The 72,089-nt window shown below is 36.6% G+C and overlaps 1 protein-coding gene across 2 annotated transcripts; it reads left to right on the plus strand.

The window, feature by feature from the left end:
• The first annotated feature begins 19,941 nt into the window (after positions 1-19,941).
• VSTM2A (V-set and transmembrane domain containing 2A) lies at positions 19,942-43,097 on the plus strand. Of its 2 annotated transcripts, none has more exons than XM_069005911.1 (5): positions 19,942-20,020; positions 22,296-22,462; positions 23,391-23,441; positions 26,792-27,128; positions 42,647-43,097. In XM_069005911.1, exons 1-5 carry the CDS (start codon positions 19,942-19,944, stop codon positions 42,733-42,735), a joined length of 723 nt encoding a protein of 240 aa, XP_068862012.1. In that variant the 3' UTR covers positions 42,736-43,097. The 2 variants fall into 2 exon arrangements, with proteins under 2 accessions (XP_068862012.1, XP_068862014.1); XM_069005913.1 differs by lacking the exon at positions 42,647-43,097 and adding an exon at positions 42,525-42,601.
• The last annotated feature ends 28,992 nt before the right edge of the window (positions 43,098-72,089 follow it).

A 72,089-nucleotide genomic window follows, 5' to 3' on the forward strand; every position in this document is an offset into this window, starting at 1 on the left:
ATGCACAGTTACAGCTTGAGAAATGGTTATAAAACCCCCATATTCCTACCCAGTAGATCTATTCCCCATATGCATATGATGTATATCTGCTTATTTTACTGAATGAAATGAAGGTTTTGTTATGTTTGCACTGCAAAACCAAGACAGCTCTGAAAGATTGCACAGGATTTCACTCTGGCTCATATATCACCATCAAATTTGACAGATGAATTCCAGCTGCAGAATATTTATTACTGATGATGATGTAGAAGAGAGGAAGAACAGATTCCCAGTTTAATTTGCCCAGTAGGCAGTTATTAAAATTAATCTTTTGACTCTCTCTCTCACACACACAACCCCAAAACAAATAAAAATAAGTAAAACCCCAAAAAACCAAAAAAGCAATCAGGCAATCATTACAAGACAGTGGAGAATATTTTCTAATATAGAAAATATAGAATAGACCCACTAATTTTGGTCTTGAATGTCATATTTATACAGAAGAACAAAATTGGGGAGCTCAAGTCCTCTGACAGTCAGTGACAAAAGGTAGTTGTCTGTCTCAGAGAAATAGGGAATGTGTGCATTTTGTAAATGTGAGATTTCGAGTTAGATATTTATAACAACCTAAAATGTAGGATGTGAATTTATACCAATGTTACTCTCCATCACTTTAACAGTCTTTTTCTGAAGTAACAACACTCTTATGAATGTATACGGGGGAAATTTCTTAAGCATAACCTTCTTTACCAAGAGGACTGACACTTTTTCTCTATACTCCATGGCATCAGTTTCTGAAGCTTTTATTTTAGGCAGTAGCACATATTATTTCAATAACTATCTACTTACCCACCTACCCATAATTTTCAATTCCTTCCTAGAACCTGTAGCAGGAAAAATCACTCTGCCAAAATAATTTTATTGGAGTTAAGATTGTTTACTGCTGTTGCCTGTTTATTCCTGCATGGTTAACACCATGAACAGCTAAAGGGAGATAAAGGATATGGATGCTGTGTATGTCACCTGCAGCTATTTCTGAAACTCTGGGCAATGCTGTGCAATGCAAGTCTCAATACATGTTTGTGTAGGCCCCTCAAATCTGGGACTTTGATGTACCACTGGCTTTTGTTCATTTTGAAGTAAAACCCCGAATTTTATACCTCTGTGCCTTAAAAGAATGGTGATGTATTTCATTATCAGGAACCATGGCAAATCAGTAGCTCACTGTAGAAAAAAACCCTTAAGTTATATGTATATAGTCTGCTTTTCAACTCTCCTTAATGTGACAAAGTGCAGCAAGTTTTTCTTGGACTGATGCAATTCACAGCTGAGACCCAAGGACTTTGTTCTTCCAGCTACTTCATTTCTAACCAGTACCACTAAATGTGATATGAAATGAGATTAGATAAGAAAGCTACATAAGGCAATGACTCTTCTCTTAATAGTCAGAAAAGAGAGACAGTTGCTCAGTATAAGCTTCTCTCTTAAGAAATCAAATTTCAAGCTCAAAAGAGATAAAGTATATGAAAAAAGACTGTAGACAAACCTTAGGAAGAAACCAATGTGTATACTTAAGCAGCATCAGTTGCTTTATCTTATGCTGCTTCTGTGAAGATGTAATTACAGCATCTGGAATTCAGGCTGTTTTTAGTTTAAGGCCAATCTGCTGGTCTTTGGAGGGTTTTGTGAGATCAGATCTAGCTCCCAGACATCAGTTCTCACAGTGACCACAAGATCCCGGCAACAATGTTTTCTCACTAGAACCAATAAATCTGCAGGAGGAGGTTTGTGAATATGGATCACAGAATTTTCACAGGTGCTTTGCTGAGAAATGACCTTTTATTGCTTTCAGCACTAAATACAAAATTAATTTCTTTCAGCTGACACTAAATACAAAATTCATTTCTTTCAGCTGAGTTTTCTTCCATCAATTCTTCACACATGTAAATCCAATAACCCCTACCCCTTACCTCCAAAAAGAATCAATCTGTTTCTCCCAAAGGATATAAATAAAAAGAACTGTTAATTTCTGTTTTAAAATATTAGGAAGGTTTTACAGGGATCAGGACTTAAAAAGCATGAAGATTAAAAAAAAAGGACACTGAAGCAAAGGCTAGAATCATTCAAAAAATTTATATGGAACTATATGTTTTCATAATGAATACCAGAAAAAAATATGTGTCTGATGACTATTCAATGATCTTTATTTCTTCCTTTTCTTTTCATTTTTTCAGTTGGCATCTGACTTTTCTACTCGCATTTTATAGATAAGCAATACACAGTGTGATACACGAGGGAAATTCAGTGGTTTATCTGTGGAAACCTGTTAGCTCATACTTGACGAAAAGTCCAGTGAAATTTTAAAAACCAAATTCCAAAATGTAGAGGCTATTTCTTACTCTCCTTATTGGCTATTTCAGGGCAATACAGAATCTTGTGTGTCAAAATATGTGCTAGAGACTTGAAAAAAACAGGAAATAATGTTCACACACTTCAATATGGAAAAGAAGATTAAAAATGTTTCCAGCAAGCTGATATGCCTGAGAAATTTATCCTAAATCCCGCATGCAAGTTACATCACACCTTTCTTTCGGAGGTCTCTTCCCCTGTTTCTGATTCTTGCCCAAAGCATCCCTTTTTGTGTGGCACCATCCTTTGGATGAAAAGGCATGCTTGTTTTCTATGGTGTCCTAATTTCTCTTTTGAAGTGCATTCTGAGGCTACAGAAGGACTTATCTAGAAAACATCAGGCAATCTATAGAAAATATCAGGAGAATGTTCTCCTGACTTTGTTAGTAGCTCTGAAACTAGTGGAGTGCACCCGTCAAAATTTTTTGACAGATGGCTGGTGACATCAAGTTACTCTGGGACTCTACCAACTCTGGCAGCCACCATGTACTTTTTCATTGCTAAAATCAGCTGTTAGGAGCTTGGCCCTCTGTTTAAAAAATTATCCTGTCTTTGGATAGAATCATCAAGAAAAAAAAGTAAGGTCACAATTTTTCTTAAGTTATTGAGGATAATATTAATTGTGAGCACAGTTAACTTCATTTTCATATTTGCTTGTATGCATATTCCACACATATGCCATCTTAAAAAACACCCCCAGTGTCAGAAAATAAAAGCAGATGACAGGCATGCAGAAAAAGTAAATTCTTCTGTGTAAATTCAGTGTTGTGCTTTAATTACTTGGTCAATACTTACACATGATCCCAGTCTTCCTCTCTACAAAGATGGATCACATTCAGGAAAGTAATGAGGTGTTCCAATATTTTTTATCTTCTTTTTCTGTAAAGTATAGCCTTAGGTCTTGTTTGCACTTCATTATTCAAAATGGCTTTGAAGCCATTTGTTTAGACTTCTCTGTGGTGCCCATGACTATGCTTTATGAACTGCAATGCGTTTAGTTTTACAACTGCCTATAAAGTATGACTGCAATATTATTCTCATTTTACACTGGTTAGCTAAAGCACCAAGATTAAGAACCACTGATTTGGGGAACTTGCTGTCTGGGATGACTCAGACTTCAGTGCTTTGCCTGCTCACCTTGCTTGAATCTCACCTCCCAAAGACTGCAGCCTCCACATCAGTCCATCAGCACCAGCTGCTTTGCCATTTGGGGAACTCCTACCGCCAAGTTCCAAAAACAGGTCTTAGAGAAATGGGAAAGGTCATTAGTCAGCACTCCAAAACTGTATTTTAAGCAGCTTGCCTGCAAAAATTCTGCAGCAGTATCAGGGACAGAAATAGAAATCGGCTTTTCAATGACCTCATCAGGAGGTAACCTTTGTAGCTTTGCCTCATGCATGGTACGAGTTCCAGCTTCTGTAAGAGAGACACAGGGGGTCCTGAGGAAGCAGCCTCCCTCATGCTCCAAGGCACTTCATTCCCAAAGCCCAGTCTGTCCTCTCTGAGATTGAAGTTGGGTCCTGTGCTATCAAAGAGCACAGAGACGTGTCATTAAGTACATAATGGCATCTGTGCTGGAACAGACCAAAGGTCACTCAGTGTCATGTCTAACAATGGTTAATAGAGGTTGCTTAAAGGAAGACTGCAAGAAACAGTTGAAACATGGACTGACGTAAGTTTCTACCTTGCGAAAACAAGAAGCTTAAGGTTTCTGTACCTTCTTCTCTTTCTTTTTTTCTTTTTTAAGACAGAAGTTGCATCCAGGCTAGTGCATTTAATGGCCACAAATGGGCATTCATGAAATAAAGCTGCCTAACTAATGTCTAAATATTTTTGTTTCCTGCACAAGATCTTAGAGCAAGAACCTTGATAATTGAGAACTGTAACAAATATATTTATCCAAAGAGCCTACAGACCTGTTTAGCACACTGTCTTTGTGGGCTAGAACAGAACATTTGAAACCCTTGGGTTCAGAAGAGAAATTATCCAGAACCCTACACATTAAAGGATGAGTGCTTTAACCCAAATGTACAAATCAAGCCATGTGTAACCTAAGGCATTGAATGTGTCAGGCAGGCTGTTCGAGTGTACAGACTGTTCTGGCACCCCAACTCCCGTTCCAGGGAGGAGTTTCTCTGATACACACTGCCTACAGGAATAACTCTTGAATAATATCTTTTACAGTTCCCAGCTAATACAATCACAAGGTGTTCACAAATATTCAAGGGGCATTACAGACTTAGAAGCAGATGGTACCAAGAAAGCTTTGCTAATATTGCTTGATACATCTGAATGCCCAGTATGAATCGTCCAGCCTACTTTCTCCCTTTGTATAAATACACACATTTACAATTATGTGGGTATTTTTAAAGAAAGAGTGAATTTTTGTCTGAAAGAAAAGCAGAAGATGTTAAAAATTCTTTAAAAATAATATATATATATTAATTCTCCTCTGCAGATACACTAGCTACCTTTTCACAATGTGATGAAATGTCGAGGGCTTCACCTTAAATTTCTTTCATGGAGTCCACGGAGGTTGCTAAAACACCTAAGTCCAAACATCTTAAGAATATTAAACTCATGATTAGAAAAGTTCTGCTATGTAACCTTGAAGCAATTATATCTTGCTGGTAGATTGGAGTAGTAGCCATGCACCAAAATCATAGAGGTATCAGTTAAATGAACCACAATTCAAGGAAATTATAAATGACTGACCTTTGTCAGGTAGTCATAAAAAGGAAGAGCAATTATACATCACCCCCAAAAGCTTTGTTTTAAAATCTCAGAAGCTGTTCAGTCCACTATAATTATCCTAACTTATAAGCAGTAAAATGTTTAGTGGGACAACTCAGGGAAGCAGAATCTATGAGAGAAATTATGCAGTTAATGGGGAATTGCTCAAGTTGTAATTTACTAAATATTGTTGCAGATTCCTTGTGTCAGGTTGCAATAAAAGGAAGATGTTACTAAATTAATTTATACTGGTTAATTAACTCCTAGATAATAACTAACTATACTTTTATGCAATGCAAATCCAATATTTTAAGCTAGACACCTGAGGTTAGACATCCAAAATCTCATAATACCAGCTGCTGTACAGATCTTTAGCTTATGCATGGACTTAAATGGCTGAAAGCAGGCAGCCACATTTGAATATTGCTATGTCACAACTTCTGTACTGATTCAACAATTAATACAATCTGTTACTTCATTTTGATCAGCCCCTGTATATCTGAGATATTTGATGAAAAATTTATTCCCTGAAAACTGAAAGTAAGGATGAAAAATGAAAACTGGGCTGTATGTGGGTCACTATAAACACTGCCAAAGAGTACAGAACAGCATAGTGCATTATTTGAGCGGCAGATATTTACTTGAGAGTGCTGGACATTCTTCAATAATGCATATCACCTCAAGCTAGGAAAATGTGACTAGCTAAAGGCTGGGATGCAAATGTTGCTGTGTAAGCCTTTTCTTCCTTTCTTCAGTCCTTTATTTACAGTGGGGAGTGGGGCAGAGGGAGATGGGGGAAAGAATTTATAAGAAAAAGCTTGATGTGCTACATTTGCTGTCTGGACTTGCTCCAGCTGTTCACCTTTAAAGTGGTCTTATATGGCTGTTTCTCTAAGAATATATAAATAAAAATAAGTAAAAAACACCACATTTTCAAATAATTTTTTTTTTAAAGTCTTGACAGATTTTTATAACCAGCTATGGAAAAGCAGCAGGAACAAAAGTCATACCTGCACCCTAGATTCAAAGAGAATCCAAACCAAGTTATAGCTAATATCTGAATAGGTCAGTTTTGCTTTTTTTGGCAATCTGTTTTCCTGTACATTATCCTTCCAAAGTCTGGAAAAAAAAAAGCCCTGATAAAAATAGTTTTTTAAATCCTTCAGGTAATTGGTTGTAACCATGGATTTTTAATAGTAAGACTATACAAGAGACAAACTGAAGCCACTCAGTGAAACTGATAGTACTGAGGATTTCACTTAAGGTTTTTCATGTTGTTCCTCTGACATATGGCATTCCTAGGAAGGGCAGTGCCATGCCAGAAAACCTCAGTTAGGCCCTGACAATACCCTCGTAGGAACTGGGCACAAAAAGTAACAGTACTGTGCTACAGCAAGAGGGCCATTTTAGTGAGTGACCACTGATGAGTTAGACTGAGAACCAATGCATTAGCTTTCATCTGTGAATTCCAGAGTTCTTTGGGCAGAGTTATCATCCTTAACTCAAATCTGGAAAAAGGACTTCTAATTCTATGCAGCATTCCCAGTGAAGCAGGGAAAGTCAATGCCAGAACAAGGACCGGAGCTGAGCTCCTCTGACTTTATGACTGATAGGATTTAACCAGCTGGCTGGACCGTGGGGTTTTGCCAAAACATAAAACTGCATTTTCACATGAGAGAGTTCACTGAGGGGAAGAAATTCACACTGTTGCTTGGTGTTTCCTGATACTTCCTGGGCATTTCAGATAAGTTTAGGAAAGTATAATGCTGGGGGGGAGGCTGGCCCTTTATTTCATTTGTTGGTCAGTGACAGAAAAATCTGTATGATTTCAAAAAAGCCCTCAGTAGTCACAGTGCTAAAGTCACCCTGCTCTCTGCCCTGCATCTTTCCTGTGAGCTGCTGGTGGAAGGCATTTCTCTGCAAGCATCACTTTGTGGTTTTCCAGGACAGGGTTGGAGCCATCTTTTTTCGTGATGTGGAAGGGTAGTTGCAGCTGCATGGCAACTTTTAACTTCCTTATAGCTCTTCGCAGTACCTGCAGAAATGAGACCAGTGTATTCAGAAGAAAAGTCCATCTTTCTTTATTTTGTGCTCTCACAGTCCTTTACAATTTACTAAATGCTCCCCAGGGGTCAACTTGTGTAGCAGTGCTGTGCATTATGTGGTAACTATCATCGCAGTACTTACACCAGCACTGGAGAGAATTACACCTGAAACGCTCCCTTTGGTTTTATAGTACAGAGCAGTGCCCTCTGCAATGCCTCCAACTTTACAGTACAAAGAACTAGAATGACTCACTGTCCTACTTCAGATTCAAGAGAAAGCAGACTTTTGCCTTGCTATTAAGGAAAGAAAAAAAAAAAGAGAAAAAAAGCTTTCAGGCATCTCCTGTTCCAGCTGTAAAGATGTGGCAGGCAATGTAAATTGAGCATTCTTGGCAGGTAGCTTCTTCCTAATGTTTATGGGTCAGGTTGTCAGATGTGAACAGCAGGGTCAGCCAACTTCTTTCCCACAGTAAGTGACATACATTTTTACTTGTAGAAATATAAGTGGTTTTGTGCTCTGGTCACCTTATCCCTGTTTTTGTCAACCAAACAAAATTTTAAATGAACTTTTAAATATTCTAAATTATCTTCTATCAGATGGATGACTAGATGCAAAAGACTTTTTTTTTTTCTGCTTCAGGTACTGTGCCAATAATTCAGATTTTCTTAGCATTACCTTGCAATAATACAAACCGGGCACCACTGAATATATTTATTGCTTCTGTATATAATTGAAAACAATTAAAACAATTAAAAGCATCCAGTAGATGGGAGTTTCTGAAGGAGTCTGTATGGAGGTGTGAAATCAAAGTTCATTTTTTTCTCCAACTTGAAATTGTTTCTTCAGTTTCTTCTGAAACAATATAATTTCAGACTATTAGGAGTGCAAGACACCACTTGAATTCATGGTGAAACACCGATGATATGACATCTCTCCTGGCACCAAGAGGAAAAGCTTTCTAAAGAGATAACTTTTTCTTCCAAAACCCTAGCAAAATCTTCCTGAGACAAATAAGTATATATTTTTTAATCTAAGAGAGACAGCAGGGAGAACCACTTGATTTCAGTAACAGAAGAATCATTTTCCAAAATATTTCCTCTGTTACCAATTCTTAATATCATGCATTTGCGGAGAAAATTCACACAGAAATTACAAGAGTTCTCCCTTCAGTGGCTGGTATCTCAGTCCAAATTAGCCCATATTCTGTCACTCAGCAATAAAAAAATTCACAGAGAATCACCAGGTTGGAAAAGACCTCCTAGATCACCGAGTCCAACCCATGCCCTAACACCACCTCAGCTAAACCATGGCACCGAGTGCCACATCCAATCTTTTTTTAAACGCATCCAGGGATGGTGACTCCACCACCTCCCTGGACAGATGATTCCAGTACTTTATCACTCTTTCAGTAAAAAACTTTTTCCTAACATCCAACCTAAATTTCCCTTGGTGCAGATGAATGTGAATGTCTTGGACATTTATTTTATGGAAGAATGGACAGAACCATGGAAATCTAGTGAGTGCATTGGTGCCTAAGCATATGGACCTTGTGCCTAAATGGCACCTTAGGATATCCTGACTCATGTCTAGCTGCACTCTCAAACAGATTTAAGATCACCCTCAGCTCTGTTGTGAATCTGCCAACCCCATGCCAACACCGGGATATTCTAGGAAACCTAATAATACCAGTAGATACCTTTAGGATATGGAGCTGGGTTGCTCTCCTATTCCAGAGAAGTGTTAAAGACCCAGGTGTTGCCAGTAAAACATGGCTTAAGAGCTGTTACTTTCATAACCCATGTACCTAGAGTGCAATGGAAGCAACAAGAATGAAGTTCAAAATACCTTCTGGTTCTCCTTTAAAAATACATCTCACGTAGTCAGAGGAAAGCCCACTGTGACACAAGCTGGGTCCCAGAATTAGAGAATTATCTTGGACAGACATCTTTTCACTCTTCCAAATGCTGTATTAATTAAATTCTCTTGTAATCTTCTGGAGTGGCAGCAAAAAGCTGCTGTTGTGGCAACCATAGAGCTGTCCCTCATGAACAGGCTTATGCTGAAAAATTCAGTTTACAATAGCTTCTTCTAAATAGCTCAGATACCTGGCTTTAACTGGTATTACAATTTTCAGAGTAATTGTGACATTTTATTTGTATGACTACAGAGAAAAATATAAATATTTCAACAGAGGGACGAAGCCAGTTTCCATTTAGATCACTGAACATTCTCAGGTCTCTCTTCTGAAATTATATCAAGCCTTTGACCAAAAAAAAAAAAAATTATTTTACTTAAATTGAATATGGAATGGTACTATTCTACAGAAGGTAAAAGTGACCTTTTTTTGTAAAAATGCCTATATCTGCAGGTTTCTTCCATTTTCCACAGATGCATTAGCATCAGATTTCTATTTTGTACTTAATGTCATAATATGATATTAAACCCCCCAACCCTGGTTCCCCATTATGCTGAGCTGTACTTGCATAATTATTCTTCAGGCTTCACTTAATTATATGCCCCACCATGTGTTACTTTTCAACATCCTAAGTGGTACCACCTTACTGCTAAGAATATTAAACAATGAAAGGCAACATTCTTTTGTTTGGTTACCCAGCATGCTGTTTCTGAATTTGGTCTCCTCTCATAGATCCCCCCTCCCATGTTCTGAATTATATCCTTTACAAGGGTTTCAAAGAAGGGCACTTACAGTCATACTTGCTCTAAAATGTTAGGGTTTGTATGCGGTTTTTTGTATTTTCTGTATCCCAGATATTCCCTCGTTATTCAGAAAGAAATTTAGAAATAAAAAAAATTAGAAAGAGAAGAATGAAAAAAAGAGAAAATTTGAAAGAAACTACAGAGATTCGGAAGTTTTATTTTGGGTCATATTTTTCTTAACCCTGTCAAAATGACAAGCTAGTAATCAAGGTGAAAAATGAAGCATTGGAAAAACTACTTATCTGCAAATGGTATTTCTTAGATAATTAACATTGTGTTTACCGAAAAGAATGAAAATACTTAAGAATAAATGAAGAAAAACAGACAGTGATTAAAAAGATACCAAAGTTCTTGATCCAGTTAAACTGAATCACAGAGTCAATTAGGTTGGAAAAAGCCTCTGAGATCATTGAGTCCAATCTATGACGTAACACCTTCAAGTCAACTAAACCATGATTATAAGTGACATGTCCAGTCTTTCCTTAAACATGTCCGGGGATGGTGGCTCCACCACCTCCCTGGGCAGTCCATTCCAGTCCACCCAATGGTGGATGTGAGTTCTAATCAAGCCTTTTACATCCCAAAAGTTTTTTATTATAATCCAAAACCACTGAACCTTCTGAACACACAAGTGTTAAACATTGACAGTTTGACTAACCAACCCAGAAATGCTATTTTTAAATAAGTGTGGTTTTTTCTGGGAATAATTTTAAAGAATTTGATTTTAAGTAACACATTGGCAATGTCCAAGTAAGTGAAACAGATGGGATTTTTATATAGTCAACAATCTTCTATATCATCCAGAGAAACTGTGAACCCTAGGCCACTGAAGTAAAAAAAATGTCTCCCATTAGTTAAATCAGCTTTTGTGTCAAACTGAAAATGAGGAGATACTAGGAATGTCACAAAGACAGGAAGCTATTTTAATAGATTAGCCCAAATAAAGTTCATTTTGCTTTAATTTATGACTTATTTTGTTTCACAATATTCCAAATAATAATCTTAAAACATAACCTCTCAAAAAACAAACAAACTAAACCAAACCAACCAACCAAAAATAAAAAAGCCCAAATTAAATCTTACTGATAAATCATCCTGAAAAACAAAGTAACCTATCAATCATTTCCAATCAACAAATCCTAACATTTAATCACAAGCATATTCACACTTCAACATGGATCCACTTCTGTCTTTAAGCTTCTAATTAATAATTGTGTTGTCAAAATGCAGAATCATGAATAGTCCTTAAGGCTTTTCCTGTATAGAAGATGATGAATACTCATACTTAGCCAATCAAAAGTTCATTTAGTGGTTAAAGAATATTTGTCCTTAAAGTAGAATCATTGAATTATAAAATTATTATGGTTGGAAAAAGCCTTTAAGATCATTGAGTCCAACCATTAACCCAGCCCTGCCAAGTCTACTAAACCATGTCCCCAGGTAGGTTTAAACATTCAAAATTACAGGCTTTTTGTCATTTTAAATATCATTTTGAATGTTAAAGAAAGTGAATATCTAATTAATGATTATTGAAAAAGACACTTCTCTCGAGGCTGAGGACTTCTGTTCCATGGATCTTAGTACAATGGATTTATTGTACCAGGGTGGACATTATGGGGCAAATTATGTCACCCATACTCATACTTCATACCAAGGATGTAACCTGCTTTACGGAGTGTGGATGCATGAAAAAACAGTGGAACACATTCTTACTGATTCACTGGATAACGAAGACTTAAAATATATATATAAAATGAGATAAAAATCAGATTTTTTCTAAGGTGAGTATGTCAAATACAGGACAGTTTCTTTCTGCCAAAGCTCAGATGAAAATTAATCTTCAATGGGTTTCTGCTTATCAGCTACCTTGGAATGAACTTTCTCATTTTGCAATGAGCTTCATTCCCTCTTGGCTTCTTGGTCCTGCATCGTGAAGGACCTCCCAGTTATCAAATTTACTTGAAAACTATTGTCTCATAGGCAGGCAAATGCAGTAAAATAATACCAAAGGCAAATGCTGACAGACTTCCTTTTTGCCTCTCAAGAAAATTCCTTTCACAGGCTGAAACTGCTATGGTAGCTGTTTCACTGAACCATATAAAAATTAAAACAAAATAAATCTTTGTAGTTGAAATGATGAAAGTGAACTATTTACTGAGAAAAAAATGAGTAATTTTGTATACAAATAGCTGAAGCTTTGGCAGTGTTTTTCACTGTCTTCTCTCTGAAGTTTTTCAACGTGTTGACAAGGCATTATAGTGGGCATTTAGCATAGTCGTTGGCTCACCTCAAAGGGATATGCAATATCCATTGTTGACACAAACAGCCTGTTTTATTTTGAAATTTTGATATTTGCTCTCATCAGCAGCATAATGAAAGATTACAGTTTTATTAAATCAGAGCTCTCTCCCTTTTCAAGCTAAATGTACTTCACTGCGTTGGTTTATGAAGTATGCTTTTGTTTCTTTGTTGTTTTAAAATTTTTTTTAAAAATGCTTAAAGGTATTTGGGGAATAGCTAAAAGGGATTGAATTCTTTAGCTGAAAAGTTTTGTACTTGCCTCATGTTTCCTGGATAAATAATCACAAATAGTTATCTTGTCCGAGCTGATAACAGGCAGATAATGATCAAATGGTACTTTCCACAGACTCTTGTTTAGGAGTTGCACCGACTCTCTCAGTTTCCAGTGCCCCAGCTTGCTAGGAAAAGTTGCAGTCATCTGTTCCTATCCTCAGCGATCTCCTTCCTTAAAGAACTGTCCACAAGAGGGCTAGGCATAGCATAGATTAAAAACACAGAACAAAATTCCTTAAAAATGTAATGAAGACAGCAGCGTCATAATTTAATTTTGATATGGACTGGGATTTTTCTGAATGCAACAGTTATAGTAGGCAGAAATTCATAAGACTGTAATATGGCTAAATTTGTACTTGTGGATGTTCATAAAGCTTAACTGACAATTGAAAATTACGACATTGCAAAGATGACCACAGAGCAGCATTTTTCATAAAGACTTCTTTGAATAAGATTTTGCTTCAAAACCAAACAATCAGATAACAGATACTATGAAACAACAGAAGAAGTATTTTCAAGTGCTAAATAAGGAACTTGTCTTGCAAGAAAACAGTTTTTCCCCAAGGCTACTCTCTACCTTCATGATTCATTGTAAACCTTCAAAATTGGAAGAAAAAACCCACCAAAAAAAATAACACACTAAAAAACCACCAGTGTAACACCTATTCTGCTTTCTTTGCTGCTATTTCAGTGTGCAGTTACAGCCAACATGCCTATGCCAGTGAAGAAAGGGGAAAAAATAGAAATTAACAAAGTGAAAAATATAAATTCACCAGGAAGTATCCCTTTGTTACACCTTTAAGAAAATTAAATATTCTGTTTGAGCCCTATGAGAACACTTTTTCTTTTATCAAACTGACAGGTCTTTAGGAATCAAGCAAATTTTGGAGCCAACTCTATACACAAAAGAAAATATAATTCTTTAGTGGACAGAGTGTTGTTTGCTTTAGCACTGTTCAAAGAAGGGAATGAAGTTTTCTATCAGACGAGGCTGATAGTTGTCTCCAGCCCTCCCCATATTTTCGAACATAGTGAGCACACCCCTCACCAACAGCACTCTAAACATGGACAAAACAGCCCAGTTACTGTCCTGCTCTCCAGTGTGCCTTTCTTCCAAGAAATGCACCTAACTTCTAATTTGTTTGGGACCAACACCATCAGGGATACCAAGAGATAAAAAAAGGAGAAATCAAACTGAAATTTCAGTGAAGGTTGAATTCAGAGAAATTGCAGTCGATATACATAATTCAGACAGTATAAAATCCTACCATAGCATTTCTGCATCTAATTTTTTTGTTTGATTTTCTAAAAAGCTCTGATCATATGATTCTAAGCAACTTAGGAACTCCAGGTTTTAAAAACTTAAGTCAGAATGAATGTATCATATGGCAAAGATACTTCTACATTATTCTGGGTATGAACCAACTGGGTTAAAAAAAAAAAAGAATTGAAAAAACCAAGGAGGGCCATAAGAAGAGTAATAGAGCATCAAGGTTTTCTGCATAGAAAGCTTAGTTTCACATGTTTTCCAAAAACTCAGGGTACAGATTGTGCTTAAAACAGCCTTCTTTTTTTTTTTTTTTTTTTTTTTTTTTCTCTAATAAAAGCCAAAAAAAACCCAGGAAAAAAACATTTGGATTGATGCCTAAATTCTCATTTTAAGTTTCTGCGAGCTTTCCTCCCAGGTACCTAATGGTAGAGAGAGACAATGGTAAAGAGAGAGCTATAAAATATTCTACTACACGTAAAAAAGCTGTACTGAAAGACCACTTTTAAAGTTTCCAATCAAGTACTCAAGACACAGCAAAGCAAGAATTAAACTGCCTCCCTTCATATGCAAAATCATGTAGTCTTTAAATATACCATGACACAGAGATTTTTTCTAGATCCTCCCCCTACTTCATTATGGGTATGTGAACAATGGGATTAAATTAATCAGGAGGTCTTCAACATTTTGCTTATTTTTATTTTTCAGTATGTGTCCCTAGGCCTCACCCATGCACACCACTCAAACACTGAGCTGAAGACAGAATTATTCATTTCCTTCCGGGCTTCCCTATGGTGATCATCATGCAAAGCTCTGAGAGCTTCCTGAAGATTAATTTGTCTAACAAAACCTCTCTGAAGTGACAAGGTAATATATTCCACTTTACAGACAGGCAGCAGAGACACATAGACAACAGTCAGTGCTGAGCTACCCAGGGTCCAGTTGTGGGATTTTGTCACATTTTATAATAATCTGCATCTTCAATCACAACATCCATTCACTTTAATTGCAGCTGTGACTGCTCTGTTCTTCTTCATCTGCACCATCAGGGTCCTGAGGTGTGCTTTAAGAAATGAGAAGCACACTGTTATTGACCCTATGTGAAACATCTGATGTAAGGGACTGTGGAAAGTCACTTGGGAACTCTGATGGTCAGAGATAGATTCTGCTTCTAGAAAGAACTTAACTGCCCTGAGAGGAAGGCATCCATTCTCTTCCAGTGCAGGTAAAGCATAAATACCACATGCAACAGCATCCTTTACTTTCCCAGCCTAAGCAAGAATCCATTCTTAGACTAGCAGAACTTTGTCTATTGAGTGAAGTATGATTATGGGTTAAAAATATGAGGGGTTCACCTGAAGTAGATCATAATTGCCTGGGAATTAAAGGAGTGCATTAAGATAATAAACAAACTTCATTATGACATTTTCTAACTTTCAACCCTTTCATTGATGCTTCATCCTGTTGTAGGATCTTTCTTTTCTCTTGCTTTTCTCCTGTTTCTCCAGATACTAATGGCATGGGGGATTGTGCAGCTAGTCCCTTTGCATGTCTGTTCTCTCTGTGAAAATGTCATATATGTGCTAAGTCAGCACAGGGCTCTGATGAATTTAGGCACAATGAATGAGCACAGACTTCTAAAGGATGTGAGCTGCTATTGAGCATATGCAACCCATATTTATTCACATCTTTGAATATGGCCAAATGTGCAGGAATTTTCACAAGAGTGAAATTTCCAAACACAAAAGATACCTCTATAAAATATGATGTTTCTCATCTGAACAGGAAGAGTGTAACAGTATTCCAAATAAAAAATGTTAAGAGTAAAGTAGAACTTATTTCTAACCTTTGTTATAATCCTCTTCCACTGCTGGTTTCATAGTTGATATACATTTGAATAAGTGCAGAAAACCCAGAGGTGACCACCACCACTTGAAAACCTGAAAGACAGTGCTAGCATAGAAACATTACAGTCCAAATGTATAGTTTCACAAAGTATGGCTCTATGAACTATGACTTGTGTTTATGCAAAACAGTAATCAGAACAAGCAATTGTACGGAGGTAACAAAAAGCATCACTTGGCAAGTATTCTTCAGACTGGCAAGTGTCTCAAATGTTACTAGTTTGAAGGATTCTACATTTATTCACTGTCATGAATAAGGTTATGATGTTGCTTTCATTGTGAAATAGCTGTCAATTGTATTAAAATTTCGGGGAGCCAACAGTGACATCATATACAGACATGAGAAATTCTTGTCCCCAAAGTACTTAAGACATAAAAATTTGTTTAGATTTTCTCTCTTTAAAGATCACAAATTCTCTGAGCATAGACAAGGCTCTCATTGGTTTGGGTACTCATAAGTCTATGTGTGTGCTGTCTCCTTAAACTGAATAAATAAGCAATTGAGTAAGAAGTCGTTGATACTCTCAGGTTTGAAAGTCAACCCTGCACAAGTTCTTTTCCAAATTATTACCAAAATAATTACTATTGAGTTATGCTGCTACTTCTGATATATAATGACATACTACTGAAAAGAGACAACAGTGACATGCTGGAAAAGGCTCATATGAGCACTTGGGTTAAAAAAACCAAAGAACAATCCTCACTGAAGAGAATCAAACTCCATTTCAACTTTTATAAATCACAAATTTCATCAAAAATACAAAATTTCCCTTGAAATGGTAAAGAAATCTTTGAAATGATTATGGAAAAAGAAAAGCTGAAAATATCAAACATTCAAAATAACATTAAAAAGTATAAAAAAGTAATTTTTTGTTTTAATTTTTAATTTAGCTTGTTGGATAGCAAGAGTCATGGTCTCAATCATCAGCTGATCCGTTTCCTGCAGGGCAAAGTAGCCCATACCAGTCCATGACTTTAAGCACTCCAACCTTATTGCTGATTAGCAGAACAATAACTTTCATTTCTAACCTTTATTGAGCTTGGCATTACAACCTCCATAATCTTTTTTTTGCTTAATAGTTAGAACAGATACGTGGACCTGGGACCTGTAAGAGTGGGCAGAGTGATGAACATGCAGAGCCATTCATGATTTTGAAGGAGCTTTTGAACTGGAACATGTACTGAACTAGCAATAAGATACAGAGAGATCCACATAATTCAGCTCCAAGATATCATAAATGGGTCTTCCATTATTACATTTCATTGGCATGTTTGAAAAGTCATTCCCCTGTGCATGGACGTTTTCTTTCTGACCTGAGAGGATGTTCAGTGATGTCTCATCTGTTAGAATCCTTGAGAGGGAGGAAAAAGGCATCAGGAAGATCACATGATCCATATAATTCGTGTCATAAAGCATAACTGATACTTACTTAAATTAGACTGCATGAAAACTCTTTTTAGAGCACAAAAGGCAGAAATATCACACAAGGTAACCAGACACATTCAGTGCCCAGATTCATACAGCATGGTTGATTGTGGAGGTCACACCCATCAGAGCGAAATTTAACATTGATAACACAAGGTGGATAAATTTCTGCGTTCTGTTTGAAGTATTTCACAGAATCATAAGGCTTGTGGCAGCACATGAATAAAATAAAAACAATAGACATGTAACCAAGTGTTAGGATTCTTTCCATTAAATAAATTTCCTAATACATACTCTGTTCTGATATTTTAATTACCATATATATTTTTTTGTATGTCCCTGGGACAGTAATTTAAGATTTCATTAGTTCCATTGACTACAAGGTATTTGGGAGAATTATTCTTGCTTCTAAATTACAAATTGAAAAAATTAAATTTACCTATCAAATGTCTCGAATTGGAATAGGTAAATAAAAGAGAAAAAAAGTGATCTATTTCTGTTTTCTGCTTTCCTTCTAAACCAGGTGATACTGCTTAGATTCTTTTTCCTCATGTCTAATTTACATTTAACTTGGCTGCTGATAAAATGTCTCTAATTTGTAATTTCAACTGATTACTGATGACGTACATGGGTTTGAAGTGAATCCTATAATCAGCCTTCATTTTCAGGAGTGACTTAGGATTTTGGCTACCCATCTGAAAAGGAACTGATTTCTTTTATAGAAATTATTGAAACATTCACCATCTGAACCTGTAAAGACCTCTAGAGTGTGTGTGTAATCATTGAATCACCAACAAACCTTGGCTATTTCAGATAATTTATGTCTACCACCTTAAAAGACTGGTGTTTTTCTTTTGTTTAACAGGCTTTCTTTGGTTTTGAGTATATCCATCATGACCTCCTTTAAGTAATTAAAACTCTGTACTAATAGGAAATCTTTCAAGAAACACAAATGTTTTCCCATTTGGGGGATCATTTTAATAATTTAAATTATATTTGATTTATTGTATTAATTTTTCACTCAGAATTTTTGCTAAGCTTAAGTTATGACATGACTGGAATAGGCTATTGCCATAGAGAAATGGCTCCCTTCTTTTCATAAATAAAAATGGGAACTCATGCAATTATGAAAAAAAAAAAAAAAGAAAGCTAAAATGGTAGAAAAAAGATTGTTCTCCAGTCAGATATTATCAGTTCTGTGAAAGAGATCTCTGCAGCTATGTCAGATGTCTTGTATGCATGCAATAATTTGGCTAGTGCAGTGAGTAAGGTGAAAGTTGCATCTTGTACCATTGTGCAACTGCTGCACTCCCATTGCCAAGAATGACAGAACCTGTCCTGTTCCAGAAAAACGTACTGCCTGTGCAGATAAAATACTCTTAATTTGCTACCGGCTTGTTGCTTTTTTTAGTTTGTGATTAGCAGTTAAGTTCAGCTGTTTGGCAGGCTGAGTGACTATCAGGTGCTCTTTTCAGTTTCTATTTAGTCTTTGTCTCAGCCTTCAGAAGGTATTTGGTGACTGCTTAGTGCAACAAGCACTTTCTAGATGGCTTCCTACTACAAGCAGCAGGGCGATTTCAGCCAGAGAACTTCTCTCAGTGCAGATGTGTTTCAGGGTATTTTGAATACCTAACACTGTCAAGATTAGTCTCTTATCTGAACATTCTTAATATACATAGGCAGAAAACAGAGAACAAGGAAGGAAGCATTCACTGCAGGAGGAAGCATTCTTTAATATACTATAAACAGCTTCTCTGGTGTACATACATACATATATTAATGTGAGTAATCTGTAAGGTATGAAAATCCATTTTTATCTAGCTAAATATTTTTCTGTAGAAACGTGTATAATATAACCTAAGCACACTCTAAGTATCATCCTCTTTATCTGTCTTTGATGACAAAATGAAGTAATTTTAATGTAAGATGCTAGAAGCATAGTTATTTGGAGCAGGCAATAGCAAGTGCGACAGGATTACTGATTACTGAGTAACTATTTTCCCCTCAGACCCTGTAAGAGGGAAAGAAAAAGGAGAAAACAGAAACAGCTTAACTCACCAAAAATCAAACCACTGCATTGCCCTCTTAACCACTGAGTGTTTTGGGATGTAAGATTGAAGATTACATCGATGCAATAAAAGCTCCTTGCTCTGTCATAAGCTGTACACTATTCAAAAAAAAAAAAAAAAAAAAAAAAAAAAAATCCCCAAAATACCCAAAGAAACAAAAAAAAACCCCAAAACAAAAAAGCACACCAAAAACCCTGCAGATTTACCCCAGCATCAGAACCAGTAGAAGTTAGAACAGGTAGAGGGTGTAGAGTATGGGGAGGGAGAGGGAAGGGTTAAAGGCATTATTGCAGCCATTAGAAGGAAAAGTTGAAGCAATACAAGCACAGTAGACTTCTCTTCTTCCCCCCTCCCCCCCTCCTTTTCTTTCCCCTACTCCTCTCTTCCCAAGCTGGATCAGTGAGTAGGGAGGGCAGTCATCACGCCATCCTAAGCAGCAAGAGCTGACGTTGGACGAAGCTGCCAGGTAGCTGAAAAAAGGCACAGAAGGCAGCTGATACCCACTTTTCAACGGTTTGTGTTTTTTTTTAGTCTGTATCTGGACTTCAAGCAACACAGCGCCTGAGACAGCTCATCTGAACCACACTGTATTGCAATACTCGCTCTTCTCAAAGAAAAAGACTCCACTGAGCAGCAGAATGCTGCCAGTGTCGCAGCTAGGGCTACAATACAGAGCCTTTTTGTAACATTGCAAATTTCTTTTTGTTCATATATTTGAAATACATACATACACTTATATATCAGTTCTTTCTCTTTTGAGGGCACCTTTGGCTTTTTTTTTTTTTTTTTACCCTGATGTGACTTCTTCATCTTGGAATGATGGGGATCTTTCTAGCTTATATTGGATTCATTTTCTTTTCAGTTATGTATATTCAACAAGGACTTTCTACCCAAGGTAAGATCACTTATTGTCAAATACGAGTGTGTGGTTTGCTATGCTAAAACAGACTGAGTACAGAATTGGGGTGGGGAGGGGGGGCAGGAAAGGAAAAAAGGGGAGAAGAAGGAAAACAACCAAAATGTGTGAGAGATGAGGACACCGAGCATCAGGTTTACACTTGGTTTGTACAGACAAAATTGTCTGTAAATAGGAAAAGAAGTGAGAAGTTTCCCCAAAGTAGAAATATAACAGGCTTGCTTTACTTGAATGCAAAGAGGGGAATAACAGGCACCTTGCAGAAGAGTGAAGGGGTGCTGGGGAATGGACATGCATGTGTTTGGGTTGTGCATGTTGTTATATAGGCATGTTTGCATACAATAAGCACCTACCTGTGCATGCATAATTATTGCATTCAGACCAAGTACCGGCTGGCTAAACCTACTGCTTCTCTTAAAATATTGCAGTCTCCTTCCGTGCTGCGTTCCCCTTCCTCTCATTATCCTGCAGTCTTCAGTCAGACCTTCATTCCTATTTCATGACTATGTGCATTTCTACCACTCTCCCTCCACCAAAAAAAAAAAAAAAAAGGGGGGGGGAGAAAAAACCAAAATCGACTTCTTTGAATACCTCCCCCCACCCCCGCCGCCTTCCTCCCTCCCTCTCCGCCGAAAGGCGCGCCTTGCATTTCAAGCAGCCCCGGCGCTGCAGGAGCCGGCTGTTTGGGACCCCGCGGCTGCGGCGCCGCCGTCAGCACCACGGACAGATCGCGCCGGGCCACCCCCGCGCCGCTGCCCATCCTGGTCCTGCGCCGGCTGCCCCCTCCCACCGCCCCCTGCCCGCTGCTCCCTGTTCGCCCTCCCCTTCCCGCAGCTCCCCGCGGCTCTGCGCTTGGCGGTGCCACCGGGGGGAATGCCGGCACTATTCCCCTCCGTGTCCCCACGCCGCTCACGCGTACTGACCAGGAGGGCAGAGGTGGAACAAACCAAAAAAAAAAAAAACAAAAAACAAAACAAACTTACTAGCCCCGAACACACACAAAAATGCACGGTCCTTTTGCCAGTTTAACTCGGTGACTAGCAATCGCTGGCTGGTGGGGGTGGGGGTCAGAAAAAGGGGCACCGTGGAATATAAAGCTAGCAGCTTTGAAAGTATTTGTTGCCAGGCACAAATGTAAGGGGAAAGAGAAGTAACACTGCTTACCAAATTATCCCAACAATTCCAGGCTGGCTAGGAAGACTGGATAAACAGAGGGGAAGAGGGGAGGAGACAATAAGCAATATTTCTTTCTCATCACATTTCCTTCACATAATAATATGCTCTAGTCAATCTCTAACAATTCATAACAGAAAGCGACATTGCAGAGTCTTTCCATATTTTCCTCTTCTTGAAACATGGCATTTATTTATTAGATTGTTTGTCTGCAGTCCCCCTCACTTGACTATCATGATTCATTACGTTGCACAATTTTCAAGTTATAAGAAAGGATGAGAAGGAAGTAAAGACTGAAAGAATTACTGATGTCTTGGACTATGCCTATCAGCATAAGCTTTTATACCTAGCAGTGGTAAACTGAAATGGGTAGATCCTGTTAGTTGAAGGACTGAGATACAAATATGAAGGTTGGTTCTAGAAAGTGTCTTCTGGGACTGAGAAACAGAAGGTGAATTGATTTTTGGTCTGATTATGCAAGAAGAGGTTCTGAGAATCTGAGTAAGGAACTCAGGTAAAGCCTTTGAAAAGGACATTTGACAAGTGATTGTAACACTCACTCAGAAGAGTGCCCAGAGGTGCCTGTGCCAACAGCTGCTTCGGCTGGCTGTGCAACGTTTAACAATTTACAGGAATACAGCTCAGCCCTACATACTACAATAAATCAGTCCGATTTTTTTCCTCTCCTAAATTGGTCTTGTACAAAATCCCTCAGTGAGTCTGGTGAAATACTGCATTCTGCCCAAGGGTATTCGGACCTAATTATGTGAAACTTCACTAGCTCATGGGAGCAAGCAGGGGGATCTATAGCATTTCCCATGAGCAGAACTGAGAGTGTAAAGAGCGTGGATTTGTGCATAAGGGAGGAAAAACATACCTGGGTGTGAGAATACCCAGGGGAGATAATGTGTGGGAAACTCGGGGAGAAAAAAAAATTGAAAAGAGGGGGAATAAGAAAAGAAAACAGAATTTAAGAAGGGGGTGGGGGAGAGGAAAGAATAAAAAAGGCAACACAAGAAGCAGACCATAAACGATCAGTAGGTAGCAGGAGATCCCAATATGTTATGCATTTGTTTTACAGCAAAATTCACAGAGTTTCCCCGAAATGTCACGGCCACTGAAGGGCAGAACGTGGAGATGTCCTGTGCTTTCCAAAGTGGCTCTACTTCGGTGTACCTTGAGATCCAGTGGTGGTTTCTGCGGGCGGCTGAGGACCAAGAGGCTGGAGCTGAGGTGACAGGCACTCAGGTACTGATCCTCTGCCATTGGGTCCTAAAACCATCTGGAGAATGCTACAGAAAGGATGGAGAGGAAAGGGGAGAAGGAGAGAAGGGGAGACCAGAGGAAAGGAGCTGAGAGAGGTTCTGTACCTCCCCAGGAACTTAATTTTGACTATGAAATAACAGAACAGGAACCTGCAGAGGAAAATGCCCATCTCAGGGGTTGGTGCCTTTGGTGCTGTCACTTCCATGATGCAGCTAGGGCTGTTCATAAAACCACAACGGTTTTCCAAAGTCTATTCCTCCCCACACTTTTCTTTTTATTATTATTATTTTTCCCTACTTCATTTTCCCTTGGAAAGCAGCTGTTCAAAGATTGCTCCTTGTGGGAATTTTGTATTTCCCAAGAGGCAAGATCCTACACGTGCCTCCCAATTTCCAGCTAGCTCAGTCGAGTTGGCAGTCCTAACTCCGTACGCAGCTGCCACAGGAGGGCACACGCTTGGAGTGGGCGGGGGAGGCAGGGGGGAACCAATGCCCCTAAAGAAGTAAAAAACCAAAATCAGTCAACAGCGTGATTACATCCTTCTGAGCGGGTCAGGAGGGGCCACTCACACTGCCATCCGGGGACGCTCCTTCCTGTGGCCGCAGTCACCTCTTCACCGGGCTCGGCATTCAGCCGCTCCCAAGAGACGCCCAAGAGAGGCGGGAGGGTGGCGGGTCCGCTGGTGCGGGTCCGCTGGTCCGTGCCCCTCGGGCGCCCTTGCTGGCTGTTCCTGGCTGTTCCCGGCTGTCCCCGGCTGTTCCCGGCTGTCCCCGGCTGTTCCCGGCTGTCCCCGGCGCGGCCCGCAGGTGGCAGGCGCGGCGCGCCGCTCCACGGGCTCGGCGGCGGGGCGGGAGGGGGCGCGGAGTGGGGCGCGGGGCAGAGACCCACGGCGGCGCTCCTTTCCCTGCAGGTGGAGCTCCTGCCCGAGCGGGACCTGGACAGCGATGGCACGAAGATCAGCGTAAGTGTCGCCGCAGGGCGCGGGCAGCCCCCGCCGGCCTGGGGTTCCTTCCCCCGTCAGGGCCCACCCAGCCTCGGATCGCCGAGTCCGTTCCTGCCCCTCATCCTCTCCCCACCCGCACGGCAGACTGCGGGAAGCTGGCATCCCGCAGCTCAGTGGTTGGACTCGGGGATCTTAGAGGTCTTTTCCAACCTAAATAGTTGATTCTATAAATCTGTTACTACTTCTTTGACACCCCTGTCAGAGGGAGTCAGGACAGCCTTGCCACACGCAGCCCCCCACACCCCTGGACATGGAGGCATCGACCGGCGTGGCCGAGGCAAAGACCATTGGCACACCCTGTTTGTATCCTGTGAAGAATTCAGTCTGCACCCATCCTTGTATTTCGTGTGTTCAGTTACTCTGGGTAACTGCTGAGTCTACCTTAGCACTCCAAAGTTGATTTTAAGGCTGAATTTTGTCCATGAAGCTGCACTTTCCTTTAGCGATGTGTGCAACTGCTTAAATGGGTGTTGTCTCAGGTCCATACCCGCAGGCAGAAGAAAAGCTCAGAAAGGCTTTGGACAAAACCTCCCCATTGGGAGTAATCTCAAATCCTGGCCGCTGAGACTCTGTTTTACAAAAGGGAGATTCTGACATCGGAGTTACCAATCTGCTGCTTGGAGATTAAACCAGGATCTTAACAGAATTATAAGCAGCATTGCTCCATTCCCCCTCCAGTTGTTCCCTGCAGGGAAAGGATGCCTTCCACAGCAGCCCCATGTCCTGAGTCAGGGACAGCCAGAAGGCTGCTTCTGACCTCAGAAAGCTCAGACCCTCCTCCCTCAGAATCCCAAGAAATGTCTGGTGGTGGGATGATGGTGTGGTGCTCACTGCAGTGGAAAGACACAGATACTTAGCAGATACTGCAGCATGAATATTCCCTTTGAGCCCAGAGGGGTTTTCCCTTTGCCTGGCACAATCGCTTTGGAAGTGATTTTTAGCTGCAGACACGGCTTTAAGTATCAGCAAAGCTTAAAACCAGCAACAAATAAAGGGGAATGATTTCTGACAAATCCTTTACTCTGCTGCTTTTTGATGCCTACAAATAACAAACCAAGTAATTGCATCAGGTCAAAGTGCAGCTAAGTATAGCTGAAGGGCATTTATGAATGAGAACTCATATACGCTGTGTTCAATACAATACATATTCTGGCCGTATTTATGTTTTCTGTGATACTTCTCACCATCGACTAGAAACTGTTTGTGTCATGGACCATATTTTCAGTTGCATTTGTAGACTATCTTAAAAATGAGGCTCACATGTGGTCCTTGGATACTATTCCACTAGACATAGGGCTAGCAGATAATTAATTCCTTATCAATACTGGCTCCTTTGGAATCCCTGTAGTAATCCATAAGAACTGAGACACAATATAGGTTGTAAAGCTTGTCTCATTTTTGAAGTTACAAATCTCTTTCATTATGTATAGTAATAATAGATTATGGGGTATTTATAGTGTTCCTGTAAGCTTGCATAAAACACTTATTTTATATTTGTAATTTAAAAAGTCAACGTTATGTAGATGTATAAATCTACTTTTTACAAACGTAGCCTTTTTTTTTTAAAGCATACACAGCTCCATTAGTACTACTGTAAATTATCATCAGGAAGAGAAAACTTTCAAGAGCATTTAGGAAATATATTCAAAAATGCTAAATGTGTGCTGAAATACACCATTTCTATCTGTTGTAAATGATAAACCAGCTCAAACTGAAAACATGCATCTGTGCTGACTGCAACAATTTCTAAATTTCAAATGCAAAAGTCAAAACAAATTCTGTTTTTCACCAGGGCTCTGCAACAGTGTTAACTTTGTGGCTTTTGCATAGGAGCAAATGAAGGCACAATATGATCTATGAATCCTCTTTCTGTTCATATGAATCTTCTTTAATCCTTTTGCTGAACATGAATTGTTCAGTAGAGATCTATTATTATTATTGAATTTGATTTAAATAACTATCCAGCACTTTCTGTGCAATTAATGTTGCATACATTATGCCTGTAAGTATGTAATCCATGCTTTCAACTCAGTTTGCCAAGTATAAATTCAGAGCTGGGTACAACACAGCAGGCTATTAAGTCCATCCAGTATCTTAAAGCAATGACATATTCCCAAGTATTGCTCTTCAATTTATCAAGAAGGCAGAAGAGGTGCCTTGCCAACACTGGTGACTACAGCAGGCCAAGCTATCAGAAGTAACGTCGTACAATCCCCACTAACGTGTCTAGCTTCAATCTAACAGTTCTCTATTTTTGTGATCCACCATGTATTCATCATCTTGATGTCTCCTTATTGGCTGTCATTGATGACACAAAAGCAACCTTTGCATCCATGTTTATGTAACTTTGGAAGTAAACCAGGTTCAGAAGTTCTTCAAAGCTGAAGATTTATATCCCACTGAATACCTTTTAACTGGCTTCCTGTGAGGCAACAGATATTAATTCAGAGAGAAAGTAATAGAAAATTAATTAAATATAAATTCTCTAAAGTGATGAACATACAGAAAGGAATCTATGTTAACTTTTCCCAGTACTTCTTAATACCTATCACACATTTCTGAATGTATAATTTACTCGTGTATTTTAATTATATAAAATAAAAATATATTATGTTGCCCTCAGACATTAAAAATAATTAAAAATAAATCAGGAGCCTTATTTTAGCTGACAGCTCTTAAAACGATTCTAAATATGTGTTTCTATTAAGTACACAGATAAGCAAGACAAAACAAACAACCTGACACAGCACGTCTTGTTACCATTAACACAAAAAGATACCAAGAGTTTAGACACACTTGAAGGAGACAAACTGAATGTAAAATATACAGTTTCAATGTAATGAATAGTACCAGTTAATCTAATAAATAGTTATTAACATAGTTTAAATCTTGGCAAACATCTCCAGCAAAATTGTTAATGCAGTAGTTCAGAAACTGAATTATTCAGTAAAGCCCACTAACTGGAAAGGTTTAACCAATAAAGTGCACAGATACTAGGTTTACATAAGAAAGCTCATTAAGAATGTTCATGATCTTAAGCAATTAATTGGAATGCACATGGTAGTTTGGTTTTTTGTCTGAGGCTAATTAGATTTCAGAGCAAACCATCTAAGCAGATTTGGAAACAAGACGTCAGGCATCCTCATAGATACAATTAGCCATATTCATCCTTGATGTAACTTCCCTGCAGTAAGCACAATCACACCATTGAGTAATTGGGTTCTGTGTCCATAGAGTTTTCCCAAAGGAAGAAGAATTCATGACAACGTTCTTTCCTTTGTTCTTTTTTTTCCCTGGAAAATTTGCAGACAGTGAAAGTACAAGGGAATGATATCTCCCACAAGCTGCAGATTTCAAAAGTGAGGAAAAAGGATGAAGGCTTGTATGAGTGCAGGGTGACCGATGCCAACTATGGAGACCTTCAGGAATACAAGGCCCAGGCATTTCTCAAAGTCAATGCTAACAGCCACTCCCGGCGAATGCAAGCCTTTGAGGCCTCCCCAATGTGGTTGCAAGACATGAAACCTCGTAAAAACATCTCAGCAGCTGTCCCAAGTAGCATCCACAATTCTGCCAATCAGCGTGTGCGTACCACCTCCAGCCCCGAAGCAGCAGCCAAAATCCCCAAACAAAGTCCACAATCAGGTATGGTAAAGCATTTTGAGCTTTCATTTGATTGCTTACCAGCATGTAAAAGGAGGCTAAATCAACAAGGTAACCAGGAATTGTGACTAGGAAGAGTGTGATGCTCATTTATTCCTCCTTCTCTCTGGTTCTCTTCTTCGTGCTATCTCTTTACTTCCTAAAATCTGAAGAATAAATTTTTGAGCAGAAGAAGCAAAAATCCTTAAACTTCTGTATGTGGATTTTATCTCTGCTGGTTTTACCCACGTAAGGCTAGCTCTCAAATCAAAGCTTAGCTTTCCCTGTAGTGTGTGTGAAGAGACAGGGGCATGTCAGTGAATGACTCATCTCATTTTAAGATGTCTGTGCATGATAAATTAAATAAAACATCATCCAGATGTGGTCCTTCCCAAGTTATTTTGCACCAGTCACCTAACTCATATCTTCAACATTTGTTAAAATTAATCTACTTTTACTGTCAATTCTATTTTCATAAGGACCTTGACTTCTAAATCTTAGCAGACCTTAGACACACCAGATAGTTTCTCTCTTGTGTAGGCTTTAGAAAGACCATGGGTGTGTCAGAGAATGTGTGTTTATCATCTTCAGGTGCTTGATCATTGGCTTTGAATCAAGGGTTAAAATGGCAATGCCTCCATTGTCTGTCATGTAGAAATTAAAATTCTATGCATTTTATTGGGGGGGATTTTGTTCAGCACTGTATACATAACCTATAATCAATATCAGTCTTCATCTTCTCCATTGATACTGTAAAATTCACAGTTATGGAAAGGTACACAAATATACAGGAGGTGCAGTTCTATATGATGGCAAAAGAGGATGGACAGGATAAAAATTTGAGATGTTTTAAATGATTAAATATCCTCTGAAAAACAAACTGTGCAAGTTTAAGGGTTTCTGAGTTACTTCTATTTACACCAAGGGCCAATGTAAGGCACAAAATCACAACCACCTTAAAATAAGTAAGGGAAGCTAATTAGCTTTGATGCATCATTTTTCTGCTAGTGTGTTATTAAATCAAAAACTGTGACTACAACAAGTTTATCATAGCACACCTATTGTGAAATAGGCAAGAAGGTTAGAAAGACTTTTTTATAAGGAAAATACATTTCCTTACTGATTGGAACAATATGATTATCCATAAAAAAATTCTTATTGCTGTTAAAATGTTGGTGCATCTACTATCATTATTTTGCCTTCTGTATACACTTTTTAATATTTATGTAAAAGTTACATTCAGTTTTTTTTCCCTGAAATTGAGCCACTTTCATTTTTAAGCTCTTCCGAAAAATGTCTAAGCTGTTAGAAGAAAAGAAATATTTCACTTGATTTAAAACCACCATTCCACCATGGCTTTCCTTTCAGATAAATGCATATACTTCTTATTTTCCATTGGACTCATACATTTCAAAGCAGCAGATTTTTTCATAAAGTGAAAATTCTGTGGTTTTTTCCATCCTATGTGAAATTTATTAAAATAGTCAGAGGTTTATGAAATATGTAGCAACAGACTATACTGCATTGCGGCCAAAGTGTGCACAAAACAGCTAATCCACTAAATCATTTTGGATATATAATTGACTTTATAGTATTGTTTATGTCTTTAGTCCAAGCAATGTCTTGACTGATGATTACTGGGTATTTGTTACTTGAGAGCTTGTAGGTTATTACAGAGAAAGGTCCCTGTTAAAAAAAAAAAAAAAAGAAAAAAAAGAAAAATGAATCTTTAATTTTTTACTTGAGCAAAGATTAATTCAGATCAAGTACAGACAATCCCAATCCTGAATAATTATAAATTGAACAGATAAAATGTAGGTTAGTTTATTAGTTCATTTTTTTATGACAAAGCACAGACAAATGCTGCATTCATCAGAGGTGTAGCTTATCTAGTGAAGAAATAAAAGTATACCAGGAATCACACTTAATGCTTAATTTCAATTTAATGGTTACTTGCTACAGGAATTATTGGTGATATTTTTGACATCAGTTATTTTAAACATATCAGATATTTTAAACATCAGTTAAGCTGTTGAGATCCAAGATTTTCTTTCTTTACTTGAGAATATGTTGGCCTGACTCTTCCAGCTATAGTGAGATTCAGATTTTCATTCCATTTTACAGTTGTTCTACAGTAATAGAAATATTCACAGGAGGACAAGTGGGGAGTTTTAGCTTTACCTAACTTAGAGGAGCAATATCAGCTGAGGGAGGGGAGATGTTGGTTCTGAGACCTCAAAGAAAGCAGAAATGAGGTGTCACAGACATTAATAGTGTACCTTTTTATGACACAGAATCAACACATCCTCCTTACTTTATCAAATGAGAAAGTCTTCCCCTCTTTAACAACGTGCTAGCCATATTTATGCATGCACAAGACTGCTGTGTGATTACATTATATGTAAGCAATGTATCCAACCAGCCTAGAACATAGAAACGTGTTTGAATACAAATGTATCATGATTAAGTACTATTTTTACTTGAAGGAGGTACAGGTTGTGATGTTTGTTCATGTTGAGTAAAACATTGACTGCAGCAATGCTGCTTGAAGAGAAAAGTACTATTAACCATAGGTAATTGTATTAAATATTCTCTAGTATTAGAGAGCTGGTATGTGGTTGTTGGTGATCTTTACTGCCATGCTCACAGATTATTGTGAAATACATCTACAACAACGGGAAACATGACACTGTGAAATTATTGGGAAATCTGTATTCAGCTACTGCTGAAGAACTCAGCTACTAATATATGAAAAATGGATTCTGATTATATAAATATTTTTACCCAGATTTTATTTTTAAAAGGTAGATAGCATTCTACTTGGCTCCTTCTATCCTGGAGTACACTGCAGAATTTCTTTTATTTCTTGACAATAGATATTTACTGTGTAGCTCTATAAAAGCAGTTTACAGTCACTACCGTTCTAAAACATCAGCACTTCCCAGCTGAATAGATATTTCTGCTATTCTCCTACTTTGCTCAAAAGTACTAATATCTGTGATAACTATCAGGGAGTTATATAGCCATGGCTGAAAAATTAAAGGGCTATGAGGTCCATTTACTATTTTGCACTGCTCTGAAAAATATTATGTGAGTGTAAAAAAAAAAAAAAATGTATTACTGTAAGCAAAATGGAGATTCAATATAGGAAGAAATAGCTAATGAGAACATCTCCCACAGAGAATCTTCATAAAATGTACTAAGAAGCACTAAATGACTACCCCAAAGTCAAAAAAGTCAGGACAGCAGAAGTCAAAGCCAACACAGCTTGACCCTTTCATTTCATAATTATGGGCTGCAGCAAATGAGGTAACCCATCACAGCTTAAAGGGAATCTAAGTAATTTGACAGAGTAATCTGCATATATCCTGAAAATGTCCTATGTAGGTGGAGTGACAGACATTTTTTTTTCCTGCATAATTCATAACAACTCTAGTCCAAAGGTAAAAGCACAGAGTTATGACAAAGCTTTGTAATTCTAAGGAATGCTTCAATTAAATGGGGTCCAAGAACAAAAATGAATTCAGGTGAAAGGAAGCCAAATAATCTCCAAGCTGCAGCAAATGTCATTGTTTCATGGATACAAATCTAAACTCTACTGTCTGCATTCAAATCACTCAACATTTATAGCAACAAAACCAGCTGAAGCATTTGTTGCACTGAGAATGACTATATCCCCCAAACTCCTCCTGTTCTGCCAATGCTCTGTTAAAGCACTCAAAGCCATTAGTTGCTTTTCAGACTCAAGAAGATCAGTCTCAGAGAATTACAAATGAAGAAGTGACAATTAGGTCAATTTTCTCACTGCTTATATACAGACTCTGCACATTTCTAGCAACTTTTCATTCTTTCATGAAGTAACAGATCCATCTATTAAGCAATATACATGCCAGAAATTCCTATGATGATGGCAGAGTTCCAGAGAGTGACTTGAAAAGGAGCTCGAAGGTGAAGGTGGTACTTATGTGGGCCCAATAACCTGGATTCTTGGCATCATAAATCACACTGAGAAGCTGATCACCAGGCATGAATGCAAAAAAAGAGGATGAAAACTTTTTTCTTCAGTCTGTTGATACTGATAAACTGAGGACATTACCCCTGTCTCCATTTTTATCTAGAGAATCTAGGAATCTTTTACCATCAACCTATTTTAAACACAAATTTTATGTCCAGTTTGGAATCTTTTAGGATATAAACCAGCTTCTGTGTTGGGTTTTTAAATTCTTTTTAATTTATGTTCCATCTCCTCTTAAAGCAATTGAACAAAATGTCTGCTCTAGCCTCCACTAAGGTGACAGCCACCATTAGTGCTTTCTTCACTAAGAGAATCTTTGGCTTTCATAGTTGCTGTTTTAGAAACTGAGTACCCATAATGTCGGGAGGCACCAACCATTACTTTGATTGTGGCATAGCAATAAGTCAGGTTTCTGTTTCCTTTGGACTTCTTGAAAGCAAAAGCCAAGCGACCATTTTGTTCTTCTTGTTCTGAACCTTATTCTGCTGTTCTCAGGAATACTTGCAAAAATTGCAATCTCTGCCTTTACTTGAAATTGACACTTTTATTCCCTCTTCATGAAAAGATGCTGCTCTACTTTTTTAGCTTCTCAAAATAATGTAATCAATTCAAACCATGTTAGTTGATGTAGCCCTAATAACTAGTTAGTTCCTGACCTTGATACTGTAAACATCTTCTGAGAAGTGTCAATATGTTCCAAATAAATTCATTGACAAAGCAAGGTCTTTACAGCAGCTAACCCCCCACCCTTTTGTTTTTTAAGGCCAGGATTTCCAGTGCAGAATCAACTCACTAATGCCTTACGTTTCTTTTAAAAACCGCAGATCTTAATTTCTTGTATGTGCATATTTATTGATAGAACAAAATGCATATGAGTACTTAAACTCCTGTTCCTAGTGCTTAGTTCACCTAGACCCAGAACAGCTTCACTGAAACTCATATTTCTATAAAAATGATGGTGTTTGGATGCTGCATTAATTATTTGTCTCTTATGAAGCTAGTCAAGAAACAGTGAGAACAGACACAGCTGAAACTAAATGTACAAAGTCTAAGAAAATAATTTTGCCCTTTACCCATTTACATTGTAATTTATATAATGGACATGTGAACCGAGATCTTTCCTATTCTTTTTGTAACATTACTGGTGTGTTTCACTGTCTGTCTTTGCTACATATGCACTTAATCATATGTCTTCCTTTCTTTTAGCTGCTTAAAAGTAAACCTTTCAGACTAACCTCACCTTTAGAACAAAATTCACATGCAAAGATCTGGTAGGAGACCACTCAAGAGTTCCCTGAGTAGCAGAATCACAGTAGTTCTGTTCTACATGCCTGATACAAATTTCTTTGGTAAATAACCACTAGAAAGATTGCAGGTGGGACACACATTCAGTAAACAAAGAGAAGAAAATAAAGGAAGAAGAGAAAAAAAAAAAAAGGGTGGGGAAAAGATGTGTATGATTTGTTTGTCAGCTCACTCAAATTGCTTTCCATTGCTTCACAATCAGACAGATTGCACTTGCATCTGTGAATTCTGTGAATTCCGTGAATTCTGTGAATTCTGGTCATCAGAGATTGCAGCATGTGTGACAGGGTCTGCTCTTGAAATAACTGATGGGATTTCCTTGCCTCAGAATACAACCCATTTGTTACTTGACAGATATACAGCAAAGCAGAGGATATTTTCACTTTTTTCTGATGAGAAGCAGAAAGTTTCCCATCTATGGTGCCCTGCTTCATTATGAAAATCCTTTGCATCACAAAAAATGAAAAAGAATGGGTGCAATTATCTTCTGGCTGGAACGGATACAACTCCGCTGAAGTCTAAAGGATGTAATTCATCTAAAATAGCAAAAAAATTGGCTAAAGGATGAGGATGAAGAGGAATTCTCTTCTACTCATAATGTGAGAGTGAATTATAAGAAGAATTGAAGCTTTGCCCTGCTTGTGCCACCTGAAGAACTTTAGGACAGTGAAGGTTTCTGGGAACTGAAGGAAGGGAAGGAAAACACCTGAAAACTGCTCTTTTCAGCTCACAGATTCAGGGGAAAGGGCATTCTTGATGGTGGGTTTTGTTGGTCCATTTTTTTCTATGGGGTTCTTCTTTAACTCTGATCAACTTTTTTCTAGTGTTTCTCTTTGAAACCTTAGCCTAGACTAGCTAGAAAGCTCAACAATTTCAGTATCTTCTTATTTTCTGGAGATGGATTTTATATTTGATTAGACAATTCAAAAGCTTCAAAGATATTCCAGAAACTGTTACTATCTTTACAGTAATAATCAATTAATCCTTCTTTGTTGATGATAAAGCTGGATGGTATTTGAAGAGCAACTAATGATCTTGCTGCCTGCCTTGAGAAAACTGCTTCAAACTCTGTTTTACCCTATCATAAGGAAGTTGCCACTGTACTTTTTGGCAGTGCAAATTGTTATCCTGTCTGTGTGTGGGTGTTCTAGTCAGATCCGCCTCACTGAAAAGTTTGTTCCCCCACCTACTCATGAATGCTACTATCTTGGAAAAAAACTGCCTAATTTTCTGTGAATAAAAATGTGAAAGTTAGTTGCACAGCTGCATTTGCAGTGCTTCAAACATTCAATCTGTATGTTCATCAACCAACAAAACCACAAAGAATAAATCTGGATGCTACTTCTGCTGCAGTTCCTATTTCTACTGCTGTTATTACCTCTGCTGCTCTTGTTTCCTGTGGCACTGACTGAGGATTTTGGCCACCAAATCACAGCCACAGGGCTATAAGGATTATAAAAATGACCTCAAGAAGACTGCAGAAGATGGTGTATCAATCTCCAGTTCATTCTGTGACACTGAAAGAAAGAGTTGAAAAGGCAAGATGTTTTGTCAAGGAGGAACAATAAATCAGTCATAAAGCCAGGAACTAGCTGTAGGTCTCACAGGGAGCTATAAATTCAGAGTGTGCAAGGCCCTTTAGTAGAATTATAATATTAGAAAATATGACTACATAGGTTTGTGCCTGTCTGAAAGACTGCCAAAATAACAGATCAGCTACCTATTTTATACTTTCCTGAAGTATTACCACACATTCAATATCTACTATTCAGTGACCCTCTTTTACCTGAAGAGGCTTTGAATATTGATTAATGATATTTCATGGTAATGACTGATCCCACATCTCAGATGTATTTGGCACAAATACTTAGAGCTTCATTCTTAAAATCCACCATTTTCAAACTAGTGTGCTGTGATTGTAGGGGTGATACCATATTGGTTTTTTATTTGCAGCACAGAAATAACAAGGGTGAAGTCTTTGGATTGTGAACACTGATTTAGCTCTTGCAGTTTAAAATGCTGCCACTAAAAGTATTTGTCTTTCTCCAATCAGAAGTTATTGCCCCAAATCTGGATGGCAGGAGGAAATAGATGTCTGCTGCTCAGCTTTCCCAGTTTACAGTGTCATGCCTCTATACTGTCATAAAGGCATTGATGACAGCTGATAAACTAAAACAGAGCTCTTAAATTGAGATAGATGAAGAGATAGCATGGGTTTGCTTGTATCACTCCTACTATTGGGGGTTTAATTTCCATAAGAGGGGGAGGCAGAGAGATGGAGGCAGGATCATTTAAACTGCTCCAGCTAAACCCATTAAGAACTTGTGAGTCATAGCTCTTAGACAGAGGCACCTTCTGTTAGTCAGAGGCATTGTTCTAGTCTCTATAACAACTGCACTATCCACCAGGCAAACAAAGGATCAGAGGAATGGTCCCTGCCTCAAAACTCTTACCATCTAGGAATCAGAAGAAAGCACACTCATCCAGTGGAAACTTAGCTGAATTCCATGAAAATAGGTCTTATATAAATGATATAAACAGAAGGAGACCAGGTTGACTGTATGTCAAACATGAGCCTAAGTGTCAGGTGTGACAAACGAGAAAAGGGATTGCATGTCACATATTGAAATATTTACAAAAAATGATAATTTTCATTCTGTCTGTGTTCTAATAACCCTCTTTGTATATATTTATCATGACAGTGCTGTTGAAGAAGATAGTGTAATATTAAGTATCACCCACCTAAATTTTCTTTACAATAGATGAAAGAATTAATGAGATGCAAAAAGGAAAGGGGAAAAAAAGACAAGTGCAATTCTCCTCTTCTTCAAATAAAACTCCTGCTCTTACTTCATGGTATCTTTCAAAAATTGCTCCATTACAGGTTATTTAAATGTAGCATATATCAAATATGCACACATTTATAGATACATTACAAAAGTGCTGTGCAATTTGTATTGGAATCATGCTTAATTACAACAGCACAAGCCAGTTACTAAAAAAAGAGTCAATTGAATCATTTTTGTTAACAGCCTAAATTCCACCTTCATTCAGTATAGGGTATAACCATATGAAAGCATAGGATGAAGATGAGTTACCACAGGAGAGTCAGAACAAACTGCATTCTTCTGCTTTAGAACAGCCATTTCATACAGATAAATACAAATGCACCAGTTTATATTTTTTCTGTCATGCCTTAAAAAAAGTCTAAGATATGTTATATCCATGGTTTTGAGAGATAGGGTGAAAGAGAAGGATGAGAGAGAAAGGTGCCCAGTAGTGATAAGAGCAGTTAAAAAACCTGCTTCCAGTTGTTCTGAAACAGTACCAATTATTGACTGCATTTGCTTGAGCTTGCACCCTCAGCTCTGAACTACTGCAATAGGCACTGCTTCCTGGACTGCTTCTCACACAAGTTTTATTTAAATAGCGAACACTGAAATTTCATAGACTATGTGCAAACACCTCTTTTAGCAACCATTTTTCCAATAAGCACTCTCTCACTGAAATAGAAACAGCTGAAGTCAATGCATTACTTATACATGTGAAGAGATTTTAAAACTTTGCAAGTTCAAACACCAGCTAAAGAAAGGAAGAGAATTAGGATATCTGCTACAAATGGCTGATGATTGGACATTTGTGACTGGGAGTCCCAGGTAGCCAGACTGTCATCCTCCTGAGAAAGTCAGGGAAGTTTGAGAAATGGGCTAAGTCAAGTATGCTATCTAGTTAATCTTTCTGAAAAGCTGTGTTCAAACTCAACACTCAGTTTTGGCTATTTTCATCAGAAAACTACAAACATCTATAAATGTAGATGAACTGCCCATTTTAATTATATGTTTAAGGATCTCTCACCTCCCTCCTGTCTGTTCAAGGGAAAAAGATGACAGGGTTGAATCATTTTGATGATCTCATTTTCATCTTTGAGAATGACATTAGAGATTATCTTAGCTTCTTCAGAGTGCATGATGGCCCAATTAGGAAGCCTGGCTCTACTCATGAGGTTAAAGAATGAGATATGAACAAGAGCACTTTTTAAAGAATTAAACATGGAATGATGAGTCTCAGATATGTTCTAGTAGAAAGACAAAAATGACAAGAATTAAATGTTTCTCTAGGTAGGAGTTAATGTCAGGAATGATGTAGAGAGTGATCTGAATGTAAAATCCCAGGTTTGCTCACACCAGTATACCCTTAATTCTACCTCTGTCCATCTTGGCATTGTGCAAATGCAGAGGTCGTTCAAAGTCCCACTCTTCTTCCTTTCTCCTTTCATACTGCTATCTGTTGTCCTCATGGTTTTAATATGGCTTGTTCTGGACCACTGCCTGAAGCCAAGTATCATTTTTCCTACGTGCTACCAGTACTTGAAGTCTCCTCTAGTTTTTTATCTTCCAAGTATTTCCATCTCAAGTTTGTATTAGAACATGGCTTGAGGTATAGCTAGCAGCAGGGTAAAGGCTGTGACCTGCCTTAACCCAGAAAGAGCTCTGGAAGTTATTATGGCTCATATTTCTGGAAGAATTCTCTCCTCTATTCATGGTTGGAAAGTTGTGACTTTTTTTGCCCCATGACAAGATTGAACACCTCTGGGTGCCTTACCTAGTAAAAGCTAAGGATTAGCCATCCATCTAGAATTCCATCTCTCTTTCTCATCTGCTCTTCTGGGCATCACTAAGAGAAAAGTAACAGACATCAGATGAACAGAGCTACATGCTGAATGCAAAGTCTAGGTAGACTTCAGGGAAATTCAGTACTTAACCTGTTCTAAATTTCTTCTGGTGTGTAAGATAAATTCATTTGCCCTCTGCAGTATGGGATGTGAAATCACACTATTTTAAGCTGATTACTGTACAGCCAATGGAGAAAGATGGAGTGAAAGCCTAGGCAAAAGGATCTTCATTGAAAATGAATGATACCTACTGCTCATCTTCATTCAGTCATTCAGTTCCCCAAAATCAAACACAGATGACTGAGCCCTAAAACACACTTGACAAGTTATTCCACCAAAGAGGGAAAGGGGGACCTTACATTTGTGGGTAAGAAAATTTCTTCCTGAATGTGGGTATATTTACCCCATCAGTATAAAAGAGATAACACAATTGTGATTTATGCAATTCAGAGGAATAAGAATGATAGCAGTTGGTAGGCCAGAGGGGAAGAATCTATTTATTGAAAAGCTGTGTGAGACATATTCAAATAAAACTTCAAATAAAATCAGCCATACTTGGTTTTACCTATTTTATGGACATAAAAACTGCAAATATCCTCCACGTAATCTTATGGTTAATTTATGTCCCCAGTAAAATTAGGCCAGGTATCATGTGAACTTTTACTTACTTTATATGGAAATAGTGCAAAATTATGATTTCATATGGGTTCAGCTGGGGTTCAGCTGGGGCTGACAAGAAGAATATTTCAAATCTAATAGTATAAAGCAAAGCTAAGTGTTACAAACCAGCAGACCAGGCACTTAAAGATGGAAAACCTCAGCACAAATTCCTGAAAAATGAAACTTCTAAGGTTTCAACACCTCTGTGATTTCAGAAATCAGTAGAAAAACCAAATTAACTCATATCCAGCACAGCCTAAATATATGTCTCTGAAATATGTATTGATATTTTGGCCTAATTTAATACATACAGAGAATCTGGGATGAACTTTTGTGTGACTGGCTGTATTTGACCCGTACTGGTCAGAACAAAACCAGGACTCTATTAAGGTATTAGTCTTTCCTGTGATCAGTGGGTTACTACCTAAAAGAAAATCAAGGATACCCTAAATAAACTTATATGTCTAGTAAAATACTAAAGAAATGCTGTTGAATTTTCATATTCATTCTGTTATTTGTATGAGAATACACTGTGCATTGTACACATAACTGTAAGGAGACAGTTTTCAGAGGCACTGACAGGTACTGAGGCTCAGAATGCTGGAAGCTATTACATCCCAGAGAAATCCTAAACCTTAGAAAGCACAAGGAATGCCAAACTTGCTAAACTTCAATTCTGGCAGGTATAAACTGTTTGAGACCCAGAGTGGTTTACCATGTAAGGTACTCTTAGAAACAGAAGATGCTAAAATTTTATTTCCTGAGGCAGCTGCTTAGTTTACAGTTCAGTGTTTCATCCAGCTGTGAAAAATAAACGGGCAAAGTTATTCAACCATCCCTGCTTGCATTCCCAAATCCCATGTATCAGACACAAATTTTGTCAATATCTTAGTGAAGGCAAGGGATCATAATCATTCAGGCATGCAATGTGTAACTACCTTTTTGACCAGTTGCATTTTACTAAGAATTTATAACTTCTGATGGCTTTATTTTATACTTAGATGCTCTATAAGTAATTTCATTAACAGAACATAATTGATGTTCAGCTGTGGGGCCCATACACTGTGAGACACGAAATACAAGCATTTGGGAGAGACTTTTTTTTTTTTAATTTTAAACACTAGGGTCATATTTATTTATCAGTATTTTTTTCTTTGTGTTCCTAACATTTAAGTAAACCATAAATTTGAATAAAACACAGTTTCAAACACTTTAATGGCATGAACAAATCTTTCATGCTGTTGCACAAAAACTTATCATCACATGCCTTTGGCAATACAGCATTTGTTTACAGGATAAGGCTAAGTATTTCAGGGACATTTGCCCTTTTGGATGTTTGTTAGTAGCAGGAAATGAAAGACTACTAATGGGGAGTTATATGACAACAGAAAAATTTAACTGGTTCCCAGTGTCTGACAGGTGAAACTGTGAGAATGTCTGACCCACACATCAAGAGGAGTTTAACTAATAATGTAGAAATAATATAAGCATACATTACACTACAGTTCTTCTTTTGAGTGACTGTCTTTGAGGATTACATAATTGCAGTCCAGATTTACCCAGTGTTGTTGACCTACAATAAAATTTCTTTTAGCTCTCATTATGTTAATTAGAAAATAATGCTTGAAATGGTGGGATAATAAGTAATCGATTTAGGAAATCCACAGCCAGATAGACAGGTTTTAACCTATATTGCTTTGCTCACAGTTCAGGTGACATTATTCAAGTCCTAGTCATAATGGTATACTAAAAACACATCTGTATGGAAAGTCTGAATTTGGATATGGTGGAATTCAGTCTCTGATTTATGCACCCTATGACTTCCAGATTCTAAGTCAAAATAGAAATTTATGAATAGTTTTTGTCTCTTATTTTTTTTCAAGATGAAAATCAAAATAATAAAATATGACCAAAATGAAAGAACAGAAATAGGAAAAAAAATCTGAAAATGCTGCTTTCAATTTTGCTATTTTCTTATTCTATCTTTGTAGCTTTCACTCTCCCAAAATCTAAACAAATACTAGGGTTCATGAAAGAAAAAATGCAGTTCTTTTTCACATGTCTCAAAAAGAAATATGAGCCCTGAGCATACTTAAACTTCAATTTCATTTCATAAAGCATCCCTGAAAAGATGAGAGCACACCTAATAGCCATATATGTCACTGTATATTCCAAGTCAATTGTATGTGGGCTGATATATTACCAAAAATTTATCTGTTTTGATTAGACAGCATTTTGGAAACTATTATACCAGATTAAGATTTACTAACCAGTTCCCAGAACCTTGCAGAGGACACTGTCTCTACAGTTTTTTCCTAAAATCCTGATAGCCTCTTTACATAGAAACTGAAATTGTTTTAGTTGTTATTTCCCCTAATTTTTTCTGATGTGTTCAGAATTGCTTTACCTTGCAGTAACTGCATGTACTCTAACCTAGATGCCCTGCAAGATAAACTATCTTGCTGTTTAGAGAAGAACATGCATGTAGAACATGTGAAGTGAATTGAAGGGAAGTCATGATTTATGCAGAAACTGAACATGATAAATACAAAGGTTCTGCTTATGCATTATATATTACCCCCTAATTTGGGAATCTGCAGATTTTCTTATTGAAAAAAGCAAAATGGAAACAAAAATCAGAGAATATTTGGTCTGCAAATACGGTGCTGCTTTTTCCACTGTGACATATTTTAAGTTAAACTTATTTTATGTCATACTTTTTTCTCTTCTGCACATTGCAGCTTTAAAATTCTCAAATTGTAACATCATTAATTGTTGTAAAAACTCTTTTAAAATACATTAATGAGATTCTTCCAAGTTGCATTATAGATATTTTGTGCAGATAAAATATATCTCCAAAGACTTCATTAGAGTTGTAGTGAGACATATTTCCTTGGTTCAATCAAAAAGAAAACCTTTTAAATGGAATAAAACAAGTGAAAATAATTCAATACAACAGGAAATGATCTAACACTAACAAAGATTTTAACTGTTTTGCTAACCTCATTAGGGAAGGAAAAGCCTTCATAAAAATCTGTTCAATGACAAATTTTACACAGAGAGAAAACAAAGTCATGCTACAGTAAAACCAAAACCAGAAATTGAACTCGGGTTCAAGGCTGTAAATACTATATGTGTGAGAACAATCCACAGGAAAAAGTTGCAGCAAATTTGCTTGTGTGTTTGCTTGTTTGCAATACTGAACAAGTGTCCTGAGAAGCACCCCAACATACAGCAGTGTAGTACAAGTAACATTATCGGATGGGCAAGAGAAAAGTAGGCTTCCCACTCCTGTCTTCTTTCAGTAGAAACTAAGCTCAGAGTTCCCTTGGACTTCTCTTGGAAAGATGTTAGTAATGTCTTTGAGACAAGTTTTCATGTAAAAGTTAATATTTGTTTAGCAACTCAGTTCACACATGTATAATTGAAATATCACTATTGCCTAGACAGTTTTGTGTATGTGACAGAGGACTAAGAGTGTTTTATGGCAGCCACTATATATGTAACATCTCACACCACATATTTACCACAGTAAGCAATGTTTATCTAGAATCTGAGATTTAGTTTAATCCCCATTTCAAGAGGGAAAAAAATTACTAAAGACAGGAACAGAAGTACTTCTTCCTGCATTTATAGTTGGCAGATACAGAGAATGGTGTTACATCTGAAAATTTTAAAAAACTAGCACTTGCCTGGAGTTCTTTTTTGCTTTCATTGTGTCTATTCTTTATGATAAGAAAAATGTGCTTTTAGGGGCTGCAATGAAATCCGTCATTCAGTTTAATATTAAGTTCTTTACAAAAATATCTTATGCATGATTAATAGATTTAAAAAAAAAAAAAACATTTATTACAAGTTCAGCATTATCATGGACTGCTTATAACACCATTGTTACCTTGTTATGGCTCTAACCATTGATAATATTTATACTTTTCAAATATACAACACAGATATAAACTTTATTAATCATGCATCAACCTGTTATAATCTGAACCTCTACTTATACTGCTACCAAATTACATTTACAGTTTTGACCTCAAATACTTAGTTTCAAATTCTGAATGTAATTCTAGATGATACAGGGAGTTATCAAGCACTGAGACTTGGCATGTAAGACATCTAAATACTCATGTCCTTGGTGTGTGAACATTTCAGTTTAATTAGTCTAGCCCCAAATGGTTTTATTCTGCTAGCATACTAAATATGAAGTCATGGGTTTAGAAATAATTATTTGGACTATTGTTTTAATAGCTTTTTAAAAAGAAAACAAAGTTTGGGAAAATACAAATTCTCAAAAATAAATAGTCCAAACCTTTTCACATTCTGTTTCCCCCTTGTAAATAGCACAGCCATTTGCCTGTATGTCTTCCAGTTTACAAGAAAACACTTTTTAGCCACCAGATGACTTTATTTTTTTAGCAGTCAATGATGTGATGCTGGAAATGATTTTGTAAAGAACACTTTGAGGTGGAAAGTGTTTGGCTTTGTTCCTCTTGTTTTATGGTTTCACTGGGTAATATTGTTTAAAAAGACAGACAAGAAAAAAAGCAAAGCAAAACAAAAAAACCTCCCTGGGACTGAAATACTTTGTATGTGTTGTTATTTGCAGTGCATGCCAAGACATTCATGGGCACCAGAGCCAACCTGGCGAGCTAATTAAATAAATAAATGTATATGTTTAAAACAGCCTTATAAGGAGCATTGGAAATCTGCAAGATGAGCGAATATCTTATAACTTCTTCCGCAGGTGCGAGGATAGCTACAAGCCATGGACTTTCTGTCCTGCTTCTTGTTTGTGGCTTTGTGAAGGGTGCTTTGCTTTAATCTAAAAGTGCTGACTTTTTCCAATATCACTTTCTCTTCTTAAAGCAAAGAGCAAATCGCCTGTAAAATCCACGGAGCGGACAGCAAAGTTGACCCTAACCTCCAACCACCACTCTGCACCCAATGTACTCTAAATCTCTACACAAGGAGCACCTTCTTCAGGAAGTACAAACAAAATTACTAAATAAATAAATAAAATAAAATAAAATAAATATTATAAAAAAGAAGAGGATACCACATGTTTTCTTGATATATTTTATTTTCTTTGGCGTATCACTGATATTTTATTTGAAGAGAACTGGTGTGATGTAATCAAACGTTTTGTAACAGCAAGACCTAGTTTCCTTTTCTTTCGGCAAGGAGAAGCCTCATCCTTGACTTCTCAGGGGTTGGCCTGCGAGTCCTCACTATTACAGAATTAACCATGGATGACATTTGGTTTCCTACGCTGAAAGAACCGTTCCAGCCTGGAAGCAAAAAGAGGCCAAATAATGAAACAAACCATAATGATTTAACATAAATAAAATAACACAAACTTCATGAAAAAGCCCTTTTTTTTTCTCTTTTTTTTCCCTTTTTTTTGCATGAGGAATAGGGAGGAGAAAATATATTCTACAAAGCAGCTCAGCAGACTAGGGGATGTTGTTTCTGAAAAACATATGAGGATATTTTTCTTTTGAGATTTTTTTTTTGCTTTTTTCTTTTTAATATATTATTCTTTTTCTCTGTGAGGTTTTTTTCCTGTCTTTCTGTTTGCTTCTTGTTCAATGGTGGCAAGTACCAACTTAGGCCAACCCCTGATAACTGTGTGGAGGTTTATATATATACATCCTTTTTTTTTTGTGCGTGCGTTCTATATTTCAGTGTGTTTTCTCTAATTTTGCAATTCCTGTATATGCAAAACTACTTAAATTCTGTAAATTGCTTACAGTCTGTGTGATATAACTTCAGAGTAGACATACTTTGGTCCTCATGCAAGCAGTTTTTAATATTATCTATATGTCGTGCCACCAAGAAACAGCTTTATTTTCTTTTTTGACAAAACATCACTTTTTAGTTTGTAATTCAGTAATGTGTGGATTTTGTAATGCATATTTTCACTTTGACTGGTTTGACCCCCTTCAGCCCTCCGTTTACTCTGTAAATGCACATTAAAATTTGTTATGGTCTCTAGACAATGAATTATTTTAGTTTGTATGTTGTGTTGAAGTTCATGATGCTGAAAGCTCTTTGAACTTGTGATGTTTATAGAAGATGAAGTGATTCAATCACTAGAGACTGTAAAATGCAGGTTTGCAGTCAAATACTGCACATAAAGGAAGGTTAGAAACAGACAAATAAACCAGAACATGTCTTTAAGGATGTTCTTTTGGTAAAGAGTTTTAGGAAAGTGAATTTATTACTCTGATAAAATATATTTGCATCCCAGCTCCTTCTACATGGCCAAAGAAGTGTCTTTCTTTGCTTTTTCTGGAAGTGGATTGTCATTAGTCATTGATATTCTTAATTAAAATACTTTTTGTCTGTGAACTGAATGTGAGAATTTTGCTGTTGAATGATGTAATATGCGTTACATGAATTACATTCATTAATTCAGGAAGGAAAAATTGCTACCATTTGCAGCTGCAATCAGGAAGGTTTTTTTCTTTTTCCCGTCTTTCCACTGATGCTGAAAAATTCACACCCTTTCATTTATCAGCACAGACAATCACATACACCACATGCTTATTATGATCTATTTATAGCAGCATTAAGTAGCTGCAGTGTGGTCAGCTGTGTGATTTCTCTTCACTTTGTAAGTACTGCAGAAGAAATTTTAAAAGTATGTTTAATATCTCACCAGTATGTGGTCTACAGGCCTAACATTTTATTTCAAAATGCTCATGAGTCTGATGTCTTCCCCCATTACTTTCAAAGGATAAAGAACAAATAAAGTCATAAAATCAACGTTTTGTAAACCTAATGCTTTGGAAGGGGTTAACATATTTGTGCAGATCTAATTTCCCATTCATTCTGTAGTATAAGCTTGACTGGAAATAGTCAGTCTTTCCTTGGTTTTAGAAAAGTCTTAGCAGGAATAAAGAGAGTAGAAGTTTGGCATTATACAAACAAATCAGGAGTAACCATCAGGAGAAAAAAGTCAAAATTTCTTTTATTTCAACATAAAATTTATGACCCACTCCGAATATTGTGTATTGAGAAAGTTTTTCTCCACAGTTATAACAGTTTATCAGCCTACTATCAAAAAAATTAAAAACTGTCCCCATTAAAATGTTCTGAATCAAACTTAATATTGTGGATCAGAGAGGACACAAAGAGGAAAAAAAACAGTCAAGGGTCAGAGCTTTTTTGAAGTCTCGCTTTCTGAACACACCTGTGGAACCAAACTTTGAGAGCTCTGGAGAAAAAGCTACATTTTCCCGGTGAAATGGACATCTGTTACTGGATGATGTGAGAATCTCCTGCCTGGAGCTTGGAAACTTCAGTTTCCATTGGTTTTAGCTGGAACCAAATGCTTAATGTCACATGTGTTTTGTTTGTTTACTGTATCCATATATCTTGTATGAATATTCCATGTATGCACAGTCATAAAGACTACCCATCATGACATGTGGCATTTGATAAAGCAGTTTAGCCTCACATTGCTAAAGTTGTTACTATGTTAAACTGATACTGTGTTTTGCTTTATGCTGTTAGCTGCTTGGATATAAATCACCATGTACTAGGAATTCAGATTAAAGAATGAGCTGAAATTAAAAGCAGAATTCTAGACCACTTGGATTAGTGTGATGCAAGCCAGAAGACATTACCATATTGTGAACTGCTATTGTTCAACTGTGTCAGCAAAAAAAAGGACAAAAGAAATCTGTGGGGCTTTTGAAAAACCTTTACATTTTCCATCAGATGCTAAGGGGACACAGAAATTGTCCTCCTTCCCCTCTCAGGACAACACTCCGAAATTCTTCAGATGAGGCTAATCTAGCCCTTCTGGTTGCAGATCTAGAACCCAGGTTTAGTTTCTGCCAATCTGTGTGGATGCAGCAGCAACATCTAACAGGAGCAAGTATTGCATTTCTAAATTCTATACTGGGTCTTAACAGCTGTCCTTCAAATTGAGAATCTGCCTGGACCTCCTAGAATTTCTTAAAATGGAAGTTAAGATACAGTAACCCCCATTTTTTCTAAGAATTTTGTTATGAATAATATTTGGCTTAGGAATGGAACTATTACCATTTTCTGTCATGTGCAGTTCTAGTTTGTATTTAACACAAATAGATAAAAAAAAAAAAGTGGCTTAATTAAATCCTGAAAAGCTCCATGTTGAGTTGGGTGTCTAGAAGGGCAATTTGCATCTAGCAGTGGTAGCATCTCTCAACTCAATGTCCTTAACCTTTTTTACAAAAAGAGTCCAGTTTTGAGGTGGTCTTTTACATGACTCATGCTTCTCAAATTGTATCCCCAAAGCCCCATTGCATATGTGACTTTCTTCAGATCGTTCCAACAGGTTTTGTTTTTAATAGAAGAATAAGCATGGGTGAGTACGAAACTCTTTTGTATTTCAAGGTATATGCCAACTACACTCACACACTTTGAGATCCGATGTATCATCAGGCTAAAAGAAACATGTTCCAGTCCCATGAGATGTCAATGACAGCCTTTGTATTACAAGGAAAAAAGATCCATGGCACTTTGGTGCAACTATCAGGGATTAGTACTGCAATAGAGCCTGTCTCAAAAATTCTCCTTTTCAATGGGTTACCAATACCCTTTTAAGCTCTGAACTTCATGCCTAGAAGTTGCTGCATAACATGTTTGAACTTCTCTTTCTTAATTGTATTTGGTAGACTTTGCAAAGGAATTTGTGGAGCATGAGGAGGGCTCAGACCATGGATTTAAAAAAGCTTGGCAGACTAATTTAAGATTGACAGTTCCTCCAGATCTCCTATTAAGAAAGGTACTAGAAAATTTGAATGGCAAACACTGAATCGATCAGAAGTAATTTTTATTTCTTTTTCATCTCAATATTGAATATTTATATTGCAGCACTATCTGAAGGCAAAGATCAGAAGTAGGTATAAACATGAGACACCATGGCAAAAGCAATATGACTGTTGGGAAGTTCATACTTTTCATGTAATTCAGTGCTACTATGATTCAAGATCAGAACAGACCCTAGAACTGGTTTTTTTCACATTCATTCTTTAAAGTACTTTTGCTTCATTCAAATAAAATGAGGAAGCAGTGACCAGTGCAAAAATCTGAATGCTTGCCAAATATTTTTCAGTGTTAAACATTTAACTTCTAGTGATCTTTAATTTCTAATGATCTCAAGTGATGTCATCATTCAAGTCATCATTAAAAAAAAAAAACAACAAAAAAACCTCTCCCCCCAAAAAACCCAAAACCGGCACTGCTGTCAATCTTCAATTTCTTCCACAAAAAAAAACCAAAACAAAAACCCAAAAAAACCCCAAAAAAACAAAAAAAAAACCCAACCAAAAAAACCAAACGAATTGTCATTTGCAGGGTATGGGAACATTTGTCTATGATATTACTATTGGTAAATGTCAAATGTTGTTTGTAGAGCTAAAAGCATTAGGAACCAAGAATGGGATCATCATACTTTGTAATATAAATTTTTAAAGGTTAATCTTCCATGATTAGCTAAACTAAACAATGATAAGCACATAGTAAATTGATTAATGCAACTCACCATAAATGCCTTCAGTCTTTTGTTCTGAGCTTCCTAAATGTTGATTTATTTGATTTCACAGTCATAAAGTTTGCACATACATTAACATAGTTGAAAGATTATACATAATTTTTCTAGTGCTATTCATCCAAACAATACAAGAAGAAAGATAAATTTGTCTGTAACAATGAATTACAATCAATTGGTGGAGATACTTGCAAAGAAACCAAAGTGTGCTTTCTTGAGAGTCAAATTTAATGGCAATCTTATTTAATTTCTCCTTTTTGTGCTGTTCTTTTTTTGCCAACATTTCAATCTAAAACAATACTGTATATCTTATTACTCCTTACAAGGTGATGGGATAAAATAATGTCACCTTTGTTATGAAAAATCTAGGGGGAAAATACCAATCTTTTCATTTAGCAGCAGTCTAAACTCTCACTGTTTACAGTGTCCTATCACCTCAAAATATTTTGAGATTATGTGTGTATATATATATATGTATATATATATATATAAAATTTGATTTCCAGCTCTGTCATGTTGATGGTAGAGATGGCCTTCAGATGGGAGCAAATTAATTTTTCAATTATTGAAATGCTCCTTTACATTGATATTACAGCACAGAAAGAGGTCTTATGTGTATATCAGACTATTTACTGAGTGACAGCTCATAAGGAAGCCAAAATGTACATAATAGACTATTAATTACTTTCTTGTTTTTATATGCCATGAACTTGAAAAACAAGAGAGAAGATTGCATCTGACAACAAGCTGCTTAAAATAAACCATTTCATTTAAACCTTGGAAGAAGCAAATTCCTTATTAAAATGACTTGTATAACTATAACCTTTTAAAATATATGGGGTTTAGATTTTTAAGAAAAGTTATATATATATTATATATAATATCCTTATATATAAAATCGAGAAAGAAGAAAATAATCACTTCTTTTTCTTCTTCTGATAGAAGATTATGTTCATTGCTGCTGATTGTCTCCAATACCAAATTATTTAAAAGACCCTTTAAATCACTGGAAACCATACTTTTAAAAAAAATAGGTTCCAATCTTTCTGATCATCTACAATACACTTTAGTTTTTGGATGTTAACCAGCACTGGTTCAGGTTTTCAAAATGTTGTTTTTTCATCATAATAGAAAAGAAATCCACACTTTATTAAAAATAAATGTCAACATGTTTACTAAACCACCTTAATGTCTTTTTCTTTGGTGATTCGAGCACAAGATGTATTATTTTTGTTCATATATTTAATCTGCTCAGTGGGGCTAAGCACTGAAAAAAAGACAGGGGAAGGTGGTTCCTAGTTTTTCCACCTACTAATTGAAATCCTGTGTAAGAGGGAAAACAGAGGTGTGAATCTTTCTCTTTCCCTGCAACAGCCAACAATGAAGAACCTTCACAGGGACTAATAAAAAAAAAATCACTGCTATTAAAAATGACAGTGATAGTTCAACTTTGGAATAAGGTGAAACACAGTGAAATTGAATGCAATTTCTTTAGTAAAATGCAAAGCTTTTTCTTCCAAAACTATTAGTGTCCCCACAGATACAAAAAAAGGTCTTGCAGTTAGGACTTTGAACAGGGAAAGGTTTTGTCCGCCTTTTGTGACTGCACAATAGTAACCCCAAAGAGACTCAGGTGTCTCTCTTTCACCATCTCTGTCTGACTTGTGATTAGTAATCATGAAGGTACTCAGGGGAGGAATATATAGTACAAAATAATAATTTTCTATACTTACACCTTTTTTTTTTTACTACTTTTAACAGAAAAATCTTTTTCTATCACTTAGTTAACTTTATTTTTAAAAGTAAGGCAGTGCTTACATAATTCATAAACATTGGAGATCGTTTGTTGGGGTTTTATTTCTAAATAGTTCTCAGCATTCAAGATAACAGAACAGGCTTTAAAAGTCTCCCAGTAGTACTCTAAAGCTTTTTATGTGTCAGAACTACTTGCATTAATGGAAAAAAACCCAAAAAACCAAACCCAAAATTCCTCCTCATCTGGAGCTCCTTCTAGGCAAGAATGAAAATGCTGAGGAAGGGAGGTGACCAGAAGAAAGCTCTTGGAGTGATTCCAGTGATAGTGATCTGAACTTTATCCTTAACCTTTCTAGTATACTTCCTGGATGTAGCAAGGGAGTAAATTTTGAAAGAACCTCTGATGTACATGGAGCAGCAGAAATAATGAATGCAATTCTGCTGTCATTCTTGTACAAACCACAGGACCTACTGATTTACATGAGCCCTGGGCACAGGGGCAGAATATCTGTCATTGTCTGGATTCTAGAAATACCAGTGCCTGGGGCTGCTAGATACAGGCTGCTCCCACCTCTGGACAGGATTTGTGCAACTAGATAAGTTGTTTCCTTTCTAAAGCTCCCAACCCATAGGACAAATAAAATATAGAATATTGAAAAATAGCAAATATTAAACAAAATTTCTCAGGAGTCTCCCTTACTCTCTGTGTTTGTGATTGACACTGCTAATATAGAAGTCCAACAAAACCCCTCTACTCAACAATAAACTCCACAGATGGACTTGGAGAATACTACTTGACCTGAACTTTACATCCCAACTTTATTTCTTTCAATTTTGAAAGGTATGTCAACATTGAAATAGAATATAAGTAAATAGAAAGAAGCCAAATAACACATTGTGCCAAAATCCTCAGAAACAATATTAAATATGAATTACCAAGTATATCTAATACGAAACCAAACTCTTTTATTAGACACTTTAAAGGGTCACTGATTTATACTCAGGAAATTTAAGGAGAAATCTGGGAATTATGCTCTATTATGCATTTTGTTTGAAAAAATAGCAAACTTAGAGCTGCTTGCAAAATTAAATGCTATTTAGTACGGTTATTTATAAAGGTAAACAATACAGGTATTTAAGCCATTTGTCATGAAAATGTACACAGAACACAGAATTATAGAGACAGACCTGCTAATGGTAATGCAGTTCCTTTTCTCAGCAGATGGGTGAAGCAGATGGAAGACCTGTGTTTTCTTCACACTTTTCCTACTGATCAGTAGTTGTCAGCAACAGTGTAAATTCTACTCTGGAAATATATATCTGCAGTGATTTTTTTTCTTATTAGCCACATTTTTTTTCATCAGACTAGGCTTTTGGTAGTCCTTGGAAATATGTAACACAGAAAAACACCTCGGCAGTTTTATGAAAGTATGTGGGCCTTCAAGTATATTTACTGGACAAATACAATCAGGTTTTCCTTAGGAAAAGAAAGACATAATATTATACTGTAAGATGAGTTTGTTATAAACAAGTCATATTTGAGACACTGTTCAGAAAGATTTGCCATCACATATGCCAGAAAGGAGGATCTACTTGAAACATTCCTGTTGCAAAATTCTAAAATATCCTGTTCTCACTTTTTTGTGGATTGTTCTATTGGTAGTTCGTATTCTGTTTCAACAATTAAGGTATTAAACTGTACAACATTGATGAAGTGGATGAAAAGCACTTGTACAATCTGTTTCACCAGGTCATCTTTGAAGGCTCTGACTTTCTAGCTGTAAGATGGTAACAAAAAAGTGGAGTGGCAGAAATGTTTTAAAATAATCACAGCTGTCTCTGGCCCTCCAAAAAAAGAAAGAAAGCAACTCAGCCGTCAAGGGGGAATTTCAAAGGAACACCATTCAGGAAGCTGACACAAGATCTGCTAGTGAACCAGCATACAAAGTTCCTAACACTGTAATAATTTGTTTCTGTACTAACTGCAGGTATTCTGGAGAAAGACAAATGTGCTCAATGTGTCAGAATCAATGAGAACACCATTGTAGTGGTTAATGGGTAAACAAGCAGAAAATATATTATGACATATATGAAACAAGCTACATAATAAACTCTGAAAGTAATAAACTGACATGACATATGTTTGTGTTGTATGCTGCTGAAGAAAACTACCTGCAGGTTTACACTCATTATTCCTGACAACACTGATACCAGAATGTGGCAGTGAGATAAAGCTCTAACTCAAAATGAAGCTGTGATGGCTGAAATCACTGTATCCCAAGAACTATATGGGTACTAAAGATAAATAGTAAAATTCTAAGTGAAACTGGACACTTGATAATCAGACCTACAGATCCAGAAGAGTTTTTTAAAAGGCTTGTGTGATTGTGTAGCACGCAGGACTGGGGAACTGTTCATCGCCCTGTACTTGGCACTGGTGAGGCTGTGCCTCAAATCTCTGTGTTCAGTTTTGGAGCCCTCACTACAAGAAAGATATTTAGGTGCTCGAACTTGTCCAGGGAAGGGCTACCAAGCTGCTGAAGGGTCTGGAGCACAAGGCCAGAGGAGCAGCTGAAGGAGTTGGGGTTGTTTAGCCTGGAGAAAAGGAGGCTTAGGAAGGACCTGATTGCTTTCTACAGGTACCTGAAAAGAGGCTGCAATAAGGTGGGGGTCAGTCTCTTCTACCAAACAACAAGCAACAAGATGAGAGGAAATTATCTCAGTTTGTGCCGGAGGACATTTAGTTTGGATATAAGGAAAAATTATCTTACCAAAAGGGTTATCAAACACTGGAACAGGCTGCACAGAGAAATGGTTGAGTCACCATCCCTAGAGGTATTTAAAAGACATTTAGATTTTTCATCTAGGGATATGATTTAGTAGTGGATTTGACTTGTTAAGTTAATGGTTGGACTCGATGATCTTAAAGGTCCGTTCCAAACTAAATTATTCTATGATTCTGTGAATAAAAATCTCTGTGTTTCAAAACTAAAGATAACACCTACTGCTGGTGAGGAATAAAATAACCCTTAGACATATAACTCCATGTGCAAATTTTTCCAGGAGGATAGTTCTGCTTATCTCTGAGAAGCATATGGGTATGGCTACCACTGAGTACTAGATACTGAATAAGGTGGACCCCATTGCATTCTGCAAAATTGGACACTGCAGAGATTTCAGAGACTTTCTGACTGGGAACATAGAAAGGACCATGGCAATTGCTAAGAGTGTAATGCTGTACTATGCCTTTTTAAACTTCCAACAAAGTCTTGTTTCAAAATTTTCAAATTTTTCACACTCTAGCTCCTATTTCCTTTTGAATAGAACTGTGAAAAACAATATGTTTCTTCACAGCCTTCTCTGTAGAAACTTTTAAACTTCAAAAGGAAGACTTTGGTGGTTTATGATCAATTTACTGACAGCAATTCTTAGTGGGAAGAAAGGTAGATGTGGTAGTTACTTAAATATATCCCAAGCAGAGCATTAGAACTAGCACTTTAAGGCAGAGTAACTGAAACTTTTATTTTAAAATTAATAAGATGTTTTAATGAAGTTGATTGACAATATTATTTTGCTCTGGTTGGAGGTAGAAGCATAGAATTGTCACATGCCAAGAAAAAGTGTCAGCTTAGCCTAAGATATTGGGCCATTCTGCTGATTACATCGAACCCTATTTAGGAGAAACATACCTTACTCAGTTTGTAAACTGACTTCCATCCTCATTAAACAGCACATATTTTAGGAGAAATAACCAGTCTAGCCTTAATGCAGTTACAACAATCTTTCTACTGATTCATTTTAGCAAGAGAGAATGGGACATGTATGAAAATGAAGGAGTGTAGAAAGTAAAACATAAAAATTAAACACATGTAGATAGGCATAAAAGTCACCATCACTACTGGCTTATGTCTTTCTGGAAGGATCTACCATAGGAACATATTTTTCCCTTTTCCTTGCCTGCCCCCTTAATTTTCTGGTTTCTTCTCATGCATCTATTGTAAAGAAATGTATAAATATGATATGCTCAATTATTAATCATGTATCATTCAAGCCTGGCAAGCAGCTTCAGAAATAAAAATGCAGAGAAGACTTAAAATTATATCCCGCTTCAGGAGTTTTACCTAAAAATAGCTGGTTCCTGTATGAGCCACATCCTGTTGATTTTTATCACAGAAGTACCAGGCTGGAATTCTAAGTATTCACATACTGTAAGACATATTCGTTTTAAAAAAAAAAAGGTGAATAAGTCAAGCTAACTCAATTCAAACTCGGGTACTTTTCTCTTCTGCAGTGGTACAGAGAACCTACAGCAGAGCAGAGACAAAAAGTGAGAAGTAAAGAATGGCAGGAGGAAACCAATATGTGCTGACTGTAACTCTCACATACACACATACACACGTTCCCCAACTCTGCATGGAGGTGCATTGCCTTGCTGTAGGGATGGAGTGCAACCTGTGGCAGTAACAAGGAGGAAAGAGGAATTTGGGATGAAGTTGAGTATGGAGAAAAGGGGAGGAAACCTTTTTCTCTAAGTATGTAAATGTTTGGTTTATTGTCCTTTTCCTTCCAGTACCCAAATAAGTAATTCCATACTTATTTTCATTGACAATAAATTTATTCATCACAAATAAAGTCTGTTTTGATGACAATAATATTAAGTGACCTTTCTGACTCCGTATTGATCTAAAATGTTTCTCATTCCTGCTTTTTCCTCTTCTTCCCCTGTCCTGCTGAGGAGGAGGAGGCAGAGAGTAGCCGAGTGTGAAATTGGCTACCAGCTGGGACCAACCCATCATACCTTTCATTTTTCTGGAAAAGGAGAATAAAAAAAAGAGAAGAAAAAAATTAAAGTCTTCTCGCATATTCTTAGTTGCAGAATATGTGGGATGACATGTCTGACTTTTCTTTAATTTCAACAAATACTTTCTGGTTTTTTCTAAGGTTCTTGAGTGCATTGTTGGATCTCAGAGGCAAGTGACTCAAAGGCATGTGTAAGACACTTCATAAGCTATATTTCCTTGCCTGGTTGATTCCAGGAAAATGTAGGAATTGTTTAAGCAGTCCAGGAATTTGCATTCAAATGCAATCTCAGTTTTATGTAATTCCCATTCTGTCAGCAAGAAAGCAGGCAACCTCCTCCTTCATCTCTTCATCTAAAATGTCAGAATTTTCGACCACTCAGCTGTAGACCACACAAAGAGAAGATGTCTCAGGTTCTGGGTTCTTGTTTCCTTACCTCCAGTTACAACAACCTGAGGAGAAATAATAGTTCTTTTCATCTTGCTACAACATCTCTATAATTTCTCAAGAGAGTTGCTGGTGTTAAAATATACAATGTTAAATATCAGAAGGTCTATAATGAAGGTTAGTTAACAAACTGGTCATCTGTGAAACTCGGCCTTCATAAGGAACAATCACAGAAGCAAACTAACAATGTGTATCCAGATGTCCTTGCTGTGTACTCGCCATGGGTGGACTACCACAAACAAGTTATTTTTTCTTCCCTGATCACTGCCTGCTGATAAACATGATGGTTGTTTCCAGCTTCCTTCTCTGTATTGCTTTGCTTCTGGGTGATTTGTTGCTGGATCTTCTGAATGCTTATTTATTCATGCTTTTATTTTTCATTGCAGTTTTTTATGTCTCTTGTAGGAAGGAAGAAAAGGAAAAGGGAAGAAGAAGATTTGATGTGTCTCTTTACTAGAAATATTTGGCCCCAGATGGAAATGAGTAGGGTTCTTTGCATCTGGAGCTGGGGTAAGAAGGCAGACAGTGGCAGGTCAGAGAGAGAAATTAAGACTATTTTTCTTTAAAACATTTAAAAAATGGGAGAGTAGCAGTATCAAAGAAGCCTTCCAAGGACTAAGATTTGGTGAGCAGGGAGCTCCAAACCAGATAGAGGAAGGAGCCTTTTATCAGTGAGGGAATACTGTCAATATAAAACAATCCCTTCATTAGCTTTCATGAGAAGAGGAAAGATACGAGAAAGAACAACGTTTCTAGTCTTTAAAACAATAGTTACTAAACCCTAAAAATATCACTAGTCAAGAAAGGGCATTCAGAAGAAATAGGAAACTAATGCATTTAGAATTTGGCCTTGAAACACAAATTCTCATGTCTTTGAATGACTACTTGTGGCACAGTTTTCCCTCGGCTAGCAAAGGGACTTCAGCAGTGATAAGAGAAAATTTTTAGCTGGTAGGAGGTTTTTCAGTGTCAAATTCTTCTCTTAGAATTTGTTCTAAAACTGATTTTGTAGTGACAAATGGCAGGCATTGTAAATTGCCTCCCATACTGCTATAACAGGAGGTTCAGCTTTTCTTCAGAGTCATTCTGAGCAGTGATAATGATGGCCTTAAAGAGCATAGGGGAAAATCACTAAAACAGCCTCAGACCAACAACGGTGAAAATGTATGAAAAGAAGGTGTTGAGACTGTAGAACAGGGAAAGAAAACGTCTGGTCTGCAGTGAAGGGACAAAACCCAGAAAATAAGTAAAAATCTGATAACAACAAACCTATTACAAATGGTTTAGAAGAGCAGGAATATTAAACACAAAATATTCCATTTTATCTGATGAGAAATTTGATTAGCTCAACAATCAGCTGCCTCTGCACTTAAGTCTGTTCTGTGGCACTGGTTAAACTATGTAACACCAAAGGAAAAGAGAGATAAAGAACTCTTCATCACTTGCTCAGTTCTGCATGGTAAAGGAACAGAAATTACCACATAAAACTCTACATACAACCAACAAAATCAACAGAAGTATATTGATGTGGCTAAACCTCTATGAATATGTCACATCTCTCTCCAATTATTCTGTTTGGTGAATGCTAAATTGGTAATCACACCATACAATTAATTACTTTAAGTTTTACCACACATTAGAAAACTTTAGCACTTTATATATATGTTTTTAATTTCATTAGAAAATGTCTCTCTGATTTCTGTGTACTGACCTATGAACTGACTTGTCGCTTTTCCTTGTGGAAAAGAAAAAAATGAAAGGAGAAATGAGAGAGGATAATAAAACAAGTGGCATACAGTAAGATGGACAGAAATTGTTCACTTTCTTTTCCAATGAAGGAAACAGGAGGTGTCAAATTGAGCCAGTAGGAACACATTTAAAGATAAACAAAAGTAGGTGCAAAAGACCTTGTAAAAACTGATGTGGGTCCAAGAAGTTCATGTAGGTTGGTTGTTTGGGAGACTGAAATGGTTTATGGAAGAGAAATTTGTGGTGGGTTGCAAATTAATAGGACTGCATAGACTCAGGAGATTTTCAATGTGAAAATAGCTGGAGCATGAAATTAGCATTATACAGAAGTGTCATTTTATAACCTTGTCCTGCTCTTCCTTTTTCAAGCCGTTCACTTGTGGATGTTGAGAGATACAGAACACAACCTGGCCTTTGGCTTGGGGCACTACAGCTGTTAAAAGCTTATTAGGTTCTATAACTACTGTCACTCATTGATGCCTTCAAGTGAAACTGTAAATGTGTCTTCAAATTTATTTGACTCCATGAATGTAATATAGTCTAAATAACTAATCTGTGAATTTTGAAAACCTTTTTAATAACCTGCAACCTTAACTTCTATTCCTACTGATTTCTTAAGGCATATTTATTTATCACATTTTGTATGTATTATCCACAACCTCTATTGTGACCATATTTCCTCCCCCTGTTTCTTCTGACAAAGTTTTCCACTTCTACCACTCAGTTTCTAAGAGTTTCTGATCTATATACATTGGGTTTTACAACGGAGCCGAGATAACATTCTGTTCTGATTTTTTTTCTTCTACCTGTAAACTGAGAATTGGCAGTACTTTTCCAGTAAAGTATCAGCTTTCATTTGTGAACAGTTTTTCTTGGCTTCAAATTCTCTTTTTAATCCTGTTCCCTGCATTATTTAGAATAAGTTTTAGATAAGTAACTGAGAGGAGAAACTTGTCAGTCTCTACAAAGACAGCACAAAGTAGAGAAATATTTTAAAGATTTGATGGCCCCTGAAAAATTCTGCAGGTAAAATTTTAAAAATAAAGTTTTATCTAAATTTTAAAAGAAAAGTTTTATTTCCATAATTTTATCTCCCAACAGCAAGCAGTCTGCTGTACCTGGCTTGTTTAGAAGATATATCCTTGGTCAAGATTAATCTCTTGCTGGAGATACAAATCAAGCTAGCTACCTTGCTCGTTCTTTCACTTATGCAGTCCTAATGTACTTTATAAACTGTACATCACAATCACTTTATCTTACACTGAATTTTATTCACATCTCAGCTGAAACATGACTGTCTAGAAACATTCTGCAACACCTTCACAGCAGTTTAAAGCAGAAGAGATCAACACATTAAGGTGAAAATGCGAGGATAAGTTTTCAAATATACACAAACTAAGTAGCTTAATTAGTGTAACGATCAGTATGCTATCTTTACACTTAAGGAGAGCACCAAGGAAAAATTATTGATCTATAATAGGCAGAAGTCTTAATTTTATTTGACATTTTACTTTCATGACTTAACGTTCAGTAAACAGGTCATTTTTTAAGAGCAAACATTTACCACTCATTTATAAGTTATCATACTTACTTTCCTCTTCCAGGTTAGAGAATTGTTGCGGTATTAAGATACTGCCCTATGGTAACTCTGAAAATACTTACTCATTCTGGTAATAGTGCTACAGCACCAGTTCCAAAACAAACCTAGCTTTAAACATTAAACATTGGAGTGGTGATGCCATGAAGATTTTTTGCCTTTTCATTTATACCCCTGTTAAACCTTTTTTTACAGCTTCTGTATTCCTAGTGCTTTTTCCCTACATTCTCTGACTTGTTTGTCAAGCTAAGAGACTAAACATTTTAGAAGCTTTGTAGCTAGGGATCAGTGTGCCCCAGACCCCAAGGTCCTCTCCAGAACACATTCTGTAAACCAAGGTAGAACCGTCCAGGGGAAGGCTCCTTGGGAAGGGGGGCTCACTCGAGCTTCTCACTGGGGAATCTTTGATAGATATGCTAATTAATAAAACCTATAATGTTATACCAGATCTTTAGGGGGTGGGCATTTTTTTGCAGGGTGCATTTCGATGCATATGACCTGGACGTGTGCACCTAAGGATCCTTAAATAAATACCAAGGTAAAATCCCTTTTCCCCTTCTAACTGCGTATGACTCTTGATTTTAAGACCAGGAAAAAGCATCAGTGGCAGGCAAGACTTGTTTCCATCAGTGTCTCCCGAATTCTAAGATCAGGATGAGTGCATATTTCTTTAATATTAAATTAGTAAATAACTTATAGCCTTGCTTTATACAGGGCTATATAAAACTACGTGCTCTTTACTAGCAGCATCCTACTGTATATATTATGAAAACTCAGGGTTGCCGTCCTTGCTTACTTCTAAATATTGAGGAATCCAAAGCATTTGTAATACCAGCATACTCTTAATAGAAATCAGTTAGGTTTACTGCATGGAAAAACAGCTATAATTTGCTCTTCCATCTTAAAAAACAGACAAGGTTTTACATAAAATAAACCTAAAACATTGGAGTATTTATTAAAATTATTTAGTGTTTCAGACTCCAAGGGAAAAAAACATCTTACTTCAAAACCCATCATCCAGAAACACTACAATCAACAAACACAGTTTAGTTCTGCTTTCTAATTTGTGCAATACTAAGGCTTAATAGCATGTATCCATTGACTGCTCTAAATGTATCTTACTGTATCTATCTACATCTACAGCAAGACTAGAAATGGTTCAATGAAAAGAGTGTGCACTATACTCTTTTGTGAAGTGAAGGCTTCTCTAAGTAATTATTTACCCTCAGAACTTTGATAGCTCAAAGCCCATTTTCCACTGTGTTCTTTTTGTTTATCACTGATTTACTGAATGTGACCAGAGTGTCTCTTTCATTAGAGGCTTTAAGCAGCAGATTAGACAGTTACCAGAAAATTTGTTGTACAGTTTGTCCTGAATGGGAACAGCAAAATGAATTTGGTGGCTCTCAATGTCCCTTCATCCTACATGCTAGGCTTTTACAAAATTTAACAACAAACTCAAAAGTGAGAGAAGACTTTGACATTTTTGAGCATGAACAAATGACTTGTCATATCAATGATAGCTTTTTCAATAAGTTCCAAACCATATAGGATTAAGCAACACAACACTGATAACTCTAATCCCTATTTTTACAGTCTCTATTATCTTTTATCATTAGAACATAAATTGACAAAATTATGATTATAATAGATATTGCAAATACATTTGAAAGTGTATTTGGACACACATATTAAAAGTATCAGACAGCAATGTGTAATCTAAGTTGTCAAATATGTTTTGAACACTATGTTTATAGCCCAGAGAGCTGCTCAATGATTTGTAGAAGGGCAGACATCTGGATCATTATGGTATCTGTATGAACAAAAAATAGAGAGTTGATTTCACAGCCATTTTTGACCTCTCTGAATAATTTCAATCTGACTATGCAAAAACTCTTCCCCAAGCATACAACAGCATTGTACCCATGTCAATTATTGTAGGCAGTCAATGTATGGCTGCTGAATAAGTGATTCAGTCCTTACAGAATTGGTATTTAGATCTGGCATCTGTTTTTCTTGGCGTCTTTCTCTGCTGATTCTGCCAGCTTCTTAATCTGAGTCTCTTGCTTTCTCTTACATACATAGACATTTTTCCATTGCCTCTTAATTTTCTGCAGCAAGCAACAAGTTGACCTGTCTTCTGTTCTGTGATCCTGTTTTGTTCAGACACAGTGTGCAACACATTCTATAATCCTATGAAGGATATTTCAACCTTTAGCACCTTGTTTGATTTTGGTTCCCCTCTCCATTGCTCCATACACAAAGGACTCTGAGACAAAATGGAGAAAGATCTGAATGCACCATAAAAGGTAGAATACTTGAAGTAATGATAGGAATTTTTCCTCCCAAGTACATATTCCTTAAACACATCAGAAAAAAAAGTGCTAGGACACCACAAAAGACATTCAAAACCTGAAGTTTCAAAATGAAAAAAGGCTGCAGAGGCATCAAAAGTCTTGCTGATAACAGATTTCTAACAGGGTTTTCACAGCCAATTCATCACTTTCTTCTCTTTAATTGAGAGGCAGTAAAGACCTTTTCATCTCTGTGTATCCTGAGAACATTAACAGCTATCAAACTTAGACCCACAGCTGCCTAAACATTTACAGGCAATGTCAAATCTAGCTACAGTACAGAACAATATGAGGCAAAGCAGTGTATACTGGAATAGAGTATAATACTATATTACATAGTGTACATATTATATAGTGTAACTCAATATAGTGTAATACTGCCTAAGAGTGCCCGGGATCCTTTGTTAATCCACCCATATTTGAGCACAGTAATTTAAAATGCAAACACATTGATAGCGGCCAAGGTCAGAGACAAAAGGCAGGACCAAAAATGCCTCAGCTATCACCCTGAAGGGCATTTCTAATGTTAATCCAGAAATCTAATTAGGCAGCCTGACCAAAAAAAATCCCACTCGAAAAACTAGTGAAGGTCACTAAATTGAATAGATTCCAGCTACCATGTGGAACAACACTAATCATATGGAGCTGTATTCACTGTTCACTTTAGCATTACCAAGCAAAATATTTGCATGTAATGTAAACAGAAAGAGAAGATAGTGCAAAATTAAGTCCTTGGAAATGGAAAACAGAAGAACAATTGGAAATGATGGCCAATATGACCAACATTTCCTACACAGATGTACATGCAGGTGGCTCACAAGACACAAATAGAGGAGCTCAGAACACATTTTTGGGAGGGGCTTTGAAGATGGTTGAAAGCCTGCTTTCTGTGATAACAAGAGGATGGAAAAGAAGTTCTAGAGGCATCTGTTTTGCAAGGATCTTGTGTAATATTTATTCCGGTGCTATGGATCTCTTGCTATCACTGCCAGTGGCAACAAAAAGGCACTTGGAGGAAAACAGAACCTTAAAAAAGTAAGGGAGGTGTTTCTAAAGAAATATTTTATTGCTACTTATTTAGCATTGCTTCAAGAAAGGTCACAAGGCTCTTGAAAATAGGCTTAAGTTTCTGTGAATCTTTCTGTAATGTCAGGGCAAAAATTAAAGGAAACCTTGACCTTTCTGATTCTTATGGAGACTTCAGAAAATTACCTCCTCATTTCAGTGCATACTTACCTCCTGGACTTTTATCAAAGAAGAAGAAGAAAAAAAAAAGCCAACAAACTCATAATCACCTCAGGTATATAGAGTATATTTTCTTATCTTCCCTGTAGTATTGACAAAGTTCCACCTAATCAGTTGCTTACCCATCAGTCCCTTTCAAAAGTCCCTCCCAATTTATGGCATATTATTGAATAATGAAGTACAAGGGCCTCTTGAGTCAACTGCAATTTCTTTTACTGGGCTGCGCAATTAAACACCATTACTTTTCCATGTGCAAATAAAAGGATTATTTTTTTTCATTCTTTCTAATTTTTTGGAGTTTTTCTCTCACATTTAAAAAATTTGATCTTCGTTAGTTTCAAAACTTGATGACATTTGAAGTGCCACACCATTCACTTTAAGATCTGAAAGTAAAGTAGCAAGGCTGACTTTGGGAACCAACAATTGAACTCTTAAAGTCTATGTGAGGTTTTCTACTTGACACACAAATGAAGAGAGCCTCTGCAGATGTCTGCTTCACACAACCCCATGTATTAAAGGTATGGTTTTCCCCTCCTCTCCTTCCCCAGGCAAAATGAACTTTCGTTTTTTGCAACATTTCTCTGTGTGACTGGCAGCCTTTGCTCCAGACCCCTGGTAACATCCTGCCAAGGATCCCCAGAGAAACCCATCTGTCCACATAGTGTATCTGTCTGCTGCACCTCATCTTTGAATACTATTGGTCATAAATTCCAACATTTAATAGAACAATTTACAATAATTAGGCCATGCTTTTAGAGAAAAGTGGAACTTTGGAGAGGTTGGTAAGAGAGGAGAATAAAGTAGACACATAGGCCATTTGGCTCGACAGACTCAAGAATTTTCTTTCATCTGCCAAGATAGCAGTTAAATAAAATAAATTCCTGACAGCATATGTCAGCAAAATTTTCCAGGGCTTTTACATTACCTTTAATAAAAACATTTTTAAGAGTCATGCCATTATTTCTTACCCTCCAAATGAGTTATTATTGACTTTTACTGACTATGAGCAATCTTAGTAACATTTCAAATACTAGGATAATATTTATTTTTTTAGCCAGCACTAATTTTTCCTATTTTTGTACTGGATATCACCTTAAAGGAAATGAAGCAGGTAAAAACAATGTGCAGAGAATTCTTTTTGAGAATCCAAATCATATTCAGATGACTGCACTCAAGAGAAATAGCTGTGAATTTAGGGGAGAATTACTGATCTCTTCAAATCTTTCTTTGCTGTCTTATGTATACTCCCAACACTCTTCTGATTCTGTACTGAATAATACTGATAAATTCTGTACTGAAATCATATAAGCCTTTCACAGGCAGTATACTGATGAGAAAGAAAGAAAGAAGGAGAGTTTTCCTCTGTTTCCATGTTATGATTTCTTTGGGATGAACTCTTGAACTCCACCACCAGTGCTATTCATTAAAAATCAAGATTAATTAATGAGAAGACCAGTTTGCTTCACCTTGGCTAACATTCATAGACCAATATGGTTCTTCTGATGTTTATGAAAGCTTCATATTAAAAATATAATTCCATTTAAAGAACTCAGAATTCCAGAAATATGCAAAGTTTGCTCTTCCAAGTCTCCATTTGTAATTAAAGGGAGTTAAACAATGTTCATTCAAAGAAAAGGGATTTTCTTATAACTGATTTGTAGCAATATGAGACAGCAATGAGTGGAATTATTTTTACCTGTAAAAATATCCTACATCTTATTTATAATATGTTCGTAATACTTTGTGTTATTTTTTTGCTGTGGTTTACACAAAAGCAGTTTGTCAAATTGATATTATGGTCTGTGAGTCCCAAGCCTAGTTCTCAGCTATAACCAGGAGCAACTCTGAATCCATTTTAACAATATCAAATTAAAACCTTAGGATCTCATTCTTTTTTAATAATTTAGAGTTTAGAGTGAGACTGTCTCCTGGAAGGTCCAGGTTGATTTCAAGCTCTGATTTGCTTCTGTCATCTCTGTCTTTTTGTGGGCTTGAAAGATTACAACACCTAGATGCTCAGTTGACAACATGACTGTAAGCAAACCTCTTCTATTTTGATTTTATAGTTTGGATTTTGCAGATACTCAAGATTTTGATAACATTGACTGCATATACTGGCATTAGCTGAGCCAGTTTATGAGCCTACCTATGACTGTACATTATAAAGTAGTTACCATGGACAAGTTCTGCTGAGTTGCAGGCATTTACAACCTTCCACATAACCCATCAGATCCTTTTTTAAAACAATGAAGTATATGTCTCTTCTGTCAGTTTACAAATACAGCTATTTGATTTTTTATGTTACTGAAGTTATATTATTCATTTTAGGCCATCCCAACCCTTAGGACACTCTATATCTTGCATATTCTGCCACCAGATCTATAACATGTGTTCTCTAATCATTCCTTTCTACATCTGATATTTATCTCTCACTTACATCATGCTCAAAGTATTGCTTTGTTTTTATTCCCTTGGATTTAAATATTTTAACTTGATTAATTGAACTGGTATTTTGCTGCTAAATCTGAACAATTAAAATCAAGCACAGCAGGAACAATATTCACTTTTTTTTCCTGGTGTTCTTGAACTTCAACAAGTCCTACTGCAACAGTTAGCTAGTATGCTTCTCTTGCTGCCTTTTAATAATGAGCTAGGATTCCAGGAGTTTTACTCAACAAACAGACTCTTAGGACAAAAAGTCCACTGTATTTTCACCAAAGCTTTCTGCCTTTCTTCTGAAACTGTGAAGAGCTCTTCTGTGCTGCTTTATGAAAAAGGAAGCACCATGAACCACAGGTAAAGGAGAATAATTATTTATTTGAAGCAACTGCCTACAGATACTATAGTAGGATATCCCCACTTCTTCTGCTTTTATTGCTTTTGAATTTCTATGGAAATTGAATGCAATTGGGTTATAAAAGTGAGTGTGGTATTTCCTGAACAGAAGCATAAATAGAAAAAGCAAGAGATTTGCTTAGCTGTTAGCTGAACTCTAAATTTATTATTTTAACTAGTTATAAGGAGTTTGGGATCTATAGATATATAAAGATGTTGTGTTCTATTGCAACAGAAATAGCAAAATATTCAACTGTTTTCTATATTTTGATATGGCAATCACCCTCCACAGAAATTCTTAACCAGATCATATGTAAAAAAAAAAGGCACATAAGCTATGGCACCTTCCAGTGCCATTTTGGAGGAGGGCTTGGGAGAGATAACCAGGCTATTGTTTGTGGACCTACAACCACAGAAACCTGGAAGTAAGACATAGATAAAGAAATTTAATCTAGTTGCAAGTGTTGACTATCTCATATGAGTCTATGTGGGAGATTTTCACTCATGGATAGTGAATGGTGAAAAAAGGATTAAATTTCTTGAAAGAGATTATTTGGTTATTTGATATTGGCATGGAATTTACATAGGAAATTATTCAAATTTGTAAATGGGAAAAGACATCAATTTGCACCCAATCTGTAAAAATTCAGAACTGTTTTATAATTTTAACACATCTATTCTACTCATTCTAGCAGAACAGTCAAAGACAGAATGGAAGATAGAAAATGAAATTGAATTTTTCTTGGTCAACTGTTGTATGGTGAACTTTCTGTTGACATCACATGCAAATCCATTGCAGTCACTCTTGAATAGTAATTCCAGGAACACAAGGCTGAGCAGATAATCTTTAAAGAAAAAAAAAAGAATACATGAGAGAATATAAAATAATTTATCCTACTATTTGAGTAGTAGGCCCGTACCCAGTATGTCACACCATTATCCCTCAGGAGTAGTGCTATGTCCAGTACAGTCATAGTGAATATCCAATGTATATCCAGCTTTATGCAAAGCAGAGGCTATAGAACAATTCACTAGATTGCTTTTTCCCTTCCCCAAGTTCTTCATGATCATTTAAAGACATTTAAACACTTCAGACAAAGAAAAAGTTTAGACACAGAAGTACAAAGTGTTTTCATAACTTTTTTTTCTAAAAGCTTTGCATGTAATTTATATATTTGCTTAAAACTACTCTTCTGCTAATCAGTTGCATCCATAGACAACATTTCCTCTTTCTTTGTTGCAAATGATTTGACTATGAATTACAGCTCTGACACATTCTATTCAATGTGACAACATTCTTAATTCTAGAGACAAGAAGCTCTGGCAGTCTTCTGATGATCTATTCATACGAGGTTCTTTTACATACTTTTGCATTTTTACTGTGAAGAAAAATTAACTCTGAATTGGGAGTATGAACTCTCAAAGAATCTTCCCCTCAAGAGTTAGGTTCCCCAAACTCTGATTCTTATCCTGGTAATTCTCTTCTTTTGGAAGAACTTCCTATTTTATAGAAGACACCCCAGTCTAAATGGATACACTGGTATGCAGGAAGCACCATCCTACCCAGAGTCCGCTAAATGTGTTCATGGTTGTCAACAGCATTCTGTTATGGGTAAGTAGTTAAATGAGTATTTCCTTCTCAGATCCCGTACTTTCCTTGTTATCACCAACGTATTCAACCGTATTCCACTTAATTCTGTAGAACAGAAGGAAAAATTTATTTTGTGGTTGACAATTTTGCCTGTTTTTCTAGGGAGAAAACTCCATGTTGATGTTCCATTAACAACTGCAATATGAGATGGAAATTTTTACTAAAAAATATAAACTTCTTTCAGATTTTTATTATCGCTCTTACAGGCTTCCCTTTTAGAAAAACAACACAATTTGCTGCTAACAGCTGCCTGAATATGAACCACAACCACTAACCAAATGAAAAAGGCTGTGTAAAATTTAGTGGAACCAGCTTTTAGATGACAATTAGTTAACTGTTTCTGCACAGATAAGGGATAAATCACAGTGCAACTGCAATGTCTTAGGACCCCTCATGATGGTGTGTTTTCCCATTGAGAAATTTGGTAAAAATCAATAGTTATTACATATATGCAAGGTATATTAATTAATATACTGCATTTGTCTTGAAAGTTCAACATACTTACACAAGGCAGAAAGATCTAAAATGTTCTCTAAAGCTTCTCTGTCTGTTGTTCCACAACTATTTAATGGTTCCATGCTTTAATTAACACTTATGATCTAGCAGCAAAAAACTAGTTTTCAGTTTTTCAACATGATTGTGTATATGAGGTAAAATGAATATATAAGTCAAAATCACTTCACCTCTAAGGGTTGTGAAGAGAAGATGCAATGTCTTGCCTTTCACCCACAAAAAAATCAGCTTCGTATACTGCACAGCACAGAAAAGTTACTCCTCTGTAGTTGACAGATCTTCATCATGTCGATTAGCATTGGAGGGATGTGCAGATGACAGTACGTATCTCTGAATGTATAGGAAGAAAACAACACAGATGAGTCCATGTGTAAATCATGAAAGTGAACTCACAGCCATCAGTCAACAAGCAAATATATCCTGCAGTGCCAATATACTTTTAGTGATACTGAGAAGGAGTATAACTCTCACAACAATTTCCTCAAAGTCATCAGAACAAGTTGTGGATCAAAACAGAATACAACACAAACGTGGGGAATTAATAAGTTACAGAAAAAAAAAAAAAAAAGGGTTTTGGCTCAGAAATGAAAGTTTTAGAGTATTATGCAACTTTATTGAAATATGTTATCACATCCAAGCAAGTATCTTGAAAAAAACTTTTAAAAAATTCCCTCACATGTGTTTTCAGTGTCATGATTCAAAGCAATCTTCACTTAAAATAAATCAGAAGATAAGTAGGATACTGTCTAGATCAGCAATCACAACTGCCAGAGTGCCAGGGAATGGAAGGTCATTGGGCAAGTTCTCCAATGTGCAGCATATGCTGTGGTCATGAAAGCTTAAGCCTCATGACCTGCTATGAACACAAGCTGTTCCCAGCTAGTGTTCAATAATTTGCTGTATCATTTACAATAAATATTAAAACCACCAACACAGTATGAAATTGTGTCCACCTGCTTTCTAAGACATAATTGCATATTTGCTAATAGAACAGGCATTAGCAAAGAATCAGTCTGTAACAGATTTTATTGAGAAATTCTAGAAGCATTTAATCTTAAGAATTAAATTAGAATTTAAAGCTTAAGAAATATATTTTTTGGAAGTGCTAGTCAGCCTTTTCTATAAAAATTTTATTTCACATACAAATCATGGGAGTTTTGTCATTGTCTCTAAAATAAGTAAAATCTCACCCTACTTTAACAACTTCTTAGTTATTAGACCATAGGGAATTCAAAACTGCTTTTCTCCTCATGCATAAAATCTTCAATAATCTATAAAACACTTTTTTCCTGTATACTGTAGCCTTTTGACATGAATACCTGTGTTACAGAAGCACTGATTTCACCAGTTTGGATTGAGCTATATGCTTCCTTCTGGTGCTTCTAGTTTGTTTCTGACATGACTAGATCTTAACAAAGTGATTCTGCCAGGAAGACCATTGTATGTCAAATAGTTAGTGATTTATATAACTGTTTGAATTACCAAAAAGTATTGCATCCACAGACAAGATCTTCACTGCGTGTAATGCAAAAACACATTTGGGGTCAATCCAAAGGTGCATGAAAGCAGGGGTCCCAGCCTCTGAAGGTATACAAGATTTACTTGCCATCTGCATTCCCCTTTTTACTCCATCTTATTAAAATAGCTATTTTATTGAGCCATTTGTTGTCAGACCTTTCTTACTGAGATCCAGAAAGAAGCCTGCACCATCTTTTTCTTTCACACACACTCTTATATTTGCCTTGGTACAAAACTATCTCTCAGGGCTACTCTTGATTCATCTGACTTTTATATTTTGCTGTTCTTCAAACAAAAATTGATTTTCAGAATGCTATGAGGCTGATTAACTTTTTCCCCCAAGAGAACAGCCAAAATTGCTATAGTTTCAGATCTTTAGTTCTGAGGTAATTTACTCTCAGAGACAACAATTTGAAGACTCTTTTAACTTTTGGTGAAAATAACATTTATTACTACACTATTGCTGAGGGGCTAATACATATTCTAACTTAACCTGGTTCACTGAGAAACAACCTGGTTGAGAAAATGCTCACTTGAATAGAGAAAGTCTTGACAGCCTAGAAGGTAACACTTTCGATAGTCAATGGTCAGATGACAAAAAGATAAGGCAGTATTATGGAATTCAACTTTCAAAATAAACTATTAACTGGTTGTTAAAAAACATGTTGTTTTGTTCCCTCACTTTGAGCAGAAGGAAGATAGCTAAGGTATCCAGTCTCTGATATACCCTTGCAAAATATATAGCTGACAAAGTTTAGGAAGGCTGGAGAATTAAGACTGCTGAGCAAAATCTAACAGCAGACTCCTTCAGATTAACCTAGAACTCCATTAAGAAGGTTCCTTGGTTAGCAAAAAACATTTCAAAAGAATTATTATTTGGGGAACTTCACAATCAATCATGCTGATAGATGGTTTCATTTGTCTGAGAGAGGACTGTTTCAGTACTGTGACAGGGAAAAAAAGGAACAACAGCAAATTCGGCTGTGAGCCACTTGGCACAGTGGTTCAGCATATGCTGCTTTGCATCACAGTTTTGGAAGGACAGAAAGCTCTTAGAAAAGTAAGTGGACAGAATCAATCTCATACGAGGCAGCCAAAGGCATAAGTGCCATTTTCATCTGAAGATTTCTCCATTAAAAAAACTGATTCTCTCCATTAAGCAGCAGTCTTTGCTAATATATGTAACTCATTTTGTTCAAGTATTCATGGAGTAATATCGAAGTGGTGGATTTCCTTACTGAGAATGTCCTGAGCAAGTAAGTACTGAATTAACTGTGCTTACAGACTGGGCCATGAACTCTTGCACATAGAAGGATTCAGAATCAAGCTACAACTCAACTACACAGTTTCCACTCAGTGCAAATGATGATGGTCTTTAGAGAGCAGATATTCCTCATCTGACAATCTGCTCCATGGCCACTGTAATGCTAGTGACACTGGTCTTTAATGAAGCCAGTGCTGCTACAGGATTCATCAGAGTGATGAAGGTCAGCTACATCACTCTCAACATGCCTCTTACCAGCACAGGACCCGAAGGGGAAAAACTAATGGCTCATTTGTGGCACAGATGTACCTGCAGGAAAATGTTCCTCTGGTTATTTATGGTTGGATAAAGTCATTTACAGAGTCTCAGTGGAGCCAAAGGGCCATAACCAGACTTGAGAATCTATTTTCTTTTTTAATCTCCACAGGAAGTTTCACATACTGTAACTACATTGCATTCATGGAATGTTCCCCTCAAAGGAAAAGCTGTTTCATCCAAACATATTATTTGAAAGAGGTTTTTTGGATGGGGTTTTCTACAGAATATTTCCCACTAGAAATTCAGGGTGAAACAAAAAATTGGCATGCATTCAGTGTAATCTACCCATTTAGTTGGGGCAAAAGAAAGCAGGAAGTATAAAGGAGAATGAGAGAAAAGAGACAGTTAACCAGTGCCTTCAGTAGTCATCAGAAATACCTGACATACAGTTTAATGTTAATTTTACTCAAGAAAAATATTCTAATGTATAAAAAGGTATTTTTGAAACAGTTTTCCATCAGAAGAAAGGGGGTTCCGTATTTTCACTTTTGAACAGATTGAGGACAAAAAAATCTCAACACTTCCCATGTGACAAAACTCCTTTTACAGATAATTTCTTCCAATGACTGGCAAGGATTTCTCTTTGATGACTGTACACAGAAGTTAATACGAATAAAAGACTATGTGAACCTTTAGATGGACAAAGCTGAGGTATTTCAGAAGATGCAATGCAAAGACAGAAACAGAACGTAGAAAGAGAAGTCAGCATACGAATGAAGTGCAGGGTTGGGAAGCAACTGAAAAAAGATGGTTAAAGCTTAAGTAAAGTCTTCCTGCTAGTGGTCTCGAGTATTTTTTCTATCTTAACCCTCCAAACATAATTACCTAAGGATTCTTGTTACAGCTACATGATAGTCCTAGTACATGATTTAATAATCTTTAAAAATTTGTTGCTTAACTTTCACAAGGCTTTTTTTCCCACTACTTGAAGAGTGAAAAATGATCATTCTTTAGATAGTTTCATATATTTAGGACACTTTCTGCACACACGTGCATCAACATTGAATTATTCCATCTTCATATTGTTTGTCATGCACAAAACAGAACATCACTTTTAAATTACCAGATCTGTAAAATATGTCTCAAAAACATTTTACACAAATTTTACATTTTACATTTAATCACCCCTATCATAAAGTGAATCACCATTTCTTCAGCGACCCCATCATAAGGTTTATACTAAGAAATAAAATATTTTTTCTGATTTCAGTATCAGTTCTGCATTAGCCTTCCCTAAAAAGTCAAGATAGATCCTGACACTTGTGCCATTTTATATAAGGAAAGGATTTTCATCTTATTTCTCAAATTCAGTAATTTAAAACACTGTTCAAATCCTGTGTTATGTTGTCTTAGTTGCTAATCCTTTGGTCTTAACAGAATAATATAAACTCATAAATAAAATAATTTTGCTTTTCTACTATATAGTCAATCAACTTAGTCAGAAAGTACTAAGCAGATCTATAGTCACCATGCTCCCCCAAAACAAAACAACAACCAAATACAACAAACAAAACCAAGCAAACAAACAAAAAGAAACAAAAATTTTCATAAACAGGATAGATGTGTGCATAAAACAGAGGAACCAATAGTTACTATTTCACATGTAGCACATATGTTCATGACAAACACTTTCATTTTCTACATAATTTCAGTAAATCCTGCAGGCTATTGTCATTTTTTCATAACAGTGATTAGATTAACCCACTGCAAAAATCACAAGTAACTTACAGAAATTTTTTGAACATTTGCACGCAGTTCTGAAATTTATGATTGTGTTTAAATTTATTAATTATTTACTTATGCATTCAAAAATAAAATGTGGAAGTTTTAACATTGTTAATGATGACAATAAAAAGTTAAAAAAAAGTCAGATCTGGATCTCCTCCATCAATGTAAACAGTAATAAACTTCTACATGATTACAATACTACCCTTAAGTCATGATACTTTTCAGAAGAATGTATATTCATACCAGCAAATCAAGTGTTTGTTTCATATCAGATATAGCTTTTTTAACGTAATTTCCTAGTGGAAACCACTGTGGTAAATGACAGAGTTTACAGAGCCATGAAACAGGCAGAAGAAGCATGCTGAGCATGTTAAAGAATAAGTGAGTTTTTGTAATCGTTCTTTGTGCGATTTATATGATATCATATGGTGTACTACTTCAAAAAAATGAATGTTCAGTGGCCTACTTTTAAATACAGATTTGAAAATCATAATGCAAAGCATAAAATAATAATTAGTATATTTATTCATGGGTTCTTTTTAGAAGCTTGCACAATGTTACAATTGTTCAGCATGTGACATTTTGACACAAAGGCATGATAGACTCCTCAAATCCATAAAATGAAAATGCACTTGCCTAAAGTAGAATACATATTTATACAGAAAGATGAAGAGTCAAGATACAAACTGTGCCTGTTCACCTATACTTATTTTAGCCCTATCTCAAAATACATTAACAAGTGAAGCAATCCAGCTGCTAATGAACAGGTGTGAGTTCCACAAACTGTCTCTGGACTTACTAACTGGAATAAAATATTGCCTACACTGCTTCTAAACAAAAATGTAGGGGAGTGCAATTTAAATTTAACAACGTGGCTTTTCTGTAAGCACACTAAAGCATACTCTAGTCACAGAATAGCCTTCAATGAAACCAATAAGCATTAAAAATTTAAATAGCTTCCAGGATTGGGGACACAGAATTTACTACAGGGTAC

Source organism: Aphelocoma coerulescens, chromosome 2 (assembly GCF_041296385.1).
Source record: "Aphelocoma coerulescens isolate FSJ_1873_10779 chromosome 2, UR_Acoe_1.0, whole genome shotgun sequence".
Lineage (NCBI taxonomy): Eukaryota > Metazoa > Chordata > Aves > Passeriformes > Corvidae > Aphelocoma > Aphelocoma coerulescens.

What these genes read in the sequence shown, in the direction of transcription:
- VSTM2A (XM_069005911.1), top strand. Translation starts at nt 19,942, where the DNA reads ATGATGGGGATCTTTCTAGCTTATATTGGATTCATTTTCTTTTCAGTT. An exon ending in ACAAGGACTTTCTACCCAAG is followed by an intron (nt 20,021 to 22,295) that starts GTAAGATCACTT and finishes TTTGTTTTACAG; the next exon opens with CAAAATTCACAGAGTTTCCC. An exon ending in CTGAGGTGACAGGCACTCAG is followed by an intron (nt 22,463 to 23,390) that starts GTACTGATCCTC and finishes CTTTCCCTGCAG; the next exon opens with GTGGAGCTCCTGCCCGAGCG.